Here is a 72089-nt window from a genome sequence, read left to right as displayed (position 1 = left end):
GTCCTGTTTACATGCTCAACTGTACATGTTTACTTCGCTTTCTGTATTGTTATTTGTGCCCTAGACCATATATCTGAAACTCGACGGACCTTATGATAATACACGATAAAATATTCAAATCAATCGTATGCAACCAATCTTGTTTCCTCGAGAGAAAATCATAGAAATACGGTCACAAGACTTCTTTCATCCTTCGGTAAAACTTTACAGGGAATAATCTCATTCTTAATGACAGTGATTTTTGTTTTTAGCGGATAGTTTTCTCATTATTATACCAATATTGATAATGTTTATGCTATAAAGAAAATATTTTCTGTCACTTTTGCCATATAGAATTAGCCCTATCGTTCGTTCATAATTGTATAATGTGCTAAGTCACACGCCACGCTTATTCTATTCGTGTTGTACGACTTTCTTATATAAATTCAATAACTGGACAACGAGTATCATGAAATATAAACTTCAAAACCACGTTTCAAGACATAGATTTAATTACCGATACTTCCTGTTGAGTTTTTAAATGTTAACAAATCGGGTGGTGTTGGGTATATTACATACTGCAATTTTAGACTAGTGTGATGAAGCATACTACGCCCAACAGTGCGTGTTTGTCGCTTTATTAACAATAAAACAGCATTCTCAGTCGTTGTACGAGTCATCTTTAGTTGTATTGTGTTACTCAGTTTTACATTGATATGTCAATCAAAACGTATACTTAGTTAAGTAACATCTAAAATTTGAACATGAAGGTTGAAAAAATGCAATCGTTTTTCAAGGTTATATTGTTTTAAAAAGTGTATTGAGGCAAAATAGACATTTAGCTTTTTCTGAATCCATCAAATGGCTCGGTCAAATTTCGAATCTGTATCCCCCCAAAAAATCCAACACCACCCCCCACCCCCATATAAAACCAACGGAAAAACCGACACACACCTGATACCGCATTTTTTATATGCCAATGGTGTACTAAAAGCCCATGATAACATCATAAACAGTGTTCAAAAAGTATATACATATTTTATTTAGAATATAACCCTTTACCACAGAGCACCTGCCACAAGGATAGAAGTGACGATGCGTCTATAACTATTTACAATAATAAACTATTAGATAGAAAATCTTTAAGAATAATAACGTCCATGCAATTTGATTGAATCAAATTATAAGTCTATAAGATTGATCAGCGTAAAAAAAATATTTTAAAAGTTAAAATTTACAAACATTCATGGACATGAAGAAATATAATTGAGAATAGAAACGGGGAATGTGTCAAAGAGACAACAACCCGACCAACGAGCAAAACACAGCCCAAGGCCACCAATGGGTCTTCAACACAGCGAGAAAATCCCGCACCCGGAGGCTGGCTTCAGCTGCATGGTCCTTAAACAATAACGTATACTAGTTCAGCGAAAATGGACGTCACACTAAACTCCGAAATATATAAATGAACCAAAATAAAAAAAAAAAAAATAATCAAACAAAGGCCAGAGGTTCCTGACTTTGGACAGTTGCAAAAACATGAATTTAAGATATACACTACATAAAATAATAAAATATTTGAACATGGTTCATGCAAAGAAACATTTTCACACAAATGTTTTGTAATCCTTATTGCAAGCTGAATAATTTTTAAAGCATTATACAATGAAAAAGTTTCATCGCTATTAAAATCATATTAAATAACACCTTGAAAACATCGTATCAAAACTGTGTCGATAAAATGTATTTTTTCTTTTAAACTTATTTTTAGTTTTGAAGGGTGTTTTTTTTTCAGATTTACTTACAATGCATGCATTATTAATTAAGGACAGACATTTCTTTATTCTGAGGAAATACCTGTATTTATTTTATATTTTCGCTTCGTAAAGCAAGATATTTTTTGACGAAGGCTTTTTAGACCTATACGCTATGTCATCCTCAACTTTAAACGTACCTATATTTTTTATAAGGTCAATAACTTTACTCTGGTAAGGAAGTTGTTCATAAACATGGCATTCTACAATCAATTTCAATGTCATGAACTTATTTGACTACAATGTAGATTTTAAATAAAGTAAAACGTACGGGTGATTGGTCAAACATAATGTAAAAATTGTAAGATCAAACCTTTGTTGTGAATTTAATTTGATCTCATTAACAGATACCTTCCAAACATAGACTTGCAATTGTACAAAATCTAGTATCCGATGCTTTTAAATCATCTCAGTACAATTAAGATGGCGGATTGAAATTCTACAATATTTTCATTATAACATTTAATGTGGTGATAACAAAATTAATGAGATATTTCAATCTCTGATGAGATAGATGTAATAAATAAAATTTTATTTATATTTCTCTTTCAACTGTTAAGTTACTATTAGATAACCTTGATTTCCTTGTTTTTGATAATCTAATTTGGCCATAATGTGCACTTCTCAGTAAAACGAATGATTTCCCCACCTAAATGTGCTTGTTTAATTACGATTAAAACAACCTGCATCTTTAATAGAAATTAAATGTTGCTATTTCAATCTTCTTATGAGAATGCCATATGTATACCGCGACGAAAAGGTCTGTGTGAGTTCAACATAAAAGGTCTCATTTAAATTGAGGAGGCATCGATATAGATTTTAATTGAATATAATAAGTAATTTAATCAACGAATACACCTAAACAACATTGAAAAAGATTCAAAAGTATAATATATTAAAAGTATGTATAATGAGCTTTCTCCAGTTATTTAATTACTTTGTATATTTACATCAAAATATTAAAATAACAGCTGTGGAAGATGCTTTCATTATCAAAAACGTTGTTTTCAAATGAATCAATATTTATGTTTTATACAACAGTGTCCCATCAATACTTATTCTTAATGTACCATGTGTTATCGTCTAGACACTGAATGTATATCGAACTGGTGTATCGCACCAAGATATATATCTCTAAGCAGCTGAATCACTTGTGTAACCCACCCCCCCGGTCACACACACAAATCTAGCCATACGAACTCCCATCAAAACGGTGTATTATAAAGTAATCAAGTGCCCAGAGGGCTCATGTTTCGCATGCAACACCCATCGTGTTGGTCAATTATTAGTCAGAGTTAATGAGTAGTCAAATTCGTGTATAATCATATTCATCAGTGGTTGTTTAATGTCATATGTAAATAATTATTTGGAGCAGTGGTCTTGGAGGTAGATCTTTATATTTTTACAATATTTTCAGGCTCGGGGCGACCAAGAGCTTGCTATATTGTATAGACATATGTCTTTCGTTGAAGACCAGAGTTGATCTTCAGATTGCTTTCGGGTATTAGTAACGTTGAGTTGTTGTCACCTGGATGCATACCCTTAATATCCGGGTATCACAACAGTAAAGAAATATATGTATGTCTAAATGAAAGGCAGCAGTAGTTTAACGATGTTCAAATATCATAAATACATAAAAAATACAAGGAAAAAACTAATACTGTTGTATCACATGAAATCCAAACGGAGCGAAACTGTGTGCGTCGACAGGATAAGCGTCGCATAGCGTCTAAGATCAACAATGACATCCTTACCTATAAAAAAACAGACTAATTCAACGTTTTTTCTCTATGAATGAGACAGATCAACTAAAGATTATTTTAAAACTCATTATTTGAAAAAAGTGATCATGTACAAAATAAGCTAGAGTCAGATATTATATATAAAAACTATGATGTATTTAAAGTACGTTCAAGGTCGTGAACAGTGTTTATCATATTTGTGAACATGAATGATAACGCACTTTGTACCAAACTTATTTGTTTTTACAGGCGTTTCTCCGCTCAAATTCCTAGTCTGAAATCATAAAGATGACAAATATGAGAAAAAGACACGATTCTGTCGTAAAAAAATAGCTACAAAAGTATATAAATCGTATCCGACCTGTAACACTTGTTAGAGAAGATATATAGCCAACTGGTGGTCATTTTGAATAGCAATTCGACACCATTGGAAAATGGCTGTATTTAAAGACCATCAATGCTGTTTGATTTTAATCTATCAGTAGTTATAAAAAAAGGCAAAACGTAAAATCAGACGACACTGAAAACGAAAGCGCATAGACCAATATGACAGTAGTTTTCCATAAGTTCAGTTAGTTGATATAGTCGAGCGTTTGATTTTGTCAGATTTTATGGACTTCTTACTTTTTTCAATTTACCTTGTAGTTCCGGTGTTTTTATTAAAACTTTAAAGACAACAAAGTTGTTTAATATAAATCTGCACAAAATAAAATATATGAAACAACGGTTGGATATAATAATCATTCTGTACTTTACTACTATGAACTAAAATAACCTCAAGTTGTTACGAACAGTGGATGTACTATAGTTATGACAATTGACATCAAACATTCTTAAATAATATTTCTATTATAATAAAGTCATTCAATTTTTGTCTCATATTCCATACTAATTCACAAACACTAGACAATAATTCTTTCTACCCCATTACCTCTATAAAAATATATAACCACAAATAAAGAGATGACTTTAATATCAATCTTAGGAACAATGAATGTATTTAAATAATCGGTTGGGCGCGGAAACAATATGTCGAGACACTGGCGACATCATGGGCAGGATAGAAAAAAACAAAACAAAAAACATATACGCTTAAGAGATTTTTATTTCTTCAAAGTCCAACGAAAGGTTGTTTAGTACTGTGTACCATTATTTATCATAACCTCAACAGGTATAGTGATATGGTCATTCCTGGACATCTCGCTTCCGACAATAAAACACATGATAAAGAAGGGCATAGATTTGAGGAGCAATGAATATAAAGATTTACAAAAGTTGTTATAAACCTGGCTGAGGCCATCTATTTCTGGATGTAAAAAAAACCTTAGTCTTTTGAACGATTAAAGTTTTGTTAACAATAAAATTTAAGGAAATGAACGCATCAAAAATATGTTTTGTCTGACTAAGCATAGGAGCACGGACTACTAAACTGGTACTACCTTCGAGAAGGAAACTTCCACAAGCAGTTGGATCGGCTTAGGGGTTGTAACATATATATAGGTAATGCAACTGGGCTAGTATCAAGAACAAATAGTTTTATTTCCTTTATTTGGGACGTACAATTTACCAATTGTACATTGAAATGGAGAAGGCATACTATTTGTTTTTCCACTAGCAATGTAATATCTGTCGTTTCAACCGATTCCACTTCTTGTCAGAACTTATATATTATAGGGTTCATCTAATGATAATGACTTGTCTGGGATTATTTAGCCGTTCATACTTTAACAGTAATATATACATCATTTTGTGTCAGAATGAGTCAGGGAAACAATCCCGGCTCTCTAATCTGTCAAAGTGATTAGATTATACTTCATAAATCATTTTATTTTAGTGGACCCTTAGCGGGTACATGAGTAAATAAAATGCTCTCAGATCCATAATATGATGTTATCTAAAAAATAAATGGTATAACTCTAGATCTAGAAATGCAGAATAATTTTATCATGATGCTATCTGACTCGCGGTTCCCGGTTTTAAGTTAACAAACAAAGGTTTTATATATGAAACAGGTTTTGTCCAGTTTCATAAAGTACTGGTTTGCACACCTTTACGTTGGTTTTCCTAATACAATGAAGAATTATAAAAAATTCTTATTTCTTTTTGGCAATTCAATTTAAGTCGTCATCATTATTAGAGGAGATTATTTTTTTGATCAGTGCAATATTTCATAAGTTGTTACAGATGCATTTTTACTGTTTTTACTGTTCAATTGTAAAAGGGTGGACTATTTTCAAGTTGAAGCTCTCCGATTCTACAATGCATAGCTTTAAAGAAAAACGGCAGTTTACAGCAAATAACTCATCATTGTTTTAGACAACATTATGTCTTTAGACAAGTTTAAAGTCACTAAATTGACTGCACACATCGCAAGAATCATTTGCAAAATATACATATACTTCAAGTCCAGAAGACCTCTTTTCAGAAAATGTATAGGAAATTCATCATTAATCTGTATACGGGTAAACCCACCATTTAACTATCAAGGTACTTCTCTGGATAAAATGTGAAGTATTCGTATAGGTTCTGCTAAAACAGTTTTCTGATTCATTTACACACGTGTTTGTGAAGGTGCATATTTTATTGACAACATCTGCAGTTTATGCTTTACAAAACACCAAAAATAGTTAAAAGTCAATGAACACTCAATGACATGTAATTCTAAAACTTACGTCAAAAACTTGTGTGATCCTGGATAAGTAGCCATCTCTAAGGTTAAAAGATCTGCATATATTTTCTCTGCGTTCTTTGTGTATAAACGTACAATTGCCTCTATTTCCTTGTGTCTGTACCCGATAAAAGTAGCAAAGGAATACATTACAATATGAAGAGCGCAATGGAGCACATATGCTGAAATGATTTGTATTTAAGACTGAGAAAGCTATTAATACCATATACATAAGAAAATTAAAGTAAGTGTGTCTTATGTTCGCAGTAGGTCTTTTTACAAATCACTGTCTTGACATTGACATTACTTTTATATATAAAACTTTTATATATATGTGAGCAAACCCGTATGCATTCCTGTTACAAAACTTTGAATTTTTCGAAAATCTACGGATTTTCTTATCCCAGGAATAGATTACCTTATCCGTATTTGGCACAACTTTTTGGAATTTTGGGTCCTCAATGCTCTTCAACTTTGTACTTGGTTTGCTTTATAATTTTTTTTGATCTGAGCGTTACTGATGAGTCTTATGTAGACGAAACGCGCGTTTGGCGTATTAAATTATAATCTTGGTACTTTTGATAACTATTGACGTTCTGATGATAGTAGGTATGGCATTAGTTTTCTTTGTAGACATTCATTTAAGTACCAAGTATTTACACACGTCTGTAAAATCATTATCAGTTGTCTCCATCATTGGGTTTGTGTTCGCTACAACCTCCAAATATAATTGTACAATAAAAAAAACACGTTATTGGAACTACAATTACGTTTTTACAAATGTGCATCCTCAAACGTGTGAGTAATCGCCTAACTATTGCTTTCTATTCACACTAAAAAAAAGTTTCTCATCTAGCAGTTGTGAACGTACATATACCAATTGTGAAAGACACAAAGAAATAGGATTATTTAAGTGTATTCTCATAAAGTACCTGCTTATTTCGTTGAAATGAATAGTGGCATAACAGCACGTTTTAAACGACCTATATTTTTTACTTCCATTTACTTCAATGTGTCTTGTCAGAGGAGGAAATTTTTCATTGAAATCCTTAGATGGATAAGTTCGTAATTTGTTATTAATATTGCAATACATACCTACTAAATCAAATTGTGTTGATAATATATTTCAGTGACGTTTCTTCTTCATGTTCTATTCAAAACAAGCGCCCCAAAACCAACTTCCGGTGAATTATTACGTCACGTTCCAATATTGACGAGGAATTTTTGGAACACATGGCGATCAGGGAAAAGCGTCAGTTGTAACGCGTAGTGTTCCAGACCAGAACGCTTTCACAATAGCAATGATTTCATTAGTATTAACTTATTTACATTGGTTAAAAAATAAATCCAAAGAACTTAAGTCTATCAGAAAAGGATATATATAAAATTTCGAACATTTCCAAGTTCCGAAATATGCCCCTGAGACATGATTCAAGGTTAATTTGTCTCAATTATAATTTGCTTATGTGGATGCAGCTAAAAGACATTTGTCGTCAATTTATGATAATAAACATCATTATTCATCGTTTGGTTGAGTCTAAAGTATGAAATATTAGTTCATTCCCCGTTACAGTATTCGAACACTAAAGTGTTCAAAATCAGAACACTGTTCTTGAACATGTGTTTTAAAAGACTGAAACACTGGTGTTATAAACCGAACATATTGATAAGATAACGTATACGTCATATCATATAGAATTTATCAAAACCTATATTTGTATACTAATATAGCCTCTCATTTAACACTTTCGTACTTTTTAGATTATCCACTATGGCGATTATGCTTATTCAATCAACAAAATGAGATTCAATATTTTTTTATTAGTTACAATATCATTTTGCATCAAAAGCTAATATGACATATATCATACCTGTAATACGTTACTTGATCATCATTGTTAGATACATTGATATCATGGTCAAAACAATTAATTATCATTTCATTTTTGATATTGGAGAAAATATTGTAGGAGTATTGAAGATCAATGCATATCTTATGATAAGTGGGAGTAAATTAATTCAGTCATCGAACAATATTTTTATTTATTTTTGCTGTCATGCATATTCTAAAAAAAACCTTTTGCCTTTTGATGTGCAACTTTTGAATGTTGATATAAAATTCAAATCATTGAATTCGATATCATTCTTGTCAACTGTTTAAAATTTCCAAGATATTTATTTCTTTATTTTTTGACAGACCATTGCTACTGTGATAGAGGTATCCATTATAGCAGTTTGCCGTCAAAGGAAATCAAAATCAGAACACTTTTCTCGAACATTTGTTTTAAAAGACTGGAACACTGGTGTTATAAACCGAACATACTGTGTTCAAACTTGGAACGCGTCCGGACGCGTAAGACGTCCGCAAAATTTATGGTGATAAGATAACGTATACGTCATATCATATAGAATTTATCAAAACCTATATTTGTATACTAATATAGCCTCTCATTTAACACTTTCGTACTTTTCAGATTATCCACTATGGCGATTGTGCTTCAATCAACAAAATGAGATTCAATAATTTTTTATTAGTTACAATATTATTTTGCATCGAAAGCCAATATGACATATATCATACCTGTAATACGTTACTTGATCATCATTGTTAGATACATTGATATTATGGTAAAAACAATTAATTATTATTTCATGTTTGATATTGGAGAAAATATTGTAGGAGTATTGAAGATCAATGCATATCTTATGATAAGTGGGAGTACATTAATTCAGTCATCGAACAATATTTTTATTTATTTTTGCTGTCATGCATATTCTTAAAAAAACCTTTTGCCTTTTGATGTGCAACTTTTGAATGTTGATATAAAATTCAAATCATTGAATTCGATACCATTCTTTTCAACTGTTTAAAATTTCCAAGATATTTCTTTCTTTATTTTTTGACAGACCATTGCTACTGTGATAGAGGTATCCATTATAGCAGTTAGCCGTCAAAGGATATCGTATGATTAAGGGGGAAATTGGTACTGGAATCAAATATATTTAAAACTTTCTCGGAATTTCAAAATTAAATGTTAAATGTATGTTCTTAAATAAAATAATGTCAGTTTTGTTTCAAATATGATGAATTTTACAGATACAAAATTGCGAAGCATGCATAATCTTGACTGTTTGACTTGACTTCAATGTGCTTAAAAATAGTATATAGCACAGCCGTCGCCTCAAAAAGGTTTTTTACTTTGTCCATTTTTTCTTATGTTGGGAGGTATTTTTCAAAAGCAAAAACTAACCCCGGTGTTCATATATTAAATAAATGTTTCTTAGCATTTCAAATTAATTACTATGGTAGTTTAATAATCTTCATGAACATTTTTGCAAGTATACAAACTGATATCTACAATCATCGGAAGTGTTTCATAAACTTTAAAATTAAACTAGAATTCATATCAAGGGAATGAATCCTGTCGTAATGCGTATGAATTATTCATAATATCAAGTAGAAGAGGATGTCATATGATTCCATTTCTACATTAAACTCATCATAGATACAACGATTGAAATTTTGTACGTCAAAACTCATCAGTGACGGTCGAATCAAAAAAATTAAAAAGGCCAAATAAAGTATGAAGTTGAAGAGCACTGAGGACCCAAAATTTCTAAAATAAAAACCAAAATTTCTAAAATAAAAACTTGTTTGAACACCTTAATATCCTTAATATCCTTAACCCCAAGTCCAATCTGACATACGAGATGCAATCACTCATTGAAATTTGGGTTAGTGATAGGACATCAATATATCTGAAAATGAAATTAAAAATTTTGCAAGAAGTTTTTTTTTTGCCTATCTCTTCGTTTTCCGTCGTCTATGACTGTACTCTATTCTGTAAAGGGTCGGCTGAATTAAACAGTTTAGATAGTTTTTATTGTCCCTTTGGTATCTTTCGCCTCCCTTTTAGATAGATTTGCATCAGCCTTTGTTTTTGGTAGAAAATTAATGTTTTATTTGTAGTCCGATGGTTAAGCTTTCAACACTTGTAAAAGAGGGACGAAAGATACCAGAGGGACAGTCAAACTCATAGCTCGAAAACAAACTGACAACGCCATGGCCAAAAATAAAAAGACAAACAGACAAATAATAGTACAGATGACACAACATAGAAAACTAAAGACTAAGCAACACGAACCCCACCAAAAACTGGGGGTGATCTCAGGTGCTCCGGAAGGGTAAGCAGATCCTGCTCCACATGTGGCACCCTTCGTGTTACTTATGTTATTACAAATCCGGTAAATAGTCTAATTGTAAGGAGCATACGTAAGATGTAAAGTTTAATTATGATATAAAATATTCAACCTCAATATGCATGATTTTAAAATAGAAGCTAATACGTTTTGTACGAACACAAACGTGCCCTATGCAATGTATCGTGACTTATACGCTGAAAAAAAGTGCACTTGGATATACATACCACCTGGGCTGAAACAAAACAATATAAATTATGATACTGATTTCATTGTTTAAACGGAGGCTTTCTAGTTACATTTGTGTACCCCTATGTAAAAACTCATCAAATATACCAGGCTTATAGATTGGTAAGCCAGACGTGAGTTTCGTCTAGAAAAGACCCACCAGTGGAAGGTCAAATCTAAATGAAGTTGAATAGCATTGAAATTCAAACATTTCGAAAAGCTGTTCAAAATACGACTAATGCAATATAAACCTGGTGCTAGGACAACTTTTGTGTTACAGAATACTTATTTAAACATTTGTACTAGAAGGACAAATGTTTGTATCTATTCCTGCTCTTGGAAACATTTGATGTATCCTGCGTAATACAAATGTGTAAGTGCTATGCATTAAAGTATCAAATTGACCCTTGAACTAAACGTACGTCAGACCTCATCTTAAACCGTGCAATGACATGTCAAATTATTTACAGTCGCACAATAAAACAAAACGGAAAAGAAAGGTTAAGTATCTAAATTTATAACACAAAATCAATACACTCACTTTACTTAACAAAAAGCAAAAGATAAATGCTTTATTGCAGTATCTTAATCTCAAGGTCAACATGAGTCGTCAACATGTAACAAATGCTCACGTCTCCATGCAATTACATGACGGCCCCGAGCAGTTTTTTTTCTTTTTTCTTTTTACTGCACTGCTTTGTAAGCAGCTAACTTCTAAAATAATACTCCAGCTGGTGTTTTTATGCTTTTCTGAGTTATGTTACCTACAAGATAAAATTGGCCACACTATTGGATCAAAATAAATATATATGTATATATATGTTCAATGTAGTTTAAGTCAAAACTTTACAACATCGTTACTGTTGCTATGTGACAACATTTGATGATTTTGTATTTCTCGGGTATTTTTGCATATACAATGTTTAGTTGTCGTTTAACTTATACAAATGCACTTGATTTTAATTTTGTGGTCAAATAGACATTCCATATGATTATGTGCGAGTGTCTGTGTAGTCTTTAATTATATGGCGATTTACTACTAAAGGGATGTAGACGTCTCATAAATAAATCTCATCACACATATTAGACTCGAAATTTAGTACACAAAAATGCGTGTTTCGTGTTTACAAGTCTCAGCTAAATTCAAAATATCTCGGACGCCTGATCATTTACGCAGTAGTCAATTAACATTACAATAATTATCTATTCATAAACCAAGCGTCTGGAGTCTAGCAGGAATCGGTCCGTTACAAATTATTTAAACAATTATAAATTATATTTCTTTTACATTGCGAAATCATAAAATAAGAATTATATATGTGTAACATAGAGGCGACATGAAATAAGAAAGAAAGATTAACAAAAAATATTTACAACTGCATGCTTGAAAACATCGAGCAAGGTATATAAATGACAAATAAAAATGAATATAATGAAGGTGTGCATATTATAAAAAAAACATAAGATCACATTTTTCTCTTACTGGCGTATATTATAAAAAAAAACATAAGATCACATTTTCGCAGACTGACATCGTTATATTAAATCATTCAACGTCTACTGATTTATTAGTCTTTTAAACATGATTTTTTATTAGTTATTATTGGCTTTGTACTTACTTTCAGTAACTGCAAGTACTCTCAAAACAGTACTTTGTGTCTCATGTCTTTTTGTTAGTTATTGTTTTTTGTGTGCTTTGCATCGATCTGATGAGTCAGTATGACATAAGAGATGTGGTATGCTATGCAATGCGACAACTATTTACCAGATAAAAATTAATGTAGATGTTAGCAACTATAGGTCACCGTAAGGCCTTCAACAATGAGCAAAAGCTATACTGCATAGCAATCTATAAGGGTTGGACTATATATGTTACTAAATTTTCGAAAAAAGAACATTATTAATCCACCATTTTTCAATTATTCATTTGAAAAGTCGTGTTATGAAACTGATGAAAGAAAAAAGGAAATGGAAAACCATGAAAATTGATTTTGAATCAAAACTTTGTCGTTAATAAATTACCAATAAATTAAGATTTCATCTAGAAAGATTCTCGTAGAGTATTTAAGTATTTAAACATCCTAGACTTTCAAATTTTAAAACAAAATAACTCGATGTTAATTGGTAGCAGATGAAAATTGCAAAAGTCAAAAGTAAAGATTCAATCGTTACAGTAATCTGAAAATAAACGAATTAAAACTTTATTTAAAGTGAATAATTTAACCAAATTTGGTGATTCTAAATATTGTAACTATATATAAATTAGAATATGTAATATGTTGCCAATGAACTCCCCATCAGAGACCAAATGACGTATATATTTATTACACGTTTTAAATGTCAGCAGCCCACCATATATTATATATTATTGAAAAAGGATAAATCGAACGCTGATCATTTTATAACGGTAATTGTTTATAATTGCAATAATTTATTGAAACTATTATATATTATTATTTTAATAAGATATTAATATTTCATATCTTATAATCATATTTAGACAGACGTACAAAGACCTTTCTGTTAACCGTTGACTCACTGTTTCTTTGATGTATAGCCCACATCTCAATTCATATTTTTGAAATTAAAATATAATGCCTCTGTATCAAATTGACGGGTTTAGGGTTTGTTTTTGGTTTTTAATGTGCATGTGTATTAGTTTGTAAATAATTTGACAAATGTACTAACTTTTAAGGTATTTTTACCAATGGAATAATAAAAAATAAAAAACAGCAGGTCGAAGAAAAAAAGAGACGAAACAATTACCATTTGTAAGGCAACGAACAGATAATTAATAGCCATAAAATAGTGACCATTTAAGATTGGTCGAACTCCAGCAAAATCCGTTGGTAAACTCAGAGGCTCCGAATACCCGACATCAATTCAATTCTTTTAATACTTTAAGCAAATAATGCTCAGCAGCACAATAACATGTAATAAATATATGCAAATACAATAACTGATATATAAATACATAATGCATACATGACTGACAAACGAATTCATCAGAGAAGAATTATGACCTATATTAAGTATGGGATACTAACAAGTCTGTTCTATGTTTAAATGCATGGAAAAGAAATTTACAAAGGTTACATATGTCTTTTACATTTTCTGAGCTCAACAACTGTACAAGCTTAAATGACGATAGACGCCTATAATAATAAGGATGTTCGCTACTCTGTTTCAAAATAACAAGATTTTAAAAAAGACTGTTAAAAATTGATAGCATATAATTAATGGAACTAAAAGAGCAGAAAAAATTGAAGGGTCCGTGTCCTTGTTTTCGAGATAATAGCCAAAGAAAATTTGTCGGGAAACGATTCTCTCTAGATTTTTCATACATTTAACATTGGCACCTTTTGTCTTTTTAAATATGGCTTTTTAAACTATATGTAATAAATTTATGAAAAAAAAGTAGGGGTTAGTGGGCAATATTTTTTATGGCACTTTATGGATAAAACCAGAGGATTCCGAATATCTGACAAAAAGTCAAAAACAAGAGGAGCGAACATCCTTAATGTACTGGTTCCTTATTGCATTATAACAATCACGCTGTAAAATGAAATGAAATTCGTCTTCTATTGTATTTAAAGTACAGAGAGTGCATTTTCTTGCTAATCTATTAACACCGTTGTATCGGCCTGTTTCAACAAATAAATTATGTGAAGACAATCGTATTCTCGTTAGTTACATTATAAAAAATCCACATGTTTAGTAAAGTAAAATTGTAAACAAACATTAATTACACAGTATTTATAAAAAAAAGAACACTTTGGCGAGCTGTCCAATAATTAATTCAATTATTGTTTAGGCTGATCTAATATTCTAGTTTTGATAAAATACATAAGAGTGTTATTTCCAACAAAATTATCTTGGTTATGCCCGAAGTCGTTCAGACCCAAACTATATTAAATACCAAAGATTGTCAAAGGATATCTACCAAGCTCATAATACACCATTGCATTCCTGGTGCATTGTTTAACACCCTAAATAGTTTTGCAAATATCTAACTGAATTTTTCAATATTCGGAGCTTTATGAAAAGCCCCATGTCTCACTGTCATAGCACAAAATACTACTAATATACGTATCAAACAAATTCAAGTATGTGAAATCATTCAAATATTAGGATGATACTTTTGATTTCAAGGCAAATACCGCTTTTTTACCTTGCTCAGCTTATTGTTTTTGAGTTCTGAAAACGTTACCGTTATAAATCAACAGTACACCTAAGCAACAAAATTCATCAACAATGTCAAATAACATTACCATCAAAATACCATTTTTCTTCTACCTTCACATTACCACCATTTTTAAATACCATAATTTTTGTTTTAGCATTGTTTACAGTTAAACCCCATTTACGAGTGTCTAACATATCTTGTAAACCTTTCACCGAATCAGAAAACAGAATCATATCATCGACATACATAAGCAAAAATAAAGACAATTCCTGTACTTCAGCAGGTACATTACCGTTACTTAGTAATTCCATTTCAAAATTGTTCACATACAATGAAAAAAGTATTGGAGAGAGTACTACCCCTTGCATTAAACCAACTGTACTAGCGAACTGCTCTGAATAAAAACCATCTATTCGTACACATGATTTCACATTTGCATACACAGATTTAAGTAATGATAAAAGTTTCCCTACGATACCAATTTTTGACAATTTCAATTAAAAATTCAGCCTACATACTGTAACAAACGCCTGTTTGTAGTCTACAAAACAGCAATACAAACGATTCTTGCCGAAGGGTGTTTTCGTGATGACAGTTAACAAACTAAACATCGCATCAACGGTACTACTGCCCGGCAGAAATCAAAACTATGCATCAGTTATAATGTTATAGCTATTAGACCAAAGTAACAATCTCATATTCTAAATGGACGTGAACAATTTGGCCAAATTACTAACTTATGCCGCGATAGTTTACAGGATCAGACGGGTCGCCTTTTCTGAAAACTGGAACAACTGTCCATGTTGTTGGAAAGTAACCAGAAGACACCCTGTTGAATATTTTCTCTAAGAATGGTATAAGCACATCCTTATATTCGATTAAAATTTCGTTCAGAATCCCGTCAATTCCATAACTTTTGTTTCAGTTTGGAAATACATTTCAAAATTCCTTCCTGCGTGATAACACGTTCAAGTTCTTCGTATGTAGAGTCTGTAATAGTGTCCTGTATTCAGAGCCTCTGAGTTTACCAACGGATTTTGCTGGAATTCGACAAATCTTAAATGGTCATTATTTTATGGCTATTAATTATCTTTTTGTCGCCTTACTAATGGTAATTGTCTCGTTTCTCTTTTTCTTCGACCTGCTGTTTTTTTTTTATTATCATTCCATTGGTATTTGTATTAATTTTAAAAAATACCTTAAAATTAAGTTCATTTGTCAAAGCCTATTTATTTACAAACTAATACACATGCACATTAAAAACCAAAAACAAACCCTAAACCCGTTAATTTAATACAGAGGCATTATATTTTAATTTCAAAAATATAAATTAATTGAGATGTGGGCTATACATAAACAAAAATTGAGTCAACGGTTAACAGAAAGGTCTTTGTACGTCTGTCTAAATATGATTATAAGATATGAAATATTGATATCTTATTAAAATAATAATATATAATAGTTTCAAAATACTTTTGCAATATAGATAAGGAAATGCCATTATAAAATGAGCAGTGTTCGATTTGTCCTTTTTCAATAATATATTATATATGGTGGGCTGCTGACATTTAAAACTTGTAATAAACATATACGTCATTTGGTCTCTGATGGGGAGTTCATTGGCAACATATTACATATTCTTATTTATATATATAATATATTTAAATAATATATAATATATTTATATATTACTCTAAATATATATAGTTAAGATATTTAGAATGACCCAATTGTGTTAAATTATTCATTGTGTCCGCTTTATTAAATAAAGTTTTAATTCGTTTATTTCCAGATTTCTGTAACGATTGAATCTTTACTTTTGACTTTTGCAATTTTTATCTGCTACCACTTAACATCGACATATTTTGTTTTACTGTTTCACACTCAGACGAAATAATTGACTACCAACTGGTATGAATAAATGGAGATGTGGATTATACTTAAAAGAAACAGTTAGTCAAGGGTCAGCATATATTTCTTTGTGCGTCAATTTTCAAAATATGATAATATGATATAATTATTAATATCTTCTTAAAATAACAATATTAAATATTATCAATATATTATTGCATCAGTTTCACGACAAAACTTTTCAAATGAATAATTAAAAAATGGTGGAACCTAAATGTGGATTAATGATGTTCCTTTTTTGAAAATGTAGTAACATATATTTGATTTTTGATTTTTTGGTGTTTTTAACGCCACTTTTAAGCATCACTTTTGGGCTATTTCGTGGTGGCCAGTTTTTATTGGTGGAGGAAACCGGAGTGCCCGGATAAAACCACCGACCTTCGATAGGAAAACTGACAATCCTAGTCAATTAAGATTGAAGTCGAGTGCACCTGCACCTGCGGGGTTCGAACTCACAACCCCAGTGTTGACTGGCTAGTGATTACAGTAGTAACTACTTAGACCACTCGGCCACCGAGGCCCCTAGTAACATATATACTCGAACCCTTATAGGTTGCTATACGGTGTACCTTTTGCTCATTGTTGAAGGCCTTACGGTGACCTATAGTTGCTAACATCTACATTGATTGTTCTCTGGTAGATGTATCATTGCAAAGTATACCACATCTGTTATGCTATATTGACTCATCAGATCGATGCAAAGCACACAAAAAAAAACAACTAACAAAAAGACACAAAGTACCGTTTTTTAGAGTACTCGCAGTTACTGAAAGTAAGTTCAAAGCCAATAACAACTAAAAAAAATCATGTTTCCAAGACTAATAAATCAGTAGACATTGAATGATTTAGTAAAACATGTTTTTTTTAGTATACGTCAGTCGGAGAAACAATGTGATCTTGTGGTTTTTTTTATAATATGCACACCTTCAATATCATTTTTATTTGTCATTTATATACTTTGCTCGATGTCCTCAAGCATGCAGTTGTATATATTTTTTGTTAATCTTTCTTTCTTATCTCATGTCGCCTCTATGTTGCACATATATAATTATATTATTTTATAATTTCGCAATGTAAAAGAAATTTTATTTATAATTGTTTAAATAATTTGTAACGGACCGATTCCTGCAAGACTCCAGACGCTTGGTTAATGAATATATAATTATTGTAATGTTAATTGACTACTGCGTGAATGAGCAGGCATCCCAGCTATTTGGAATCTAGCTGAGTCTTGTAAATTCAAAACACGCATTTTTGAGTACTAAATTTCGAGTCTAATATGGGTGATGCGTTTTGTTTATGAGACCTCTACATCCCTTCAGAATTAAATCACTATATAATCAAACTACACAGACACTCGTACATAATTAAATGGAATGTCAATTTGACCACAAAATTAAAATCAAGTGCATTTGTATAAGTTTAACGACAACTATCTATGCAAAAATACCCGAGAAATACAAAATCATCAAATGTTATCACATAGCAACAGTAACTATGTTGTTGTAAATTTTTGACTTAAACTACATTGAACATATGTATACATATATATCCTTATTTAGCACATTTATTTTGATCCAATAGTGTGGCAAATTTTATCTTGTAGGTAACAAAACTCAGAAAAGCAGAAAAAACACCAGCTGGAGTTATATTATTTTGGAAGTTAGCTGCTAAAAAAGCAGTACAGTAAAAAGAAAAAAAGAATAAACTGCTTGGGGCCGTCATGTAATCGCATGAAGACGTGAGCATTTTTTACATGTTGACGACTCATATAAAAAAGAAGATGTGGTATGATTGCCAATGAGACGACTCTCCACAAGAGACCAAATGAAATAGAAATTAACTGCTATAGGTCACCGTACGGCCTTCAACAATGAGCAAAGCCCACACCGCATAGTCAGCTATAAATGGCCTCGAAATAACAAATGTAAAACAATTCAAATGAGAAAACTAACGGCCTAATTAATGTACAAAAAAATCAACGAAAAAACAAATAAGTAACACAGCAACAAACGACAACCACTGAATTACAGGCTCCTGACTTGGGATAGGCACATTCATACAGAATGTGGCGGGGTTAAACATGTAAGCGGGATCCCAATCATCCCCCTAACCTGGGACAGTGGTGTAACAGAACAACATAAGAACGAACTATGAAAATCAGTTGAAAAAGGCTTAACTCATCAGTTGGATACAAACAGAAATACATATAACAAAAATACAGAGTGGATGTGAATGGGTACTTGTACATCCCAACAATAAAAAGACATTAAGTACAGATCTGAGAGTACTCGCAGTTACTGACAGCTAGTTCAAAACCCATAACAACTAATAAAAAAAAATCATGGATCTAAGACTAAATTATCAATCAGTACACATCCAACATCCAATGGATTTAGTGTAAAGACGTCATAAACAGTCAGAGAAAAACATGACCTTGTGCAATGCCAAGATATAGGAGTCGAAAGATTGAAGATTCATGAAAGTGCATATTATGTATATAACAATAATATTTAGTTTGCTTTTAATTTACTGATAACAAAATCAATATTAATACCAATAAAAACAATATTCAAAGATCCAATGACAGTGTTGAATGATTTGAATTTTACATCAACATTCAAAAGTTGCACATCAAAAGGCAAAATGTTTTTTTTAAATATGGATGACAGCAAAAATAAATAAAAATATTGTTCGATGACTGAATTAATTTACTCCCACTTATCATAAGATATACATTGATCTTCAATACTCCTACAATATTTTCTCCAATATCAAAATGATAATAATAATTAATTGTTTTGACCATAACATCAATTTATCTAACAATAATAATCAAGTAACGCATTACAGGTATAATATACATCATATTGGTTTTTGATGCAAAATAATATTGTAACTAATAAAAAAATATAAAATCTCATTCTGTTGATTACATAAGCACAATCGCCATAGTGGATAATCTAAAAAGTACGACAGTGTTAAATGAGAGGCTATATTAGTATACAAATATAGGTTTTAATAAATTGTAGATGCTATAACGTATACGTGATCTTATATATGACCCTATGATACCATCTAAGGTGCGTATATCACGAGTGTTAATCTTCACCACATAAAGTTTCATGTTCCTTTTATCCAAGATTCTTAATATAATTTTACAAAAACAACATGGGACCATAAAAAATGTTCTTGAAGTGTAGTTTCAAAAGTACACTCGATTTATAGATGAAAAGATGAATGCTTTAAAAAAAAAGAGATATCAAGTTGTGTGAAAAATTGCGGTGTATTGAATTTTAACTTACAAAATCCACAGCGATTTACGTAGATTCAAGTTGGATCCCCAGATTTTCTTTATTCATTATTCCTTTACTTTTTGTGTGGGATTTTTCCCAAAAAAATAAAAGAACAGAGATCCAATGTCCCCCGCGTTGCACATATTTTATCGATCCAGAGGCGATAACTTAAACAAAAACCTTTTTTTTTTGTTGTTCTTTAAAACAATTTATAAATAAAAAGCGTGCGCGGTGGACAAAAAGTTGCTTTTATTGTATACTAAATATTTCAAACAGACTTTCAATGGCATTACTTATAGTATACTATATGTTTCATAAAAAATTGTACCCGTGAGAGCGCTAACGAGGCCATTTTCCATAAATTTAATATTTCCAAGAGTCATAACTCTTTTAAAAAAAGTCGATCGTCTACTATTATAGAACTTGTCCGAGATATTGCTGATATTAACTTATATTATAAATTTTAGAAAAATCTGGCGAGAATTGTACCCGTGAGAGCTCACAAGGCCATTTTCCATAAATTTAATATTTCCAAGGGGCATAACTCTTTTAAAAAGATTCGATCGGACACCATTATAGAACTTGTCCAAGATATTGCTGATATTAACCTATAGTATTTTTTTTTTTAAATCTGAAATGAATTGTACCTGTGAGAGCGGCTAACAAGACCGGGCTGACGGACACACGGAAGCATGGACATACGGACGTACGGACGAACGCCCGTTGTTTCCATATCCCCCGCAACGCGTTACACGGGGGACAAAAATGAGCATGCATAACGTAAAATTATCGTTTCTATATCGTTGAACCTTTAAAGTTTCTTCAACACGCACTATATTTGTTCTGCTGTTATACAATATTGCTACGTTCAATCAAAATTGCTGCATAGATATGTCTTCAGATTTTTAAAAGAAATATGATCAACAAGTTTTGCATACATTTTATATGAAATCAAGGAATTGCACGTTAGTTTCAGTTGTTGATGTCTATGTGGTGCCCGAAATTCACTATTAACTGGAAACAAGGCCGTACGGTAATACGGTGATCTATATATAGTTGCTTAAATCAACATCATTTGGACTATTTGGCAATCATACCACATCTCCTTATTTTATTTCTATGTGTCATGCGTATGAAATTTGGTCTTTAACAACCTTTCTCGAGTAAGCACAAAAATGTACTGTTCACAGGTGCACTCGTAAATATAGATTTAAAAATGGATAATGAGGGAGGAAGAAAATAGATTTTATTGCACGTTCTGAAGAGGTTCTGAACTATCTTTCACTCCCTTGATTTGATTGGTATCTGGAGTTTTAGTCCCACACATAGCATAGATTTTTACTGTTGTTATACATGAGTATTTGCGTTTTCGTATTTGGCTGTGAAAACATAGTTATCTTGCAGATATTCCTGAATAACATATCATGCATATAAAAATTAATATCATATGGGCCTTATTCAGAATATTTTGCTACTGGACGTGAAGCAAGCAATAAAAAATCAAACAATAAGTAAATTTGAACTAAAACGACTATTTTACAGTGTACCGATATCCATAAAAAAACTCCCTACTCATCCGGAACGGTAAATGTGATTTACATATAGATCTTTTATGTATTTATACACAAAAAATATGCACAAACATGGATAACATACACGTAATAAGATCAAACAAACATTCCATTTAAATTTTCTATGACATTATAATTATAATTATATTAAAAACGTAGGAAAAGGCACGTGTATACCATTCCGATTTAACTAAGAGACAACTACTATTCGTGTCATAGGAACGGCCGTCTGGCTAATTGTGACTTATTACCGATTGTGACTGAGCGAGGCTTTGCGTTGTGGGTAATGCATGCATATCAAGAGACGCTTGTCCTAACTTTGAGATTAATGCGATTTCATAAGTTTTTGTTTTTTACCATGATTTTATTTTCTTAATTGATTTATGAGATTTTAACATCGATTAAAAACTACTGTTGCCTCTAATCTACCAGAATTTGGCTTTTACCAAGTAACACGATAAGCGTTACATTTTGGAGAAATAGCTTGGTCGTTGGTAGGGCTCGTACTAATATTTAGTGTAAAATGAAGGGTTATCTGAACTTGTTTGCTTTTCCTTTTCGTTATATTTCTGTTGGCCATGGTGTTGTCAGTCATTCTTCAACTTATGGATTTGGTATCTTTTTATTATTTCAAAATTTAAAGTCTTAATATGATAGACAATCATACTAAGGAAGATTAAAGCCAGGACGAGGTGAAATTTTGATCTCATAAAAAGCATTTCCCAATACGTTTAATACTATGGGCACAACTAACAATAACAATTGTTGTCTTTGTGTACATCTAAATACTTACTTATATTGTTAATGCTCTTAATCTTTGTTTGTGATTTGGCATTCCAACTGCTGAGTCTTATAGAGACGAAGCCTGCGTCTGACATTTCAAATAATAATCCTAATAACTTTGGTGATTTTTAATATTATCTCATCTTTATTGGAGCTTAAGGATGTAGTTAGGTGAAATTAAAATAATCTAGAATTTAGAATTGATACTATAAGTCAGAAGAGCATTAGTTAAGGAACAAAATAAGCTAAAATTAATGATAGGTTATTGAACTCCTTTTTGAGATATTTCATTTTTTTTAAATGGCGGGAAAAGGCTGACTAGGACTGTTACCTTATATTTAGCATTGGCATTATTTGGGTCTCAAATCGTAAGAAAAAAAATCTAGAATCTGTTAAAATTTTGGTAATGACCTTTTTATGAGCTATTGAAGTCTTCTATGAAAAGAAAAGTGGGTGAAATGGGGCAAAATATTTTACCTTGTATCATAGGAAAAAATCCAAGGAGTCTGACAAAAATTCCTAAACCTGACCTGACTACATCCTTAAATATTTGTTTTTGTCAAAAATTATGTCTATTTCACACGTAAAATGTCTGTACACAAATATTTGTAGTGCTGTCTCATTGACGTGTAATCCGAGTAAAACTCCTACTTCTATTTACATTAAGCTTGTAGACATTCTTTGTAGTGGAATATTGAAATATTTGGTAAATGCTGCATATTTGCTTATTAAGGTAAAGCGTTGAAGGGCTCGTTCTTAGACAGATTTTAACAAATTTATCATTTCTGTACATGTTCTGTGCTTATTTAAAAACGTTTAATATATATAAAAAAACTCATTATAGATACCAGGATATAAGAATATAGAACAGGACATTAAAACCTTCGAAAACATCTTTTTGTAGTTGATATTTATTCCATCTTATCAATTTGAGTTATAATTAACCTTTTGATAATTATTTAAAAATATGGAAAATATTGTTTTCATTAGCAATGTGATATTCGGAAATATTGCAACTTCGGTACTGACATGATTTATAAAAAACCTTTGTAAACTTGTCAGTTAAGAAATATAAAGTAACTAAGGTTTTAAATCCTTCAGGTTAAGTTGACCTTATAGGAATTTGGCTATTTAATTATGTTCATTTTGGTCAAATAGACCTTCAACTGTTTCGGCTCTTATACATCCTTGGCTTTCAAATATTCGGCTTTGGGCGTTCCTGATGAATATTAATCCAGAAAAGCTCTTCGGAGGCAAGTGTTGTTTTCATTTATTGCACCAAAACTGGAAACTCCCATGGTGTACATTAAAACAATTTCCTTTATCCAGTTTCGTTTCAGATATTTTTGTTCAGATCATTAAGGAACATTAGTTTGAAATATTAAGATTGCACTCGTCTGCCTAGATACATGTTGCATTAACTAAATATCAGTACATTTTGTTATACTATATACCTATAAAACATTTATTTGCACTATTTTGACATTTTTATCACCTTCAAATATAACATTCATTAATAAATGCAACAAAAGATATGCACTCATTGGTATGGGAATTATAACGTCTTCTCAATTACAGCTAAATGGCCATGGTTGACATGAACATCTTATCATTCAATAAGTCAAAATCTTAACACTTATAATGGTGTTTTTAAATATTGATTAAACCTTTAAAAAGTGATATCATTTACTGTCATAATGAAATATTATACTTGTTTGAAGGCAACGATACATTGAAAATAAAGAATATTTGTTTAAAGATTTCTGTTATAATATTTTCCTTGTTATCTATAAAATGAGTACTACATGATATCTGTTTGACAATAGCTATTTTGATTTTCAATGTTTAACTTTGGTTCTTATCATTTGGAAAATAATTGATATACATGTATATATGGCCATTCACTCATAATCTATAATTAAATCGGTTAAGCTTAGGATAATGTAATCAAAAAGTGTCATGAAAAACTTAATATGACTCAATGAAAAACTTCATAATCATAACAACATGCATATAAACATTCACATGGAATCAACCATACACGTCATATGAATGTACGAAAGAAAACAACAGATATAGGCAACAATAATTTACCAATGTTCAAATTTCATAAATCGATTAAAAAGACAAGATAACAAACAAAATTGAGGAAATCAAATTAACTCCAAAAAGAGTTAAACCGGATAAGTGGACAGTGTAAGCGTCTCCTGATATAAATACATCACTCCATGCGAATATACACTCAGTCAAAATGTCACAATCACCAATGGACACAATCGGTAAATATAATAAAGATAACGCAAAACGGAATTGATTTTAAAACCACTGCCATACCTTAAACTAAGATGCACAGTCAATTCACCCTGAATTTGTTTCACTCCGAGGATCAAAATAAAAGATGTAAGGCATCAGAAGTTTACCTACCTTTAACTCTCACGAACCAATGACGAAGACAAATCAAGATTACAAACAATAACTGAGGGAACCACATAAACTAAAAAAGGAACTAGACCAGTTGTGTCAACAAGGTAAGAGTATCCTGATATATAAATAAGAAGATGTGGTATGAGTGCCAATGAGACAACTCTCCATCCAAGTCACAATTTATAAAAAGTTAACAATTAAAGGTCAAAGTACGGCCTTCAACACGGAGCCTTGGCTCACATCGAACAGCAAGCTATAAAGGGCCCCAAAATGACTAGTGTAAAACAATTCAAACAGGAAAACCAACGGTATAATCTATATAAAAAACCAGAAACGAGAAACACCTATGAACCAAACTAACAAATGACAACCACTGAACAACAGTCTCCTGACTGCATGCATCATCTGAATAAAAATTTCACAATAGGGAATAGGACAAAATCGATAAAATTACATATTTAATATCTCCATTTTAATGTTATTTGTAGAACTTTTGAAATTACTTCGAAAAATTTAAAATTCTTGACCAAACAGTTGATGTCTATAAATATTGCAGATGTGTGATTTGAGTCATCTAAAACATGCATGTATAATTACGTGTTGAGTGATATGGCATACAGTTGTCAGCATTTAAAGTAAAACATACACTGAACAATACTTTGAATTTTGGTAAAGATTCAATAACATTTTGAAAATGATCCAGAAAATATACCATATGTTCTTGGCATAAAGTCTACACGATAAATACACTGTCATGGTTTCCCACATATAGTTTGAATTTATTATTAATATTTTTAAGAACTTATTGTTTAAAAAAGTAAAATAACAAAAATACTGAACTCCAAGAAAAATTCAAAATGGAAAATCCCTTTTCAAATGGCAAAATCAAAAGCTCAAACACATCAAACGAATGGAAAACCAATGTCATGACTTGGTACAGATAGTTCCTTATGTAGAAAATGGTGGATTAAACCTGGTTTTATATCTAGCTAAACCTCTCATTTGTATGACAGTCGCATCATTTCAAAGTTGTAGTGAAACCTTTTAATATTGTCTTCATCAGTATTAATATTGATTTATTTTTTATAGTTTAATACATAGCTGAACATGAATTGCTAATCCATTTTATTAACGCTTATGGTCCTACAACTTGCCATTACGCATATTTGCCATAATTCTTTGGAGTTGTGCGATTGATATTTTATATTTGTGGACTTCTCTGTTTTTCGACGTTTTTTGTTTTTTGCCATGACATTGTTTGTTTCTTTTCTACTTATGTGTTTTGAATGTCCGCTTCTTATTATCTGCTCTTTTTTTAAGTTATGCAAAACATGGAGTTTTAACTTGGTTTTGGTGTAACCTTTAGTACCTGCGAGTACTCTTAGATTGGCACTTTGTGTCTTATATTATTTGTTTTGTGCTAAGAACTGGTCTGAGAGTCAAGTCTTTTTCAAGTGGTTTTTACAGTTCTTATGTTGTTATACCATTGTTCCAGGTTAAAAGAAAGTTGAACGCTAACAAACATGCTTATGTCCCCCTTTAATGTACAAATCCCAGGCCAGGAGCTGTCATCAAGTAGTTGCCGTAGGTTGCTGTTTGCCATCATAATTTTTCTTTTATTGCAGTACAAACCAGGCTGTTTATTGTCTCTTTTGGGTTGTTATACGTTTTATTTTCTATTCTGGGGCCTATTATACAAAGTATGGCTTTTGCTCATTATTGAAGGTCGTATGGTGACCTGTAATTATTCATATCTGTCCCCTTTTGTCTGTAATGGAAAGTTGTCTCATTTGTAATAATACCATCATTATCTATAGTATATTTATATACTGTATGCTTTGTGAATAGCTATAGTAGAGAATTCCAAATGCTGAATTGACTGAAAAGCTATATTGAAATGCGTTTAAATCAGTTTAGGAAGTCAAGAATGATTTCAAATATTTTATAAATAACATTTACGGTACCAATTTTACTGCCCCATGTTTCGCTGCAGTGGTTATGTACCATGAGATGTAATCATATCCTGGGTACCATGAGATGTAATTATATCCTGGGTAATTCGTCCCCGAGAGCATCAACAGCCCAGTAGACAGTGTTCTTTAATTGGCATAAAATATCATAATTGTTACGTTCATTTCTTGAAAATTTATTGTTAATAAAAAGTTAACACTATACAGATCACCATGGTTTTTCTATCCCTGTGCATTATTTGCCGGATTTGGAACATTTTTCCAATCATTTTTAACTTTATAATTGAATTTTGGCCATTGGCGGTTTTGATTGGAGCCCAACTGTTAGGTTGTAGTCGAAACATGCGTGTAGTGTACGTAATAAATTATAAGCCTGGTGTCTTTGATGACTTTTTATCATTGTTCACCGTAAATATGATATATTTCTTTAATTCGCATGAATTATTACTTGTAACCCAACTCGATGAAACACTAAAATGATTGGTAAACCAACGTCAACACAGCTGACTATTCAATTCTCATAGAAGCATAAATGGCAGCAAACCAGTACATCCTTTACAAACAAATAACTAAAACCAAACCGGATCAAGTATAGAATACGTATTTGTAGTTCCATCAGATTATTATTTTTTTATAGTAGGTAAATTGGTTCTTATATATAAGTTTTTTTGGTTTTCATTTTTATAAAACAGTTGTAGTTCCTTCAATTTTAAGTGCATTTAAAATATTGTTAAGATTAATTAGACCAGGTCGACAGATCAACAGGTCGATAGGTCAACAGTTCGATAGGTCAGCAGGTTAAATGGCCGACAGGTCAGCAGGTCAACAGGTCAGCGGGTCAATAGTTGGAGCCCAATTATTTATATGACCTGTCGACTTGCTACCCTGTAGACCCGCTGATGAAATAAATGGCTGCGGCTTTTAGAAAAGTTTTAAGTGAGGATATTTTATCGACATGCTGACTTGTCGACCTGTCGACCTGCTGACCTGTCGACCTGCTGACCTGTCGACCCGCTGACCTGCTGACCTGTCGACCTGCTGACCTGCTGACCTGTCCACATGTAGGCCTGCTGACTCAATAATCCAGTTGTTGGAGACCAATTATTTATATGCTGACCTGTCGACCTGCTGACTTGCTGCCCTGTAGGGTTAGGGTCTAAGTTTCTAAGTGAGGATATTTTATCGACCTGCTGACTTGTCGACCTGTCGACCTGTCGACATGAAGACCTGCTGACTCTATAATCCAATTGTTGGAGACCAATTATTTACATGCTGACCTGTCGACCTGCTGACTTGTCGACCTGTCGACTTGCTGCCCTGTAGGGTTACTTGTCGACCTGTTAGTATATTGTTTAGAGCTCCCCTAGGATTCAGCGTATGAATATTATAAATACCAGCGAAAGAATTTAGCCAGGACTACTGAAACGTATACTATACTTGGGCCACCATACCTATCATGAATCAAAACAGGCTTAAATAGATGGCTTATTGAAAGCAAGCTACAGACCTGATTGTGTCATCAAAGCGTTCAACTTGACATTTTCGACATATGTTGTGTTTACAAAAGGTTAAACTCCGTGGTATTATCTAATTGATATAAGGGTGAGCGTTTGCTTTGTTGATGATGCATACAGCTGCTGGGTTCGCTTTTGAGACTTTTGATATTGAAATAAGAAAGATCTGTTAAAACCTATATTATAAACAAGATAATGAATTTCACGTAAATTGCCCTTTCACATCATTAAGTCAGTGCATCTTAATATTAGCCTTATTTTACAGCTTATGATAAGGGATTACACAATTAGCAATTTTCCGGATATTTAAATGATATTTGGCAACAACAAAAACCAGCAGCATGAAAGAGTTACGCGATAATTCAAAGAAATATCAATTCAGAAATTCCAAGAAATCACTTAATTGTACAGTTTCAATCTAACATGATTCACTAATACGGGATATATTTGTCACAGATTCATATCAATCATCGACAGAGGGGGCGAAGATACCAAAGGGACATTAACACTCATAAACAATCATCGACAATCATAGACAATCATCGACAATCATAGACAATCATCGCCAATCATAGACAATCATCGACAATCATCGACAATCATAGACAATCATCGACAATCATCGACAATCATCGAAATTGACCAGATTCGTACATGAGCAACACGACGAGAGCTACAAATGAATAAGGTACTACTACCCAATGCTTTCAAGTGAGCTTCATACTAACTGATGAAATATCAAGAGTTCTGTCTTATCTTTTGTGAACTATTGTTTGTTTTTTGTCATATTTTCTAACATTGTACAGTATTTGTTTTTTTTAGAACTTGGTATCTACCTGTCAATAGTTGTCATATTTGAAATGTCAAATGTCTTGAAATCTTGTTTAGGGTATACCTTTATATTATGTGTGTTTTAAAACTTTCAAAGAATTGAGATCATTGAACTATAAACAAAATACAAAAAACCTCCTACAAAACCGAAACTAAACATTAACAGAAAATATTTACAATATTACAGCAAAACTAAATCTCCAAACGAAGAAGTTTATTTTCATTTAAATATATATATTGTTATATTTTAATTGATTGTCACCTTCTAAGTTGTCGTGTCGTAGTCGTATTATAGTTGATATTATCTTTTTAACAGGTTATTCAATACATTAAAGTGAAATTATTTACCAAAAGTATATCATAGTCCTTTAAATAGAGTGGTGCAGGGTGCATTCGTTTTATCTACCGTTTTGTCGTAATTGAAGGGTAAGCATAATGTCAATATGGTGCACATTGATTATGAACTGGTACAGCCACCTGTTTGATCTGTGTTCTAACCTTGACAACTTATTGGAAATAAAAAGGCATGCAAATGCCACTCTACTAGTCAGATCTGGGGTAATGAATTGGTTTATATCTTTCAGTCACAGTACTATTTTTACTGCATTTAATGAATTTTCCTTGGAGTTCCTTGGAGTTCGGTATTTTTGTTATTTTACTTTTTGATAAATTGGATGCGTCCAAAGCGCTGTTCTGGATTAACCCCCAACGCAAACGCTCAAATTGAAAAAAAAATGGATAGCAAGAATGTATGAATACATGACGAGATGTATGGCAAACGGAAGTAAAAAGAATAGCAAACGCAATATAAGGTCAACTTTGACTGAAGGAGTTAAAACCTTGCAAGTTTAGACATATTTGTCTAAAAATAAGGAAAACACAGGTAATACTAAAACTGTTAAAATCAAAACTTGTCTATTAGATAAGAAACATATGTTTAAACGGAATTTGAGAAAAATTGCATTCGTATCAATATGCATTTAAATGATTATATCAGTGCCATATCATAAACATCGTGCGCATGATTTTTTTCGAATATGAAGAGCACGTCAGACAAGTATTGGTTTATTTGTAATATATACAAGATGTCACAAACGTGTTTATCAATACCACTAACCTAGCAGTCAGCGCTTTACGATTTAAATCATAAATTCTTATGAAATATTTTAATTTAGGAAATATATTTATGCTCCACAACTAAATTTTTTACTGATCAAGGTTAAGTTTGTGTTGAATGTTTTTGCAGTAACTTTTGGTAAGCCTATACCTTCATAAAGAAGTTTCTTCTAGAAATACGTATTGTAGACACTGACATCAGTATAATACCTTAAAAGGTTTTTATTCCTGTTTTTTCCCTTAATTGGACACATAAATTTTACAATTGTTGGATGAAAATACTAGATTATTGTATTTGAAAACAGTATTTTGTGTGAAAGACCACATTTCGGATTTGGTTTATTTATTGGCTTTTCTCCTTTGCACGGTCACGCAACGTGAGTTTATATTTACCACCAATAAACGTTATAGGCTAGTTCATTAGGATGCGGGCAATACTTACCCATGTGCACTTACAGGCCAACTTTGATTCTTTTATTTTGTATTATGAAAGTCAGAGACAACGAGAGATCACCTCAGGTGGAACGGTAGTATATATATAGTTTCCGGGAACTAAGGTTCTCTTTTCTTTAACCCACTTAGGTCAAAATATGCATATTTTTCAAACTTGAGGGATGAATCAGGTGTTGAAAAATTTCGGACTGTTTCGTGGGAAATGTCCATGAAGATCACAAGTCAAGTATAAAAGCCCTGGCCACATACTGTATGGGAGATACCATCGAGGATGACCATTTTGTTATTATTAGTTTAGTTCCTTAGCCCTGATTATACAATGTTAATGAATCCTTTAAAGATAACAGTCTTGTACCAAGTCCTTACTACAACAGTGGGTGAGTAATACGTTGAAGATAACCAGTCTATTACCAAAGCTCTGTCCATACTGGTGAGTAGCTACCTAGAAGATTACTAATACAAAATCCCTAACTAAAAACCCTAAACTCTTTGAGTATTACCCCCAAAAATCGTAATTAAATTGAGAATGGAAACGGGGAATATGTCAAAGAGACAGCAACCAGATCAAAGAGCAGAAAACAGCCCAAGGCCACCAATGGGTCTTCATCAGCGAATACGGATGTTACACTTAACTCCGAAACATATAAATGAACCATAATTTTACTACCAAAGCCCTGACTATACTAGGGAAGAAATATCTTTGGTAAAATACAAGTATAGTATATAATCTAAGACTTTACTGGATGTATGATATCCTCGAGGATAACCAATCCTGTGTTGACATAAAATATTCTTGATACGGTAATTTTTTTGTAAATTTTCTGTTAACAAAACGTTATATCATTCAAAAAATGCAGGTGTTTCTACCCCCGGTCTAAGATGGGCCTAGTCCTAACAACTATTTGGAATATTTGGTTATCAGTCGTCTTCAACTACGTAATTAATTGGAAATTTTAAAAGCTTGATTGTTTGTATTGATGACAAGAGTAGCTGTACATTACAAGATAATCACTTCAAAGCTATGTTTAAGCAATATCTCGAAAACATTCCGCACTGCGATAAAAAAAAACACTTTCAAACACATACTGAGAATTACAAATTAGGCACTGAGATTGCAAAAAAACACTAGTAGACAAAAAAAGAACGTTCAATAAAACAGGATTAGAATAAAAAAAAAAACACATCGAGATAAAAATGGAAATCACCCTATCAAAAAAGAGAGAAAATCAATCTAACCGACACTTATAGGCATTGGCAGATGCAAACATGGAATAAAAATGGATAATACGAGAACTGCTGAAATAACCGGACGAAGTTCATTATGTACATAAATACCCCCCCGTTAATGATATAAATAACAGACTTATGTCTGTTCTTTTTTGACCGGGCCCGATTTGGTGGTTCTTACACCTTACAAAGTCTATCCAAACTATTTTTGCAAAGAATTCCGCTCAAGCCGGTGCTAGGGGCCGTCTGAAACTTGCAGTGAGGTGAGAGTATTTTTGCTCGGTGTTGAAGGCCTCACTGTGACTTTGAGAAGAAAAACAGCAATAAAAGCACTGTTCCTTTGCTTTTTGCTCCAATGAATTTAAAATTCAAGAAATCTGCGGATGGAATAGTATTATTTGCTTTAAACATAACAACGTGCGTGTTTGTCGTGAGAATGGTAGACATTTTCATTTTTAAAAAGAGTGTGGATTAGATTTTGTTAGATAGATCATTTAAACAAAACCACAATGATATTACAATAATTTTGTTCTATAAGTTAAGTACATTATCTGTTTAAATGGTTCAATATTCTAACTGACCATTCAATATACAGCTGTTATTTTGTTATTTTAGATTAAACGATACGAGTATCAAATAGTTTACATATGACTTGGCATTGTTAACTTTCATTGGATAGTAACTAGTCAAGAAACAAAGTGGTTGTAAGCATACAAGACATGAAGTTTTAAAAATGTAATATTGTTCAATATTCTTTAGTCCGCATAGTCCCAAAAAATCAGTAATTTTGAATTCAATTGAACAATGGGTCGAATTTGCACTTCGCGCGAACTGCTCAAAAAGTTATTACAAATGTATGTTTCTTTGATAACAACCATGCATCTCCTACAACTTGATTCTAAAGGCCCGCTGTCACTATCAAAGTTTTCTTGCACAAGTTTCTTGGTCAAAGTTTTTGATTGATATTTTGAAAGTGACAACCGTCAAGGAAAACTTTTATCAAAAACTTTGATGGACTTGTAATCCTATATTTCTTAAAACTTGGATGGACTTTGACAGGAAATATCCAATCACAGTGCAGGTTTTTTTTATCAATTTTTTATTGAAAAACTTTGATAGTGACAACCTATGAGTTGGACAAAGTTTACATGGTATAATATTTCTTTGACCATGTTTTTGATTAGAAACTTTGATAAGGACAACAGATGACTTGGACTAAGGTTAAGAATGTCCAAGATGAGTTATATGGAGAATATCAAGCTAACCGCATCAGTATTCATAAAATGGTGATACACATTATTTAAAACAAATAGTGTGATGGTCATGTATATCGTCGACTCGTAAAACATTTAGTTCTTAACATAAGACACGTGACTTAAAACGAACAACGTACAAGAGTATATATAAGTACATAACCGTAGATCTAAGTATATAAAAGTGCACATTTCAATGACAATTGACTCATTTTTGATAATTGGAACACTTGATAATAATAAAATTTGTTTCCGTTATTGAATATTCATCCTTTAAAGGAGTAGATTCAGTAATCCCAATAAGTGGCCCTGTGAAGGTGTTTTTTTAAATTCAATAGATTGAGTGAATAAAATGTGTATGTATTGCTAAATGTATTGTTTTTTTAAGTATAACAAGAACATTAATAATATACCTGCTTTATACCTTATAAATATATTTGCCTGAAATAGGAATAGATTTAATTTTAGTCCATTTTCTAGAAATCTGTCACCCTTTATGAACCTCTTCATGATTTCAAATGTTGCACCACGCCTCGTCCATTGACATTTTGGTTGAAAAGTAAAAGAAATATGTTACATAATGAATATTTCAGCAAAATTTCTGTGGGTGAGAAGTGATGCCACTGTTAATTGTGGAGAAACCTGTCATAAATTTTGCCCAATTATAGCAAAAATCAGATTTAAAGGAAATTCACCAACATATATCATGTATAGGAAGTGCAAAATACATCACCAATGACGCAATTGGTGAAAATCTTCTTTAACTGAAACAATTGGACATTTAAACATATGTTTTCATCAAATGCATGTTCACAACATTATCGCAGTTTCATTTTTTTTCAGATTTTTAGGGCAAACATTATGAATTCATGAACCAATTTCTTTACTTTTGAAGACAAAGGACTACGATTGACAAAAACCAATTTGATAGTCGTTAAAATAGAGACAAAAATCTAGACGATAATAACGAACGAAACGAAAGTAACGAGCCATACATGCGTACAACAAAGGAACGATGTGTACATAGATAACAATCAAGGCTATAAAGGCAATACGAACCCATTGCGACACCTCATCAACTTTTAATGTTGTTCTTCATCTCTAAAGTAACAACGAGGCCTTAAACATGGAGCCCAAAGTCTCGCCTTCTTGTTCAGTTATCATTTTACCTTTATCCTTTATGGTTCTATCGGGTTTGTATTACGTTTTAGATTTTGATTTAGAGTTTGGCCTCGAAATGTCAATTGTCGAAATGTGCAACTGGTGCAGTAAAATTAATATTATCAATGCAAATTCAAGACATCCGGTTTTACCGCAATTTTGCCTTTTAAATTTTTTTATTTGCGCGTCACTGATGAGTCTTTTGTAGACAAAACACCTCTGGCGTACAAATTATAAGCCTGGTATCTTTAGTGGTTTTTCCCTATATGACAATCATGCTATACATGTTCATCTGTGTTGGTTATAATAGACAGGCACACAGTACTTTATATCTCTAATATCTTCAATTTCAGTATGATTTTATTTCTGATGTAAAAATAGATAGATGTGGATGTATTATAGTTGTAGATATTTTAAAAAAAATTTTCTGGAAATCACAGGCATCGTAGGGCCTATAATAATGAGCAAAAATCCAACAATCCAAGAATCTTAAAATGGACAAACCTCTTTGTTTTTTTTTTTGCATGTGCTTCTAACAATTTGCTGGTTTGGAAATAGAATTTCATAGAGTTTATGTATAGGTTACTATTTATGTCATAGAGTTTATGTATAGGTTACTATTTATGTCATAGAGTTTATGTATAGGTTACTATTTATGTCATAGAGTTTATGTATAGGTTACTATTTATGTATAGGTTACTATTTATGTCATAGAGTTTATGTATAGGTTACTATTTATGTCATAGAGTTTATGTACAGGTTACTATTTATGTCATAGAGTTTATGTATAGGTTACTATTTATGTCATAGAGTTTATGTATAGGTTACTATTTATGTCATAGAGTTTATGTATAGGTTACTATTTATGTCATAGAGTTTATGTATAGGTTACTATTTATGTATAGGTTACTATTTATGTCATAGAGTTTATGTATAGGTTACTATTTATGTCATAGAGTTTATGTATAGGTTACTATTTATGTCATAGAGTTTATGTATAGGTTACTATTTATGTCGTAGAGTTTATGTATAGGTTACTATTTATGTCATAGAGTTTATGTACAGGTTACTATTTATGTCATAGAGTTTATGTATAGGTTACTATTTATGTCATAGAGTTTATGTATAGGTTACTATTTATGTCATAGAGTTTATGTATAGGTTACTATTTATGTCATAGAGTTTATGTATAGGTTACTATTTATGTATAGGTTACTATTTATGTCATAGAGTTTATGTATAGGTTACTATTTATGTCATAGAGTTTATGTATAGGTTACTATTTATGTCATAGAGTTTATGTATAGGTTACTATTTATGTCGTAGAGTTTATGTATAGGTTACTATTTATGTCATAGAGTTTATGTACAGGTTACTATTTATGTCATAGAGTTTATGTATAGGTTACTATTTATGTCATAGAGTTTATGTATAGGTTACTATTTATGTCATAGAGTTTATGTATAGGTTACTATTTATGTCATAGAGTTTATGTATAGGTTACTATTTATGTATAGGTTACTATTTATGTCATAGAGTTTATGTATAGGTTACTATTTATGTCATAGAGTTTATGTATAGGTTACTATTTATGTCATAGAGTTTATGTATAGGTTACTATTTATGTCATAGAGTTTATGTATAGGTTACTATTTATGTCATAGAGTTTATGTATAGGTTACTATTTATGTATAGGTTACTATTTATGTCATAGAGTTTATGTATAGGTTACTATTTATGTCATAGAGTTTATGTATAGGTTACTATTTATGTATAGGTTACTATTTATGTCGTAGAGTTTATGTATAGGTTACTTTTTATGTACAGGTTACTATTTATGTCATAGAGTTTATGTATAGGTTACTATTTATGTCATAGAGTTTATGTATAGGTTACTATTTATGTCATAGAGTTTATGTATAGGTTACTATTTATGTCATAGAGTTTATGTATAGGTTACTATTTATGTCATAGAGTTTATGTATAGGTTACTATTTATGTATAGGTTACTATTTATGTCATAGAGTTTATTTATAGGTTACTATTTATGTCATAGAGTTTATGTATAGGTTACTATTTATGTCATAGAGTTTATGTATAGGTTACTATTTATGTCATAGAGTTTATGTATAGGTTACTATTTATGTCATAGAGTTTATGTATAGGTTACTATTTATGTATAGGTTACTATTTATGTCATAGAGTTTATGTATAGGTTACTATTTATGTATAGGTTACTATTTATGTCGTAGAGTTTATGTATAGGTTACTTTTTATGTACAGGTTACTATTTATGTCATAGAGTTTATGTATAGGTTACTATTTATGTCATAGAGTTTATGTATAGGTTACTATTTATGTCATAGAGTTTATGTATAGGTTACTATTTATGTATAGGTTACTATTTATGTCATAGAGTTTATGTATAGGTTACTATTTATGTCATAGAGTTTATGTATAGGTTACTATTTATGTCATAGAGTTTATGTATAGGTTACTATTTATGTCATAGAGTTTATGTATAGGTTACTATTTATGTATAGGTTACTATTTATGTCATAGAGTTTATGTATAGGTTACTATTTATGTCATAGAGTTTATGTATAGGTTACTATTTATGTATAGGTTACTATTTATGTATAGGTTACTATTTATGTCATAGAGTTTATGTATAGGTTACTATTTATGTCATAGAGTTTATGTATAGGTTACTATTTATGTCATAGAGTTTATGTATAGGTTACTATTTATGTCATAGAGTTTATGTATAGGTTACTATTTATGTATAGGTTACTATTTATGTATAGGTTACTATTTATGTATAAGTTACTATTTATGTCGTAGAGTTTATGTATAGGTTACTATTTATGTATAGGTTACTATTTGTGTCATAGAGTTTATGTATAGGTTACTATTTATGTCATAGAATTGATGTATAGGTTACTATTTATGTCATAGAGTTTATGTATAGGTTACTATTTGTGTCATAGAGTTTATGTATAGGTTACTATTTATGTATAGGTTACTATTTATGTCATAGAGTTTATGTATAGGTTACTATTTATGTCATAGAGTTTATATATAGGTTACTATTTATGTCATAGAGTTTATGTATAGGTTACTATTTATGTATAGGTTATTATTTATGTCATAGATTTTATGTATAGGTTACTATTTATGTCATAGAGTTTATGTATATGTTACTATTTATGTATAGGTTACTATTTATGTATAGGTTACAATTTGTGTCATAGAGTTTATGTATAGGTTACTATTTATGTCATAGAGTTTATGTATAGGTTACTATTTGTGTCATAGAGTTTATGTATAGGTTACTATTTATGTCATAGAGTTTATGTATAGGTTACTATTTATGTCATAGAGTTTATGTATAGGTTACTATTTATGTCATAGAGTTTATGTATAGGTTACTATTTATGTCATAGAGTTTATGTATAGGTTACTATTTATGTATAGGTTACTATTTATGTCATATAGTTTATGTATAGGTTACTATTTATGTCATAGAGTTTATGTATAGGTTACTATTTATGTATAGGTTACTATTTATGTCATATAGTTTATGTATAGGTTACTATTTATGTCATAGAGTTTATGTATAGGTTACTATTTATGTATAGGTTACTATTTATGTATAGGTTACTATTTATGTCATAGAGTTTATGTATAGGTTACTATTTATGTCATAGAGTTTATGTATAGGTTACTATTTATGTATAGGTTACTATTTATGTCGTAGAGTTTATGTATAGGTTACTTTTTATGTACAGGTTACTATTTATGTCATAGAGTTTATGTATAGGTTACTATTTATGTATAGGTTACTATTTATGTCGTAGAGTTTATTTATAGGTTACTTTTTATGTACAGGTTACTATTTATGTCATAGAGTTTATGTATAGGTTACTATTTATGTCGTAGAGTTTATGTACAGGTTACTATTTATGTCATAGAGTTTATGTATAGGTTACTATTTATGTATAGGTTACTATTTATGTATAGGTTACTATTTATGTCATAGAGTTTATGTATAGGTTACTATTTATGTCATAGAGTTTATGTATAGGTTACTATTTATGTCATAGAGTTTATGTATAGGTTACTATTTATGTATAGGTTACTATTTATGTCGTAGAGTTTATGTATAGGTTACTTTTTATGTACAGGTTACTATTTATGTCATAGAGTTTATGTATAGGTTACTATTTATGTCATAGAGTTTATGTATAGGTTACTATTTATGTATAGGTTACTATTTATGTCATAGAGTTTATGTATAGGTTACTATTTATGTCATAGAGTTTATGTATAGGTTACTATTTATGTCGTAGAGTTTATGTATAGGTTACTTTTTATGTACAGGTTACTATTTATGTCATAGAGTTTATGTATAGGTTACTATTTATGTCATAGAGTTTATGTATAGGTTACTATTAATGTCATAGAGTTTATGTATAGGTTACTATTTATGTATAGGTTACTATTTATGTATAGGTTACTATTTATGTCATAGAGTTTATGTATAGGTTACTATTTATGTCATAGAGTTTATGTATAGGTTACTATTTATGTCATAGAGTTTATGTATAGGTTACTATTTATGTATAGGTTACTATTTATGTCATAGAGTTTATGTATAGGTTACTATTTATGTCATAGAGTTTATGTATAGGTTACTATTTATGTCATAGAGTTTATGTATAGGTTACTATTTATGTCATAGAGTTTATGTATAGGTTACTATTTATGTATAGGTTACTATTTATGTCATAGAGTTTATGTATAGGTTACTATTTATGTATAGGTTACTATTTATGTCATAGAGTTTATGTATAGGTTACTATTTATGTATAGGTTACTATTTATGTCATAGAGTTTATGTATAGGTTACTATTTATGTATAGGTTACTATTTATGTCATAGAGTTTATGTATAGGTTACTATTTATGTATAGGTTACTATTTATGTCATAGAGTTTATGTATAGGTTACTATTTATGTATAGGTTACTATTTATGTCATAGAGTTTATGTATAGGTTACTATTTATGTATAGGTTACTATTTATGTCATAGAGTTTATGTATAGGTTACTATTTATGTATAGGTTACTATTTATGTATAGGTTACTATTTATGTCATAGAGTTTATGTATAGGTTACTATTTATCTATAGGTTACTATTTATGTCATAGAGTTTATGTATAGGTTACTATTTATGTATAAGTTACTATTTATGTCATAGAGTTTATGTATAGGTTACTATTTATGTATAGGTTACTATTTATGTCATAGATTTTATGTATAGGTTACTATTTATGCCATAGAGTTTATGTATAGGTTACTATTTATGTATAGGTTACTATTTATGTATAGGTTACTATTTATGTCATAGAGTTTATGTATAGGTTACTATTTATGTATAGGTTACTATTTATGTCATATAGTTTATGTATAGGTTACTATTTATGTCATAGAGTTTATATATAGGTTACTATTTATGTCATAGAGTTTATGTATAGGTTACTATTTATATATAGGTTACTATTTATGTCATAGAGTTTATGTATAGGTTACTATTTATGTCATAGAGTTGATGTATAGGTTACTATTTATGTAAAGGTCACTATTTATGTCATAGAGTTTATGTATAGGTTACTATTTATGTATAGGTTACTATTTATGTCATAGAGTTTATGTATAGGTTACTATTTATGTATAGGTTACTATTTATGTCATAGAGTTTATGTATAGGTTACTATTTATGTCATAGAGTTTATGTATAGGTTACTATTTATGTATAGGTTATTATTTATGTCATAGAGTTTATGTATAGGTTACTATTTATGTATAGGTTACTATTTATGTCATAGAGTTTATGTATAGGTTACTATTTATGTATAAGTTACTATTTATGTCATAGATTTTATGTATAGGTTACTATTTATGTATAGGTTACTATTTATGTCATAGATTTTATGTATAGGTTACTATTTATGTCATAGAGTTTATGTATAGGTTACTATTTATGTATAGGTTACTATTTATGTCATAGAGTTTATGTATAGGTTACTATTTATGTATAGGTTACTATTTATGTCATAGAGTTTATGTAAAGGTTACTATTTATGTATAGGTTACTATTTATGTCATAGAGTTTATGTATAGGTTACTATTTATGTCATAGAGTTTATGTATAGGTTACTATTTATGTCATAGAGTTTATGTATAGGTTACAATTTATGTATAGGTTACTATTTATGTCATAGAGTTTATGTATAGGTTACTATTTATGTCATAGAGTTTATGTATAGGTTACTATTTATGTCATAGAGTTTATGTATAGGTTACTATTTATGTCATAGAGTTTATGTCGAATAATATTTAAGAACATGTTACATATGATACATCTATAGTCACACGTTTGAAGGTCAGTCTAAAGGTTAACGTTGCCCAGGGAGGGAGTTGAGTCTAAAGGTTAACGTTGCCCAGGGAGGGAGTTGAGTCTAAAGGTTAACGTTGCCCAGGGAGGGAGTTGAGTCTAAAGGTTAACGTTGCCCAGGGAGTTTAGTCTAAAGGTTAACGTTGCCCAGGGAGTTGTATTTTTGATATTGTCTCGTTTCTGGTCGGTAACAACTGCTAGTTGTTTTGCGTCTGTGTTTTGGAATCGTTATATGTATGTAAAGTACGTGGTACAAGTCAACAATTATTGACAGAGTTAACACTGAAAATAAGTGTTGAGTTTGAAATTGGAAAAACTAAAAAAAGACAGAATGAAAGGTGAGCGTTTTCTTATGCTTGAGTATAAGAAATTACGATAAAAAAGGGGGGAATCAGAAATTGATTCTCAATTATTTAAATGTATCTTAATTCTATTCTATCAGTTCATCTGCATTTTTCATTGCATTTGGACACATAAAAACATTGAGAGAAACGTTCACGTCACAATTCGCGTGATTGGACACGTTCTTGGTGAAACATATGGTCCAGGAACACAGTCCTTTAATTAAATATAGTCCCTATTGTGGATAGTGTATATTACTTGCAATTTTTTTATACCCCTTCCCAATTTATTTCTTCGTGTTTTATGTCTCAAATAGCAAGAACGGGGATGCAATTACACTAAAAAAAATAGGCTGATGATTTTTATCGTAAAGCAGTGATTTGGTTCAGTTGAAAAAGGTTAGAAATTAGTATGTATGAGGCTGTCGAACAGAATTGAAGACCCCCTTCACATAAAATTATCCATATTTTGAGTTAGAGCAGATGAAATTTCTATAACTTTGATATAATTTGTCCACAACATGGTAAAAATATTATTGATAAAATGCAGGTGTGATTTTTAATTTGCATTTATTGTCTTAAAGTAATGCAATACGAAATAACTGTGTTCTCGAGCTACATATGTTCTCACTTTTCTTATCCGTTTTACACTATGGCAAAATGAAACAGTAATTTTTTATAAAGAAGCATGAAATCCCAAATATATTCATATCAAATATGTTGAATATCAAATTTCATAATAAAAGATTGACTAAACCTCATTAATTTTAAGATAAGGAGATGTGTTAATGGTTGCAAATGAGACAACCCAAGTTCAAATGAAGTGGATGTATGCAATTATAGGCAACCGTATGGCCTTCAACAATGAGAAAAACCCATACTGATTACTTTCTTATGACACCGATAAAGGCGTTAAATAATGGAAATGAAGATAATTTATTTACGGACAGAAGGCATTGATTTCACATTGTTTCAGCGTTTATATTATATTTTTGCATTAAAATAACTCTATTAAATCAATAAAGCACACGAAAGAATGAAATTAATGAAGTGTTATTTTCATCTACTCCTCCTATTCTTTAAAGACAAAAATATCTGAACACTTTAACCCAATCCAACAAAATGTCTAAATAGTTTAAATAAATAAAAAAATAAAAAGACCAACAACAAAGTGGTCACATTTTTTAAAAGGTCAGATCTATGTGTTCGTGTCCATTTTAAAAGATTTAATATAAAAATACCGCTACAGTGGTAACAAATGTTCTAATTGACTTTTTAAACCCTCACCGCAATGATATTACTATTCTAATGTTTTCCCAATGAAGTACTTTATTTTTGTAAAGTTTTTAATGTTCTCACTGACCACTTACTTTACAGTGGTCAATTTTGTTATTTTATCAGTCTCCTGATCAGGTTTGATTACAGTACCAGTAACCAACAGAGCAGGTAATGGATTTAACAATAGACAAAATAACAATATAATCGTATTTAGTCACGAGGTGCTCGGTGCAAAGTGTTACTCCTATATACACCTGCAAAATATTGTTAAAAATTCAGGTGAAAAATTAATGTAATCTGATCTAAAAATAATCAAAAGTTCTCGGGTATCAAGGGTGTAATTCTTATCAAAACAAAGTTTGAACAATTAATTTGTATATAAACGAGTATTTTGTGGCTATAGCATTTCTAGATTGTGTTGATCTTTCTCTTTTAAGTGTTTTACTTCTGTTTACAGGTATTAACAGAGTATTCTTATACCGAATAGTTGTTATTTCAAAAGCATAGATAGATCATGTAGTAACAATTATCTTTTTCAATAGCCTTATTTCTAATAAGAAAATAATAAAAACAGGTATTCATGTTACCATAATGATTTAATCGGAAGGTATGATGTAATTTGCACGATCAAAATGTTAAAATCTTTTTGTTTCAACACAATGCAAATGTGTTAAAATTGATAATCCGTGAGTACCTTACAGGTTAAATAATGTATAAAATTTGGCAGGTAAAATACCTGTCATGATCAGATAAAAATGAGAAACGCTGCCAAATATTTCATTAAAAAATATCTAAATGGTGAAGTGTCGCTAAAAGTTACTAGTATTTCCACAAAAATTCCATATATTCTGGATTGAACCTCTTTAAATCGAGCAAGAACTTTTCACGAATATGTCAATGAGTGTAAAAAAATGACAATGTGTGAGAATTAGAAAATTGCACATTTTCGGTGGTACACCACAAGGAATAACAGATAACTCTAAATAATAAAACATTCCTTTAGTCAAATGTATCGTTATAACCATTGAAGTAATGTCGGTAAAATACTTCCATGTTAAAACCAAAATGAGTCAATGAATGTTTAATTTTTGCCAAATCTTTTCAAAATTGATATACTAATAGATTGCAATCAAAAAAAAAAGAAGTAACTTCTGTGTTTGGATGACTAAACTAACAAATTAATGACGGTAATCAAATTCATATTACATGATTTCTTAATATATACATAAAACCATAATTATACTTATTGGATGTTTTCAATATTATGGCTAACAATGATCTTTGTGTTATCAGCTGACTAACAGAAAATTGATACTTTAAGAATGTATTCGAAATTTTAGCACTTACAAGTGCCAATCAATGTGAACCGATGGTTTATTGACTCAGTTCGAGAGGAGGCGTGGCTTAACTACCTACTATACAGTTTTAAAACTTCTTGCTATATAAACAGTTTATCGCTTCGATATAATGGAAGATCGTTGCTGAGCTCCCAATAGTGATACGTTGCTAGAATAAAATTTCAAATTTCCATTCATTTCCTTTCACGCGTGTATTAACATTACAATACTACAGACGTGGAATTTTATCAGCTGGATACTATATATCAACGTTCTAAGTGTTGCATTTATAAATATGTTCTGCAGAGTTCATTACTTCTAATTGTAATTAAGGACTAGATAATTAATCCTCTACACACCAATACACAAAGAGTGACCACAGACGTGGTTTATTGGTAACAGCTGTCCAGACATTAAACCATAGTACAGTAGCAATGTAGAAGGCAACACAGCCAAATAATAAACCAAATTTTTGAAGGTAAGAAACTTTATTATTTATTTATTTTGTTTATCTATATTTTTCTTTTTCTGCATGTTTCTGTTTGAAATTTAAGATAAATGTCGTAGGCTAACAAGATGCGTTGAAATAGTACAAGGTCAGCAAAAAAAAGAAGCATTAAGTTGTTTAAATTATTTCAAATGCTATAAATTCAAATCATAGACAGCAAAAAATATTCCGACAGGTTTTTGATGTTTAAAGTTATTAATCTCTCGTTACAGAAAGAGGTTTACCACTTGTTGGCACCTAAAAGTAATCATCTAAAATTATATTCTTGATTTGATTTCAAATAAACATGATAAACAATTAGATCAAGGACAGTTGGGGTTTTCGTTAAGATTTTTGTTTGTCGGGTTTTGACTGAGTTTATTCACTTTTGCAATTTTTATGGGCATCCATCATTATGGAAATGGACTTGTATAACGATACATGTTAAATTTATAAATTTATCGTATTGATGAAAGTTTTAAGAACTTTGTTTTTGCTTAAGTATTCCTTGCTTTTGCTACACTCTCGCTACAGTACTCGCCACAGGAGATATTGTAGAATTGAAAACCACGCTTTCACTAGGTTAGTGCCATATCCATAGATGCTATAACTTATTTGGGTAGATTAAGCGTAAAATCTTCCAAAAAATGTCAAAAGTTCGCTATGGCTGTTTGATGATGTCCAGTGATCACAGTGTTTCGATGAAGCATTGAGGTTTGATTCTGAATGAAACCTCACCAGTTGCAGCTTTATGTTTAATTGATTTCATTTCTGACGTTTAATTCAGATTCCAGATTTTATTAACCAAGGCACTGTCTTTTCGTTTAAAATTTGCTACCACTTCTGGATCTGATTTATTGCAGTCGTCATTCAAAACAGACAGGAATCAAACAGCATACAAATAAATATTTCACAAATTTTTACATTAGCAGCACATAAAGAATATTTGAAATCAATAATTTATCACTTGAGGAAGTCAATAAAAACTTTTCAACAACATTAAATAGATAGGCTAATGTAAGGATGAGTTGGCAGAACTTTTACTTTTATTAGATTATGGCGAAGTTATAGTATCATTATCGAAATAACTATCAGTTGTGGAACGTTACGTAGAGTAACATCTTTATATCATCATGGTATATTGTAAAATACTAAGTGCATTTTCTATACAATATGAGAACGAGTTTCACTGCTCGGAAAAAGGTCTAACTTGGAATTCGGACCCCCATTTCCAAAGACCGAGGCTGTTATTAAACGCGTTCTGGTTGCCCGATTGTTTTCATGTCAAACTTTTTCGACTCGTGGTTTCATAATTTCCTTTAGTTTTGATGTGAATGTGTAGATGTACCAAATTTGTTTCATAGTTCCAACATGTACATATATAAGCTATTTTTTTTAGATTTAAATTCTATAATAAATAATGAATTTGGTTAAAGAAGGATAACACATTTGTGTCGGGTTAAATCAACACATTTGACCCTTTGGATAAACATAATTTTACTTTTTATTGCTTACAAAACTAGCATTAATTTATATTTATCTTTAGTCGTAAGATTTTTCAGAAAATTGCTTTCCTTTTATATTGACTTAAACAAGTATTGTACTCTAAAATTTAAACAAATTTGTTTCAATATTTACACATATTTAGTGGGTAGTATAATAAAATGTCTTTTAATACAAACTGTTTCATATAGCACTATCAATATACAAACATAGACAAGAACGAGTTAATCTGAACGCAAACAAAACAAGAATGTTCCCTATTGTGGTCCGGTCCCGATTCTTTACTTAACAATTCCTCTTCAGTCATTGCTATTAATTCAAGGATTATTGGCCACAATAAGAAACACCATTTTACGTTACCTGTTAAATAAACAAAAACAAATCAAGGCACCAGTGCTCTTTAACTTCACGTGACAAGAGGGCTTTTAGTGCCTATTAACACCCTAGGTGTCCCAGATTTGTTTCTCGTGGGTGTACGTCTGCTCCGTAGGTGTTCACAGGTCATTGTTAAAGGCGAGACCCGGTCGTGTTGACAAACATTTCATTTTCATCCAAAAAATAAATCAATCTTTTGTATTGATACGTGACAGGATTAAGAAGTTAAAAGTCTAAAGTGGACCTATCCACAGTCTATTATACTTGGAGTATTAGTCCTGCTGGGTGATGGTCAATTCAATAAAAGCTTCAACGGTGATATGATAACAATGCTAATTTACTTACATACACAATACAGCGGAAGATTATACTCCGATTCATCTACTATAGTCCAGTACAACTCATCCTAGCAATTAAAAACTCTTACGTAGATGGTTTATCATCAAGTTTATTTATAAAATATTAAGACGCTTCTAAATTTTGTACGTTATTTTGTAGATTTCTTATGCTAATGAAGAGTTATCGAAACAGGAAGGAGTATTTCGTAATTCTAATCAACTGTTTTTGATGCAGTAAACTATTTCAATTTAAAGTTCTAAGGAAACATAACATTCAAGATGAGGATTCAACAATTAAGCAGAGCAACATATGTACTTTTTGTTATTGTTTGTGCAGTATTAGGAGCACCCACTGGAAAACCAAAACGAAAAGGGTGTAGGTGTAAAAAGGTTTACAAAGAACTACAAGAAGCATTTGATGCAAAATTCAAGGCGTTTGAAAACAGATTCACAGCAGACTTGCCAAATTTAAATAAAATAGCTAATGAGACAATGAAATTAGCAGAGTACAATGCTAGAATTTCTAAATTATTTGAAAATGTACAGTTTACCCAAGATGCATTGCAAAGAGAAAGTCAGACATTAAAATCTGTTCGAAATCAAATTTCAGAACAGAGGATAAATTTAAAAGATTTGAATAGCAATTTTGCAGTGTTAGACGCTGTTGTTAAAAATTTATCGGACGTTATTGATAGACTAGCGAACATTTCTCCATTACCAGCGCTAAGCAACAAAATCAACCAATTAAACACAGAACCTAAACCGTCAATTCCAGCAACACAACCAACGGAACCTACGAAAGCAACAACGCTACAAGAAATGACGTCATATCCAAAAGGTAATTAAGCTTTTTTTTTCTTTTTAACTTTCAACACTAAAATAAAATTTTTAATTTGAAATGATCGTTTGACATTTAAAGTGGCAGTAACTCTACTCCAGGGATAATTTTTGTTTTGATCATATTCAGAGGTAATCAAATAGGCGTTAGCTTTGCCAAAACTCATGAAATGGTATGGTTTTCTCGTTTAGTAGATCAGAAAAAGTAATTATATTGAGAAATAATGTTGTTAAACCACGGGGTGTTATCATTGTACCTTTACAGACTAGATAATACCAGTTAATTTGAAGTTCTCATCAGAATCAAGAAGCAACCTTGATTTTTGTCTACCACAGTCCGACATTGATTAGGTAATTTTTAATTCGTGTCAGAATTACGCTAAATTTCAAATGGTGGTCTGGAAATCCAAAAATTATACGGTTCTTTGCCAATGTTAGTATATCACTGGGCCAAATATGCTCTGCAAACTGTTTAAATGTATGCCATGTTTCTTTCCCTAATCATTGGTGTCAGCATAGATCTGTAAGGTGAGTCGTATCTAATATATGAAAACCACTTTTCTAGTTACTCCACACAAACATGCCGAACATAGCCGACGATACGGGTTTTTTTCATTGTTGAAGGTTATCCTGTGTTCTATCATTGCTTATATACATTTATTTGAACTTTGGTGGATAGTTGTCTCATTGCCACTCATACCACATCTCGATATTACTTAGAAATTGGAACACGAAGGAATGAATTCTTAAAAGAAGTTACAAAGTAGGATTTTCCAGTATTTTACAGAACATTAATTAAGTTGTTTGGGACAAGAATTTCAAGGGTTAAATGCCACTGCTAGACGATACATCAATTGCAATTTTGTAGACTTATCGATTGGGCAATAATGTGACACTTTGACCTATACATCGTTTATACGGGATAATGCCTCCTTGATTTATCTCTATCTCAGACAAAAGATTTGTTTAAATTAAGTACTGTCACATATTTCCAGTACTTGAATGACAGTTATAGTATTGTACAATAATCAGCGGGGTGAAATATTTTCCAACATTGTGTCATTGCAGAATAAAAGATAGATATCTGTGTTCAACAAAACATGACTCACAAATCTATTGTTTAACTTGTTAAATGCGTAAAAGGAATGTGGAATATTGAATAAGATTGCAATAGATATCTATTCTTCATGCATATTGGGCATGATGATTTTGGATGAGCGGTTAAATCACAATATAATTGTGTTAATGAAAATCAAATATTGCTCTAAAGGTGCTTTTGATGAAATAAAATGCCTCCGATAGTCATAGCACCATCAGAGCACTAATTAAGTTCACTTAACATTCTTTTCTTGCATTTCTTAAGCATCTAAACAAAAAGGTAGTGCGTAGAAATTTCTGGCGGCCATACTTCAAAATTCGGATTTCAAGGACATATATAAAAAGTTAACCTGATTGAAAAGTTCGAAGATGAAAGGAGGTTAACCTAATTATAAACTCATTACACTTAATTTACCACCACGATGTTTGATGCAAGGAAACAATTTTTGATATTTATCAGTTACTGTTAATCAGAATGGTATTATGTCAAACCAGTCATCAACTGATCCAAATACTGTTACTGAATTAGCTATAAAGATGAATACTGATAATAAACAAACGTTTCTTTTTTGTTCAGCTGTTAAAATGTATACAATGATGATTCATATAATTGGGGACATTGTTAATAATTTTTTAACCACTCATTAAATTTAACGAAGCAAATCGATGATATTAGTACGATGTTGTGATACTCTATTCACTTTGTGTGACGCTATTATAGGTAACCTTATCCCGACCATAAAATTATTGTTTTCTAAACAGCTTACAAAATAAACTGTAAATGTGTACGATAAGTTAAATTGAGCATGAAACTTGCTTCAGATAAGTTAAATGGAGCAAATGTGAAGGCTTACACCCCAAAATTACGATTCAGCAATATGTAAGATATCTATGTGTTGATTTCATCAAAAACTAGACGGATTTAAAGTTTTACAAAATCTCAGCGAAAAACTGAGCGGACGATGGGAAAAGAATAAATTGATTTCCCAATTCATGCATAAGTGCTGTCTGAACTAAATATACCAAGTAGAAATCTCAACCAGAGCTAGTGACGTAGAAGTTAGCAAATATAGGTCTCATTAAAACCTTGAACAATGATCAAACCGCTGGTCTTATTTGATTAATTTAAAACAAAACTTGTTTTCATTGAAAAATTGTATATTTAAAAAAACACGTTGTCAGGCACTACAATCTGTTGTTTATATGGTTTGTATTTAAGCACTAAAACGAAGGTTAAAGGAATAAGTACAAATGTTCTTGAAAACTCTAAAGAAAGCCAAAAATTTTGAAGGTTTTTCACAATTATAGCTTGTAAAGTAACTTAATCAAGTACTTCCTTTTCTTATCAGATAAAATGATTTAGTTACTTTTAATGAAATCGAACGTTCAATTATTTGCTTGTAACCTCTTCATGCATGCATACACGAGTGTGCATATGTTCCGAAAACATGATCCAATTGAAAAGACTGCTAGTGCAAGGTTATGTGTGCACGGTATATTTTCAAAAACAAACACTGATATACATTGATCAGTTTCGATTCCGCACAATTGTACATTCATAAGTTTCGATTCCGAACAATTGACAATTTATGTTTTTATGTTTTGATTTTAAACAATTACCGTTTATGTCTATCCAAAAACAAAGAGGGGGTATTGACAATATTCCCTGATAGAGTCAAAAATCTAAACTTTGAAACTGTAAATTTTAGAAAATATTGAAATCATGTGACTTGTTATAATGGCCATGGTGTGAATAAATTTTAGAGGGACCAGGCCCTACTTCCTATTTTCATTGATACCAATAATTAAAAGGGGATTTCTATGTTTGAAAAGATGATCTGATTTCTTCAAATAAAGTTACACTTCATGTTAGATACGTTTAATCATGGAAGTATTATATTGACGTCAATATAATACTTCCATGGTTTAATTAACAAGATATAAACTGATGGCTGTAAGTACTTTGCTTCTCCAACCGTCTAGATTGACAATAAATTGAAAAATTACAGCTTCATGCTTCAGTTGCGGATCCAGGGGTTTGGTGGTGGTGGTGGTGGGGGGGGGGGGGGGGGGGGTGTCTTAGAGGGCGTATGCCCCCTTTGATAGCAAAAAAAATTTAAAATCTCATGTTTTTCACGATATATATAAATTTTTAGTATAAAATCGTCCAATTTTCCCGCATCACTCAGTACAAATGTATATATTCGAGAATTCACCCCCTTTCAACAATCCTGAATCCGCCCCGGAGTTTTAAGTTGTTCTAAAATGCGCAATCTACACAGAATTGACATGCACTGACACAAGGAAATATCATAGCATTCTTTCTTCCCAGAAATCACATTATTCGTAAGAATAACGAGTTACTGAAAGATTTGGCAAGGTCGTTGTATTTGAAGATGTAAACACTAAAGTAAGAGATTAATAAACCGAAATTAACATCATCACATCTGTTTAAAAAATTAGTCTGAATCATCTGATCTGGTGCCATGCCAGGAGTTAGACGCTGAGCGCCCGAAGATGAGGTGTACAACTACTTGTATTGAAATGTCTGCTTCTTTCATTAAGGACCAACTGTTTAATTGCAATATGCTTGGCAGTCTGTAAAGTGTTTAACTTGCAAAACATAGTGTTAGTTTAATGTATTACTGATAGAAGAATGATTGTAAATTTGGAGTTTTTGTAATTAATTTGCAAAGTTATTGAGGCATCAATGATATTAAGATACATAGATTCAATTAAGAATTAAGACATTTGGAAAGACATTGTCTACAAAATAAACGTTAGCACATGGTCACTAGTTATATACCATGGTATACTGTAAAAATGTTACTTTATATTTCAGTCGAAGGTAAACATATATTTTCTAATCGAAACTGAACTAATTACGTGTAATTCTAAGGTTCACACAAAACCAATATAATATTCTATACTCGGTACATCCCGGGGATATGTCCGACTTTTACAGGTGTCAGATTATTATAAATCTAACATGTGTAACAATACCTGTCAGGTATCATTCTAAAGTAAACATTAATGATAATCCGCCTCCATTAAAAGTAAAGAGCACCAAGCGACCTGACAAGACAAAACTGCAATGATCCGATTATTGTTACAGTTTATAAGGCCATTAAAGAAAGTGTAATCGCCATCGCAATCGACCGTTTATCCTAAACCGTAAAGAAAACTGTTTTTTATTTCATATTTTCCATTTTTGATTAAGTTCAGAATTTGTTTTTAAACACAATTGCAAGAATTTATCAAAATAAATGTAAATTTTCAAAACAATTAAAAAAAGAAATCTGAAAAAAAAACAACCCGAAAACTACGTATCAGTAAGAAATTACCTGGAAACTAAATTTCATTGTCTATGGCCTAAGTATTAAGATACCCTCCACAGTGTACGACCACAACATGATTACTGTCACAGCAGGGTTAAATATTTATCACAATATTGTGTGGTTTATATTTACATAATGAAAGGTTGTACAGTTTATACAGTAGAAGTAGTACAAAAAACAAATCCAGTTAATACCCTGGACCTACTGTGTACATTTTGTAATATAACAGTATATGAAAAGTATTATGCAAATTAGTAAAATAACGACATATAAATTAATATAAAATTTCTGCTGATAACCTTTAGTAATTTGCAGTGGGGAATATTGCGATTTGTTTACGAAATTGAAAATTTACAAATGCAATACTTTATTTAAGAAAGACCCAATAAAACATGTGAAAATACAAAAGTACCTTGACTAAACAAGCAACACAACTTGTACATGTATACAATTATTTAGGAGCATCACCTGTCGACATTTGTTTGCATGGATTTGTAGACATTTCAGTAAACAATTGGCGGAGATTAACGTGTATTTAAATACTAAAGTGCAAATGTACGGCGACAGTTGACTCGAGAAATATATTATAATACAAAACAATTTGCAATATTATACCGTATAAAAAAAATACGACCTACCCCATCATAAACATTTACAATAGGTCTTGCTAAATTAAGAATTAATTGATCTGATCCCGGGCTAAGCATGCCGCTCCAATAGTACATAGTATAATATGATAAACTTTGATAAGAAAGATATAAAGGGAAATATTTGGCAATGGATAATTTGATAAAGTTTAATGATCTTAAAAATATTTTATCTTTAAATTAATATAGTTAATAACCTTGAATATAATTAAGATCTGTTTACATCAGATGCCTATATATCACGAAAAATGTCTCGAATCGGAGTCACACACATGCCCGCGATTTTGATTGTGAGCTAAGCTATGTTAAGCCATGGTTATAAAAAATGTGTTTGTGTTCTTTTTTTGGAGACGTGGTAGACAGGACGTGTCCCCGCTTTTAAATAACACAGGAAAGTGATGCGAAGGACTTTTTGCACTTTTTTGCATATTCTTTTTCGACTTTATTTATGTGTGAAAGTATATATGACCTTTACGACCCTGTACAGTACTTTTAACACTCTTCTCCATTTGCCTCCTCCAAACACTGTTTTTATGTGTCTTAATTGGTTTCCACTACAGTGTTTATAATTAGAGTATAATGATCCTTAATGCGTTCTCTTCTTATCAAAAAGTCCCAAAACTATATTTCTCTTACATTCTGCAACCAAATTTCGACTCAAAGCTAAACTATGCGGTCGTTTTAACGTCTTGTTGAATTCACATCTATAAAGACGACCTTCCCAGACAACAGGTTGTACATCGAGATAGTTTCTATGCCTGAAGTAGCTTTAATGTTTACATCAAAAGCAGAGCTGTTACACCATCTTATTACATAAGATCGTAAAGTATTGGCTGAACGTTTGATACAGAAGAACTTTAGACATGTTGTTTCTGTAAATACTAGCTTGTTGATCCAAGGATATACCTATATATTTTTCTTGTAAACATTTGATTCGAGCTTCCTTTTTGGCAAATGTCCTGTCAAATCATAATGTATGGCTGCTAATAATCAGTACTGGCCTTCAACTCTAAGTAGAATACTTTAATCTATAACTGTATAGATATGTCTGTGTGGCTGAATTCGAATTTTGCAATGTGTACATTGAACTTTAGGTGCGCGAGTATTTACTAGAATTAAAGTTTCCATTTCACTATCCCATATTTAGTCCCTTTTAATTAATTGCAAGATTTTGTACATCTTATATGGAAAAGAAGGACTATTATACATTGAACGATGACGCGAAATTCCTTTTGGAACAACACTTTTGTTGCTGTTCACCATCTCAAAGTCACAGGCCTGCAATACGGTGAAAAATCTCACAACTCACTTCAAGACGGTCTCTGTAGCATCGGTTTTCAGCAGATTTCTTTGGTAGATGTGGATGACGCTTTATTTCTGCATTGATAGAAGCGGTGATATTAACAGTTTTACAGACTAAATCTTTTTAATAATGTCATGAGTTGCCCGACAATATCATTGTCAACTGTGATTACAAACCGATGAAATACAAACACCTACAAACATTCAGACAACAACAGAGTACATCAAGATATTTTTTTTAGATAATTTGACAAGAAATATAAATTGCGCAAATTATACGGATTGACTACATGTACAACAATTTTCATAAATAAACAGACTGAAAGATAAAAAGTTATGTAAACACAAAAGAAAAGTTGTCCCAATAATAAATACGCCATAGCTATAAAAATATGAGAGCACACATCTCAAACGCATGGGAAACTTACTAAGACCTCAACAAAGCACAAGACACAAAACTCAATGCAATAAAAAGAGGGAGGAATATAAAAATTCTAAACTTCTTGTAATTTTTCGTCTTTTGCTAAGGTTTGTGTATTGTTTTTACATCGGAAACGAGGCTTTTATACTTATACCGATATTTTAGGTATTGTAAACTACCTGATTGAACTGCATGTCTGGCGTCATATATTCTGATGCTTGAGTTTTGTAGTTAACCAAGTTTAAGTGCCTTCTTTTATTCTTGGCAAAATTAAGCTTCTAAAAATACAATGATTAAAATTCAAATCGAGATTTATATTATAACTTGTCAGAGGGCTAAAATTAAGTACTTCCTTTCAATATGACGCATTACAAAATGATTCGATTGCCGCTAAATACACCTATTACAACAGTTATACGGATGAAATTAAAATTTCATTAACAACAACGTTAAGGATAGGGTCAGATTAAAAGTTAGATATGTCAAAAAGTTCATATCACTTAAAACAAAGGAGATTTATAGACATAAACACTTTAACCAATCATTATACACTTGTTCTAAATTTGTAAGCAGAGGAAGTACGATCGCGACCTCGCCAGAAAACCAAACTATCTGAATTTGTTCTCACACTTTCCAAACAACTGATGACTAGTTTTTCCCCTTAGTGGTCAAATCATTACACGCACCTGTTAGAATCATATACATGTATGAAGATGAAACACCTTGCAGTTTAAGTTCATTAAATCATTTTCTGGTGGAAAAGTTACTTTTTTGGAACTGAGCCTTTTTTTTTTTAAATCTGATCAGATTGTCCCATCTCTACGGTCAAGTTATCTCATTTTCATCTCTATGGTCAAGCGACCACACACCCACAAATACACATGCACCTGGCTGATATAACAGGTTACATGTTATTTGCATTAAATGCATGATATGGCAACTATCCTTGGTATGAGTTTCAAGAAGATGAATATCACACATGGAGAATCAACGTTTTTGTAGCAAGATAAGATTACAAGTATATATAAGTAAGACATTTTCTGAGATTTAATTATTTCCCATGGGCATGCCAGGCGTTATTTTAACATTCCAAATGATATTCAAGGTATATTAAGTACATAAGTGAAAGGTGAGCGGAGGTTTCTGAACTTGTGGTTCGTTTCTTTTAATGGAGGTTAGAATAACATCTACAGACTATTGAGATAAGAGTTGGTTTTATAATCAAATTGTTCTTGATTACCTTTTGATTGTTGGTCAGCTTTGGTTTTTGTTTACTGTTGAAATATAAATGATAATTTGTATGAGGCATGAAGGAACAGCCGAAACAAACTTTGGTTTGAATGTGTTGTTGTGTTAGTGGTCCATCATTGCAGATCTAGTCGTAGAGCAATAAGGAAATACTAAACTGAGTTTGTTTATCTATACTCTCTATGCATGTACACATCCTGTTACCGGTTATCGGTACGACAGATACAATAGAGTCTGTGTTCCCGACTGCAATAAAATAATTGTTTTGTCTGTCGGGTAGAGCAGATTTAAGTTTCCGATTGCCGTTGCAATAACATGAACTTTTCAATCGTGTTGCATCTGCCTTACCGATAGCAGCTAATAGGGTATGAAATATAAATTATTTTTTTAACGATTTTTTTTTCTGCACACGAGTCCGATCGAATGCACGATTAAATGTAAAACGTTCACTTATAAATATGAAAACTGCAGAGTAATATGTAAATCAGTTACCACCAAGAACGTCTGTTATATAATCATCAAATTATCTGTTCATTATTGGCTTACCACAAATATGTACGGAGATGACTTAACCATAGTGTTATGCTTGTCTGTACTTATTTCAAAAGGTGGGTTCACAGTATGCTTTCATAACATTTCCTTTGATAACAAAGTTTTGGAAAATCTTCCAACAATAACTGTTGTCACTGTTAGCAACATGATTATATAAATAATGAATAACCACGACTAATTTGTACTTCTGTCGGGTTATATTACCAATCATAAACTGAACATTATCAAATACCAAGCTGTGTGCGTTTTATGAATGCAAAACGCAACTACGGAAGTTTTACACGGACTAAAAATATACTAAATAGTTTATTGAACGATTTCATGAAATTTTTATTTATATAAGCTGTGATTGACACCATTAACAAAAGAACTATGGACATTTATGAGAAAAATAGAAAGTATTCTTATTTAACTAAGTTTATTAAACACGTTTCTATATATTTATTGTTATTTGGGTACCTTCTGTACCACGGCTCCATTACAGCTGCTGGTATTTTGCCAAACCACTGACCTCACTCTATCTATTTATCCTAAATGTTTTTGTGACCCGTGGATAGTAAGCAAGCCATGGGTGTAATTCGTTTTTGTTGTAATTGACATTTTTTTCAAAACAAAGAGCTCGTGGTCTTTCTCAAATGTTTACGGAGTGGATAAAATTCTAGGCGTGATTGGTTAAGAATCCTTTGAAATGAACAGATAGTGCGTCAAACAAAGATTAAAATCTTGATTTGATATAAAGTATCATAAAATTGAAATATTGATAAATGTTTTAAAAGTGTCTGATTTTTATCTTTATAGATTTTTTTGTACATAAAAAAACCATCAATATGCTTCTATTCACGAAAGAAAGAGATCAGTACTTTTAAATAACTGAATTATTAATCAAAGGGGAGTAACTCTACTCAAAATATCAAACGTTTACATCTTATAATTTCAGATTGTCATGAGGTGCACAAATCTGGTGGAATGAAATATGAAGGGGATTACTACATTATGATCAAACCAGACAAATCACCAAAACCTTTCAAAGTACTCTGCAAAGTAGTCAACGGCACAGGTTTGTTTATTACCTACTAAATATTTCTTCAAAGTGAAAGTTTTCATCTCTACAATCATCAGAAAAGTTTAAACTCAAGCTAAAAGAGAAGATACTTCCTGTCTTGACATTTTCCAATATTTCTAAGATTTTAAATGATTAAAGTGTTTATTAGGTATCATGTCTGAGAACTGAAATGAGATCGTCTGCTTTTACTCGCGTAGTTCAGCATATCCGTGACGTAGGTCTTTGCGTATTATTGTTTTGTCTATTTGAATAAAGCAACTTGATTACTTTTTTTCTAGGCTGGACAGTGATTCAGCGGAGGCAAGATGGATCGGTTGATTTTTACAGGAATTGGCAAGATTATAAAACAGGATTTGGTAATCAAAATGGAGAGTTTTATCTTGGCAACGAACATATACATCACCTTACATCTCAAGGTAAGATATAGGCATCAGATTACAGGTTGTGTATTTTTTCCAATACAGTGAAACCCGATTTAAAAACCCGGACTTTACTAGGTTATAATTTTATAATAGAAACGCGACTTTAGCATTAAACAAACATACAATTTGCACTTTATTAAGGATTAACAAAAGTAGAAAATGGCTGACAGATTAACGCCATGTTTGTAATAAGTTATTCTTAATTAATTAATCGAAATAATTTAAAAATACGAAGGCTATGAGTGACATATAGTTTTTTGCATCCTCGTCTTTTGATCTTTGGGGGAGTGAACATACCACATATCAATGTTTGTATGCGTTACTTCAGTTCCTAGATAGTCCGCTTTACCTTGTACGATTTCATTTTACACACAAAAGTCACGTGATAACGTCAGAAATAAATGCAGTGTTGGGATATTAACAACAGCTTCTGCATGAAAACTTCAACATAAGGGCTATTTCACACTACGGTTGGTTTTCATCAGGATGAGGGGTTAAAATAGAACAGCGTGATCGGCTTTTTTAAGTGGAAATCATTTTAAAATTTTACATTTGCATAATTCGCCTGTGTAAAAAAAACTAGGTGGATGCATAGAAAAGTATCACGTGATACGACTTTTTCAATCTCCACATTGAAACAAACAACTATGCAGGAATTTTCCTGATAATTGTTAAGAAGATCATTGTTAAAAGATAAATGGTACCTCATACTCTTTTATTTGTAACACTTACATATATGTACTTTTAATGCTATTTGTAAACTATATTGCCATTACCATTTATAATAAAGGCGTTAGTGTTAATGAATTTGTATTCGAAAGTTGATTATTATGTCTAAAATGATCAGAATCGTGAATCCTTTCATGTAATATACACGATCCATAACAGGGAAAGCGAACTGATGTGAAAAATATTTCATAACTTTATTAAATAAAATAATCAGAATACATGTTATTCTGAATAATAGATACAACAGAAATCGAGTTTTGTAAATTAAATATCGAACAGTAGGGGAGGCACATCGCATAGAAAGTACTATATAATCGTGTTTGTTCGGCAAAATCCTTGTGCTTAGTTGAGTTTCATGGTATCAGATAATAATCAAGAAAGCAACAGCAATATAGGTATTTCGTTAAAAATACAATACTTGGTTCCACAAAAATTGGTACCGTATAAACACTTTTACAGTTAATTTAGATTAATAAATAAATAATTGTAGTTTTTAAAGTTCGGTTAACATTGACACTGTAAAGTTTCTAGAACGTCAAATAAGAATCGTTTGTTGGGCCATCTTTACGCTGCTGATAAAGATCAAATTGTGTTATCGGCCTGTCTGGATGCTTGGACATTTCTTTTACCGTAATTAACGTTGAAATTGTATACTTGACCATCCTCTGAAAAGAAATTTTCGATCATGTTAAACATTTTTTAGTTGAAACTATATATATATATGTTTTAAACGTGAAGTAAATAAAGTTAAAGGAACGCACTTCTTTTCTCAGTTCGAAATTCATAAAGCTACATATTACATTCCATATGAGATAGGGTTTATTTTCTTCATTGTTCGAGGCCGTTTTTTCACCTTTAGTATAGTTAACATCCATCTCGTTTGATCTTAGATGCATAGTTGTCTCATTGGCAATTATACCACAACCCCGTATTTTTATATTGTCAGCTCTTTACCATCTAATCTTAAAGTCCTGTCCTGTTCATTAAAACCTCACGTTTCATATTACTTTTTAACGTTTTCTTTTCATAAATTGGTTCATAAAACCTATCGTTCAGTAAATTACATAATGCTTCTTTTTCAATCTAAATATTCAAGCTAATGTATAATGACATATATTTCTGATTGGTTTTACCTTTGCTATTTTAATGTCAAAAGGATAAAAAAGTCAAAACTATATATGTCATATAGATCTAAAACTCTTAACTTACTTGGATCGACATATCTTCCTCTGAATTCACGCGAATCTAAAGTCCTTGGTCGTCCTCCTGTATGGAGTCTGTTGACTGATTTTTCTGAACGAGCTCGTCTAAAATCAGGACCATGGCTTTCCCAACGACTTGGGTCAACTGGTGCTGAAAATGGTCCTTTTGTTCTTTCAACTGTTTTTGAAGGGCTCGCAAATGGAGGAGCAGTTCTGGTCACATGACCATCTGGCTCTTCTGCTATAGCACTAAGTTTCCCGCTTTTTAGTGAATCGCGGTCGTCAGATAAGTCTTCTCTTCCTATAACTGTGTTAGCAGTCCAAGGATAAGTGAACACAGATTGTTGAGCTGGTTGTATATATGTTGACTGCTCATGACCGCACTTAAGTTCATCATAAATCATAGATGGCCGAAATTTACTGCTGGTTGAAGGAAAACAATGGCATACATTTGGATCAAAGTCTTCATCATAAATACTGTTTCCGTCTGCGTCAACTTTTAATACGTTAACCTCAATTCTAGGCTGTTCTTTCCTCTGAACAGGGAATCGTTTTGTTGACATCACGTTCTGTGATACTAAGAATCATTATCATCTGTAAATAAATCAGAACGTGTTACAATATTTTTGTAGATACAAGCACGCTTTAAAATATCGTCTTGTAGATATTACCAAATGAATCAGTAAATATTGCTATAAAAGAAATAAGTAATATTAAAAGTCACTAGTCACCAGTATTTACACATACTACTTATTTTTATTCTGATTGTGTAGAGTTTGTTTAATTACATTTGTATCAATACATACTTATACAACACTTTGAATAAGTTTTGATACAGTTCTTTGATGGATACGATTTTGAAAGGGGTATTTGAACCGGTTTGATATTCAGTCAATTATTCCTTATCGCTCTTCATAATGAAAACGAGGTTAAAATTTAAATGTTCTATTTCAGGTGATTACAAACTGCGCATTGACATGGAAGAATGGAATGGCAAGAAATACTATGCAGTTTATGACATTTTCCGTACAGCAGACGAAAATGACAACTACCGCTTGCACATTACTGGTTACCATGGTACAGCGGGTGACTCCATGACAACAATGCGTGACGACCATAATGGTATGCAATTCAGCACGTATGACCGTGATAACGATAAACGATCACTGAACAACTGTGCCGTACATTATCGGGGAGGATGGTGGTACTCGGATTGTTTCGAATCTAACCTTAACGGTCGATATTACACAGAAGGACAACACAACGATTTATTCCGAAGGAACGGTATCCAATGGAATAGTATTCATTATAATTCGTCGCTCAAATTTGTTGAAATGATGATTATGCCATCAGATGGCTCAATGAATAATAATCATATTTGAGAAAGAAACTACTGACAAATTTAAAGTGTAAACAGCGTTTTAATATGAGATTAAACTATTCTCAACTAGTCTGACCTAAAAAAAAAAACGAGACTTGCTGACCACACTCTAAATAGAAATGATACTTCGCCTTCTAACAGTTCAAGGTTATCGCCCTCTATTTCCATAACGACAAAGACGTTTTACACTTGTTTATTCAACATTCAGATGGGTTTTAATGAAATTTGTGAAGGTTGTGAAACCATGTGATATTAAAAAACGCAGACATTTCTTGTTTTGTGATAAATATATTATTTATTATTTACGAAATAGTGCTCCAAGAGAAAGACTGTTAAAGTACTTTTTAACAAAATGTTTCGAAAGGACGAAATTGCATTGCAATGTCTAACAGACATTCACAGTTAAATAGAATCTTAGTGTGTTAAAAATCATGCCATTTTGTACGAAAGTTCACTCATTAGCATATTTTGTTTGTTTGTAATATTTGCAGCTGGTATAGAGTAATTACTGTACATTCACACATACTGTTTTATTTATTTTCCTACCAGCATTTTTCATTGTTGTATTCATTTACTTGGCATCAAAACTTATTTCATTTATAATGCTTCACTGCCATATGACCTTTGAACTCAAAGAAAAAAGTTGGATTACATAACTTGTAATTTTTGGCACTAGACGTTTACATAATATAATAATAACTAATGTAGCAGTTAAAGAAACAAACAGTTGAAATTAAAGACAGTTTTTATTTCTATAGGCACTGTGTCTCCTGTAAACGCTACTAACAAGAAGTTGTAATTATAATGTGTATATATATAAGTGTAAATTAACAGTATTGTTTTTGTTTAGCACTGTAAATAAAAAGGTGCCTATACGATTTATACATATGTTGATACGGGTAGTACGAACATTAAAGCTAGATACCTGATGTTAAATTGACTTCAGTGTTTTAATTGTATACACACATACACATACACACACACAAGCACATTACTATTTTAAAATAATATTATTTAGTAATTTTCAGTTCTTATGAATTACAAGAGATGTGGGATGTTTCAATGAGAAAGCAAATCTAAAAACAATAAAACCAGGGCAACATTCGGTCATCAGCAGTTGACATAAATTATATAGATCATCATTCGATCGTCAACAGTATAGACATATACAGGGAACCAATTTGTTCTCAAATATGAACATCTACAGGGGAAATTTTGGTCGTCAACAGCAGACATCTACAAGGCAACACTCGGTCGTCAGCAGAAGACATTTACAGGACAATATTCATTCAAGAACAAACATGTTTCTGTATGATTTGTCTAGCTCTAAAGCATCAAATAATTTCCTTCACCATTACACGATACGCCTTGTCACAAAAAAGTTGATCAATTTTGTTTTTCTGAAAAAAAAGTTTCCATGCGCGATCGAATCTGGGAATTGAAGGTTCAAATTAAACTTACCTTTAAAAGATCTTAAGAAACGACAGTATATAGAAATGTTATTGCAGCTACACGTATTTCACTTAACTATGAAATAGTTTTTATGAACAAAAACAAAGCAAATATAGCTCAAATCAATATTTCATTTAACACAGCAGGGTTTTGACAGTTACATGACAATCAAATTGTCATCATAGATCTTCAACTGGCAACAGGACCATGGAAAGTAAAGAACGTTGAAAATGAATTTAATCAATAATATTTGATTCCAACAAACAATATAGTAGGAATGTGAGAACTGAGTATTAAGTGTTTTTTTTTTAATTTTGAAATACACAGCTTCCATTTCGACTATTCAAGTTTGAAGAGCATTAGAAATCGAAAATCCGAAAAGTTGTGTCAAATAAGGCTACAAGGCAACCTATACCTGGGGTAGACAAACCTTAGTGTTTCGAATAATTCGACATTTTATAAACAGTAAAATAGAAAAATGAACATATCAATGATATTTCATGTCAACACAAAAGCACTGACTACTGGGCTGGTGATACCCTCGGGGACGAAACGTCCACCAGCAGTGGCATCGACCTAGTGGTTGTAAAAGCTCATCAAAGATAACAGGCTAATAAGTAGACTTTTATAAACTCGAGCATGTTATTTTGTAGTGTTTACATGGGTGATATGCGTGTTCGGACGAGTATGAGTTGGTAGACTTCTGCCCTCTTGCAATACCATTTTTCAGTTAAAAAACTTAAGAACGTATGGTTGTTAGAAAGAAGAAGAGAGATATAAGTAAATTATGAGAAATCTAATAACACAAGTTCACCAAAATAATTATCTTCGTATACGGTCTTTAGCATGATAATCTATAAATCGCCTCGATTCTAGACGAGCTGAAAATATTCCATATAAACAACCTAACATTTCAGGGTCAGATCCAGGATTTTGGAAAGCGAGTGCGCAAATTTTACAGAACGATAGAAATACCGTCTACCGTAGCGAGGCGAACACATTTTGGAAGATTTTATGTTAAATAAATGATATAATTTCCAATCAAAAGGGGGCGTACTCCCACTTCGCCCTTCCCCATGAATCCGCCACTGCACAGTTGATTCTCAACAGACACACAGGAACACCCACCATTAACATTCATGAATTGGACCATGTGCATAAATATAGATATCTACTTCAATGAAAAAAACTTGATTCAATATCAATGCGAGAATTGTTTCTGTATACGCTTTCCAATGGATCAAAAACTAAATAAAGGTATCATACAATGCTCGGTTTAACTTATCCAATTTATGGTTGTTTTCTTTAATCTTCCAAATATTTCTCCTAAGGGTTCATGTTAATATATTAAAGGGAAGGACAGTAGTCCCTCCACAAAGATGAAATGATATGTAATATTATGTACACACTTACTTGTTAATATGTGTGATATTACATTAAATTCCAAATTGCATGACTGAAGCGTTAAGATTTTTGTCATATAATACGCCATTACAAAATCTGAATTTCAAAACAAGCTTCATAAAATGATTAGAATATATTTCAAAACACTGAAACAGTCTTCTCAATAATCAATAGTAAGAAGAATTCCACCAGTAATTAGATTCGGACATGCAAAATGCACAAGACATTTTACTCATTCACGACTAATCATTTGTGTTTCGTCTTTAAACATATGATATGCCAAGTTTGACATCCACTTGTAAACATCGGGCACCCTAAGGTAAATAATTTGAATTCAAGAAAACTAATGGCATTCTAGAATACAAATTCTAATTATGAAGACAATTGATTATTGACTTTGTGTTAGACTTTATTGACCGTTTCTTTGTTATATATAACATAAGGACAATAGTTTTCAGTCCTGATCAGATTAATCCCAGGAAAACTTGAGAAAAAATTATACTACATAGAATACTCTGTCGTAGGATTGCTATCTCCTTGAATCCATATTCGTGAAGTCAATGAATAAAAGGGCAAATAATGACAGTTACACACATATAGAATGTGCTTATACATACAAAAGAGTATAGGAATCCCCAATATATTGGACAGTGCAACAGACAATCAACACCGAAAAAATCATGAGACATACAATCACAGTAAACAACACATGGCCAAGAAATTAGATATGTTTAAATTATATGACCTCAGAATTGTTATTACATTTAAGTGCCTACGGTTAGATGGTACACTGCAGATAGTTGTAAGGTATAGCAATTTTACGGTTAGATGGTACAGATAGTTGTAAGGCATAGCAATGCTACGGTTAGATGGTACAGATAGTTGTAAGGTATAGCAATGCTACGGTTAGATGGTACAGATAGTTGTAAGGTATAGCAATGCTACGGTTAGATGGTACAGATAGTTGTAAGGTATAGCAATGCTACAGTTAGATGGTACAGATAGTTGTAAGGTATAGCAATGTTACGATTAGATGGTACAGATAGTTGTAAGGTATAGCAATGCTACGATTAGATGGTACAGATAGTTGTAAGGTATAGCAATGTTACGGTTAGATGGTACAGATAGTTGTAAGGTATAGCAATGGTACGGTTAGATGGTACAGATAGTTGTAAGGTATAGCAATGTTACGGTTAGATGGTACATATAGTTGTAAGGTATAGCAATGTTACGGTTAGATGGTACATATAGTTGTAAGGTATAGCAATGTTACGATTAGATGGTACAGATAGTTGTAAGGTATAGCAATGTTACGGTTAGATGATACAGATAGTTGTAAGGTATAGCAATGTTACGGTTAGATGGTACAGATAGTTGTAAGGTATAGCAATGTTACGGTTAAATGGTACAGATAGTTGTAAGGTACAGCAATGTTTCCAAAAAAATATTATGCTCATCAAGCTCGATTCTATATAATGCAAATTCTGGCGATTCACAACTCATTTTTCCGTTCTCATACGAAGTTTCGAACTGATGAATGTAACAATAAATATAAATGTGATACCTTTAACGTTTTTATATCCAAAGAGTTTCATTGTGGTAAACTTGTCGGAAGAAGACCCAATTGTGGAAAGGTATCAGGCATTGAAAACAAAGCTCTATAACATATAGGAGACTGGGTTTAAACACTTCTGTAAACGTTCGGGACATGAAGCTCTATAACATATAGGAGATAGGGTTTAAACACTTCTGTAAACGTTCGGGACATGAAGCTCTATAACATATAGGAGATTGGGTTTAAACACTTCTGTAAACGTTCGGGACATGAAGCTCTATAACATATAGGAGATAGGGTTTAAACACTTCTGTAAACGTTCGGGACATGAAGCTCTATAACATATAGGAGACTGGGTTTAAACACTTCTGTAAACGTTTGGGACATGAAGCTCTATAACATATAGGAGATTGGGTTTAAACCCTTCTGTAAACGTTCGGGACATGAAGCTCTATAACATATAGGAGATATGGTCTAAACACTTCTGTAAACGTTCGGGACATGAAGCTCTATAACATATAGGAGATAGGGTTTAAACACTTCTGTAAACGTTCGGGACATGAAGCTCTATAACATATAGGAGATTGGGTTTAAACCCTTCTGTAAACGTTCGGGACATGAAGCTCTATAACATATAGGAGATAGGGTTTAAACACTTCTGTAAACGTTCGGGACATGAAGCTCTATAACATATAGGAGATTGGGTTTAAACCCTTCTGTAAACGTTCGGGACATGAAGCTCTATAACATATAGGAGATAGGGTTTAAACACTTCTGTAAACGTTCGGGACATGAAGCTCTATAACATATAGGAGATTGGGTTTAAACACTTCTGTAAACGTTCGGGACATGAAGCTCTATAACATATAGGAGATATGGTTTAAACACTTCTGTAAACGTTCGGGACATGAAGCTCTATAACATATAGGAGATTGGGTTTAAACACTTCTGTAAACGTTCGGGACATGAAGCTCTATAACATATAGGAGATTGGGTTTAAACCCTTCTGTAAACGTTCGAGCCATGAAGCTCTATAACATATAGGAGATTGGGTTTAAACACTTCTGTAAACGTTCGGGACATGAAGCTCTATAACGTTCGGGACATGAAGCTCTATAACATATAGGAGATTGGGTTTAAACACTTCTGTAAACGTTCGGGACATGAAGCTCTTTAAACACTTCAGTAAACGTTCGGGACACGACTTCGACCTGATGCAACATTGGTTTAATGTCACTGATTTATTTCTAATAATTAATGTTCTCTCCAAAGCCAGCATTATAAATGTTATAAAAAATAACCTTGGTGCAGAACAACATCAAAGAACAAATGAAAAATGCAATAGAAGGATGTTCGCTGTCCAAGGCGGCCATCTTGTTATTACTATTTTGAGCTCATCTGTCTTTTCAAAAAAATTTAATAGTAGTATAGCATATAAATTCTCCGGTAACTCATACTTTTTGTATAGCAAAATATACATATCTTCATTATTTCTTTAGCAAATGACTTTTGATATAGAGCTACTATTTGAAAACCTAGTCCTTTTGAAATCTTATGATCAATAAATAGAAAGTTGTACTGAAATGTATATGACTTAAGACTAGTTTTTCTCCTAAGATAAATTTTGAAAACAGTCACAGGCAAAATAACATTTGTTGTAAATATCAAGATGCTATATTTACCTGAAAAGAACATTTCCTCATAAATACAATGTGTGCACTGCAATCACGAGTTTACTGACGGTAATAAATTAGAAAAGTTTATTATAGTACTTTAAAACTCATAAACATGTTTAACAATCTGTTTTATAACAAAGCACTTTAAGAAACTGATTAATAATTCTTAAACATTGAAATCATTTTAGAAAATCAATAGATCATAAGAAAACAGTTGTTGATTAGGAATTCCATGGTAAAACGTTAATTCATCACACAATTTTAGCTAGAGAAATGTTAGTTCATCATATCATTATGGACAGTAAACATTTTAAGACTAGTAGGATGTCAATTAATTATTCCTTTACTTACTTATTAATAATTAACACCAGAGTTAAAAAATTGACATTCAAGAGATTTTTTAACAAAATATTTTTCAAGGCAATTTACCGAATGTGTTCAGTAAATCATTCATAGAATAACTGAACGTCATTGAATGATTATAGGTTGATTAAGATGTTATGCTTACAAACTGTTGGAAAGAATTTTGGTATCTAACGTGCCCAATGAAGCTTTTTATTTCATGAGCATGTTTTTCAGTGGTTTTCGTTGATTACTGTATGTTTACAAAAAAAAGTAAAATCACAAAAATACTGAACTCCGAGGAAAATTCAAAAAGAAGTCCCCAATCAAATGGCAAAATAAAAAAAAAAAAAAAACGCATCAAACGAATGGATAACAACTGTCATATTCCTGACTTGGTACAGGCATTTTCTTATGTAGAAAATGGTGGATTGAACCTGGTTTTATAGTTTTACAAACAGTTGGAAAGAATTTTGGTATCTAACGTGCTCAATGAAGCTTTTTATTTCATGAGCCTGTTTTTCAGTGGTTTTCGTTGGTTGCTGCATGTCTCATATATATATAATTGAGAATGGAAATGGGGAATATGTCAATGAGACAACAACCAGACCAGAGAGCAGAAAACAGCCGAAGGTCACCAATGGGTCTTCAATGCAGCGAGAAAATCCCGCTCCCGGAGGCGGGCTTCAGCTGGTCCCTAAACAAAATTGTGTACTAGTTCAATGAATATGGACGTCACATCTGTCTTTCGTAAATATTTTTGTCCTAAATCAGGCTGTTGGTTTTTTTCTTTCGAATTGTTTCACAATTTGTCATTTCGTGGTCTTTTATTGCTTACTATATGGTATGGGTTTTGCTCATTGATGAAAGCCGCACGGTGACCTATAGCTGTTTTAACATCTACGTCATTTGGAATCCAGTTAAAGGTTGTCTAATTGGCAATCATACCACATATCTCTAATTAATATTGTTCCAGAAACATCTAGTGTGCGCCCTGAAATTGGTATTATACGTTCTTATTCAAGATAGTCCTATTTTAGTAACGAAACATTTAAAATCCTTGACAGCTAATTTTCTTTTGATGTACATTCAGTACTAATTAAAAAATGAAAAATAGTTTGACATCCACTTTAAAGTTAAGTAGTAACTTTATATTCGTCAAACATACTACTAATACGGTACTTATCCTATAGTGTCAAATGGTGTCTGTTCGGTTACCCTAGTAAGATGTATACTTAGTATTTCGGAACCTTTCAAGGAAATAACAGACTAGTTCAGATCATGAAAATTTAAACTTTTACATTTTGTGACCTTATTGTCCCCAGACACTGACTTTATTTGTAATACGTTATTTCTACATATACAACGAAGACTCTTGCACATAATAAACAGTGGGTAAATCTAGAATAAAATAAAGAAAAGAAAAGAAAAGCTATCAATTATATATCTTTCTTGAGATTTGTCTTTCTATCTAATAACTTACCTAAAATGTCTACATTTTCCTTGTAATTTGTTATGTTTCCATTGAAGTATACATGACTATGGATGTCATTTGGATAGGTAAACATACACAATACTTTGATCAAATTTGAAAGGGTACATTATATATGTGTAAGACGTCGATTTTAAAACTGTATTACGCTTCAATGAACAATCAAAACAAATTTTTGCGATCGCTTTACTTCACTTTTAAATAAGTCCTTTCAAATTCGGATTCTCTTTATTATAACTGATATATTCAATTCATATTTGAATACATTTTGTACATAAAAGATGTGAATTCAAATGTAGAAATTTTGATTTTTATTGTTGAATTAAACAAACTATTGAATAATACAGAACTATATCTCATGTAATATAAAGGAGGAAAACTATTGTATCTCTCACTTCATAATTATATAATTATATGAATTCAAAAAATATAATTATACTTATATGATTAAAGATGATACACGTTTAAATGTCACAGAAGCATACGTTGAAATCCTACTGAGGGAATGACAAAATTTTTGCAACTTCACAAACCTAACGTTGATTGGCTAAAATTTCAGATACACAGCTGTATACCCTTGTTATATATATAAGACTCAGATCGACGTCCGATCTCTAATCGACACTCGTTTTTCAAATCGACGTCTAAATCTGAAGTCATTCCAAATCGACGAGCAATTCTACGCCCCTCTAATCGACGTCCAATTTTTGGCTTCTCTAATCGACGTCCCTTTTACGGACTTGCCGCAATGAGATCACAATTTTATTTAATGATGGGTTGAGTCTATAACTCCAAAAGTAGTTGAAAAATATAAGATTTTAAATCTTGTAGCCAAGAGTCCAAGTAATAATACTTTTCAACCATTGACAGTACTTTTTTATTATGTCTATTGTTTTAGTCTGTATAGTGCCCTCTAGATTGTCTTTCTGCTATCTTTGTTTTAAGGTTGTTGTCTCATTGTCGTATATCCACATGTCTTTTATCTATATGAATATGAAAGGACTACGACAACGTAGATCGAGAGGATGAACTTCTTTCACCAAAATATTAATGAGCATGTACATGTAAGATGATGTCGGTGATTGTCTTATTGTCATTTTGATGTGATGTTTGTCCTTTTATTTTGATCGAGATATAAAAAAAAAACAATTGGTATCTTTAGCTGCTTCAAACAAAGACAAAACGATACAGACAATATTATACAAGTATAACCTGCCTTTTATAGCTGACTATGCGGTATGGGTTTTGCTCATTATTGAAGGCCGTACGATGACCTATAGTTGTTAACTCCCACGTCATCTGGTCTCTGTTGGAAAGTTGTCTCATTGGCATTTATACCACATCTTCTTACATTTATATTTGTATGAGGTCGATATATCGACCTATAAGAAGTATATCGACTGAAGGTAGACAGAAAACAGCAGCCTGCTGAGCAGGTAGAAAATTGATAGTGCACAGTTATGACTTTGGTTCCTCGAAATATGTTGATTTCATTCTTACAAAAATCTTACAAACGAGTTTAATTCTATAAGAAATTAGAAATATCTAAGATACTACATCGACTTTGGTAAACATATATTGTTCTTCTTTCATACCTTTTAATGAATACGCCTTACTTATTTTGGAACACACAAGATTATTCTTTTAGATGATCACTTATATTTTAAGAACTTTCAAATAGAAGATGATATAATTAATTGATACTGATTCCAGTGGCGGATTCAGTGTACCCACTCCCTTTATGATTAAAAAAACAACATTCATCAAACTTAAATCGTCCAAAAAAATTCGCCTAATCGGCTCGGCAGTTAAGTCCTCTTTAAAAAAGTTCTGCCCTCCTGATTTCATATACGGCTAATTAATGAAAATTCGCCCAATTTTTTTTATGCTTTGTCACTACGTTGGAGCTCCTACGCAGCGACTTTATTCAGAATATTTTCATTTAGCATCACAATTATCTACAATTTGTAACATAGCATGCAATATTGACGTATTCTAGAGTCATTCTCATATATAACAATATACAGGGACACTGATTATTATGAGCACTCGTTGCATGTTTATGAATCCGACAGGATATAGGTAGCATTTTTCAAGATTTATTTTCCATTTAACAATAGTATTTCCACATATAAAACTTTTATATCAAAAACTGGGTTGATTTAGGAAAGACATGTTTGTTTTTAGTCTTACATCTTACATTATTTGAACCTCAGAAGAAAAGATTTAACTAGAGGCTCTAAAGAGCCTGTGTCGCTCACCTTGGTCTATGTGCATATTAAACAAAGGACACTGATGGATTCATGACAAAATTGTGTTTTGGTGATGGTGATGTGTTTGTAGATCTTACTTTACTAAACATTCTTGCTGCTTACAATATCTCTATCTATAATGAACTTGGCCCAGTAGTTACAGTGGAAAATATTTTGTAAAAATTTACAAAAATTTACAAAATTTATGAAAATTGTAGAAAATTGACTATAAAGGGCAATAACTCCTTAAGGGGTCAATTGACAATTTTGGTCATGTTGACTTATTTGTAGATATTACTTTGCTGTACATTATTGCTGTTTACAGTTTATCTCTATATATAACAATATTCAAGATAATAACCAAAAGCTGCAAAACTTTCTTAAAATTACCAATTCAGGGGCAGCAACCCAACAACGTGTTGCCTGATTGGTCTGAAAATTTCAGGGCAGATAGACCTTGACCTAATGAACAATTTTATCCTTGTCAGATTTGCTCTAAATGCTTTGGTTTCAGAGATACGAGCCAAAAACTGCATTTTACCCTATGTACTATTTTTTAGCCATGTCGGCCATCTTGGTTCGCGGGCGGGGTCATCGGACACATTTTTTAAACTAGATACCCTAATGATGATTGTGGACAAGTTTGGTTAAATTTGTCTTAGTAGTTTCAGAGGATACGATTTTTGTAAAAGATTACAAAAATTTACGAAAAATGGTTAAAAATTGACTATAAAGGGCAATAACTCCTAAAGGGGTCAACTGACCATTTTGGTCAAGTTGACTTATTTGTAGATCTTACTTTGCTGAACATTATTGCTGTTTACAGTTTATCTCTATCTATAATAATATTCAAGATAATAACCAAAAACGGCAAAATTTCCTTAAAATTACCAATTCAGGGGCAGCAACCCAACAACAGGTTGTCAGATTCATCTGAAAATTTCAGGGCCGATAGATCTTGACCTGATAAACAATTTTACCCCCATGTCAAATTTGCTCTAAATGCTTCGGTTTCAGAGATATAAGCCAAAATCTACATTTTACCCCTATGTTCTATTTTTAGCCATGGTGGCCATCTTGGTTGGTTGGCCGGGTCACCGGACACATTTTTTAAACTAGATACCCCAATGATGATTGTGGACAAGTTTGGTTTAATTTGGCCCAGTAGTTTCAGAGGAGAAAATTTTTGTAAAAGTTAACGACGACGGACGACGACGGACGACGGACGCCA

General features: G+C 31.6%; 2 protein-coding genes across 2 annotated transcripts; one reads left to right on the top strand and one right to left on the bottom strand.

Annotated features, from left to right (window-relative positions):
* The first annotated feature begins 43843 nt into the window (after positions 1-43843).
* LOC127710569 (fibrinogen-like protein 1) lies at positions 43844-61621 on the top strand. The gene is made up of 5 exons (XM_052216518.1): positions 43844-44220; positions 46606-47283; positions 56826-56945; positions 57230-57367; positions 60259-61621. Exons 2-5 carry the CDS (start codon positions 46725-46727, stop codon positions 60684-60686), a joined length of 1245 nt encoding a protein of 414 aa, XP_052072478.1. The 5' UTR covers positions 43844-44220; positions 46606-46724; the 3' UTR covers positions 60687-61621.
* On the bottom strand, positions 58280-68745 carry LOC127710576 (uncharacterized). Its single transcript, XM_052216525.1, has 3 exons — positions 68598-68745; positions 59312-59898; positions 58280-58767 (listed from the first exon to the last, which is right to left on the bottom strand). The coding sequence occupies exons 2-3, from the start codon at positions 59865-59867 to the stop codon at positions 58685-58687; spliced, it is 639 nt and encodes a 212-aa protein (XP_052072485.1). The 5' UTR covers positions 59868-59898; positions 68598-68745; the 3' UTR covers positions 58280-58684.
* Positions 68746-72089: the final 3344 nt, after the last annotated feature.

This window comes from Mytilus californianus, unplaced genomic scaffold (assembly GCF_021869535.1).
Source record: "Mytilus californianus isolate M0D057914Y unplaced genomic scaffold, xbMytCali1.0.p SCAF_8, whole genome shotgun sequence".
NCBI lineage: Eukaryota > Metazoa > Mollusca > Bivalvia > Mytilida > Mytilidae > Mytilus > Mytilus californianus.
The sequence above is the reverse complement of the archived record's forward strand: the minus strand, read 5'-3'. Positions and strand labels throughout refer to the sequence as shown.

Excerpts from the sequence above, each read along its gene's own strand:
- LOC127710569 (XM_052216518.1), top strand. The coding sequence starts at position 46,725 with ATGAGGATTCAACAATTAAGCAGAGCAACATATGTACTTTTTGTTATT. Across the intron at positions 56,946-57,229 it reads CAAAGTAGTCAACGGCACAG|GCTGGACAGTGATTCAGCGG; the intron begins GTTTGTTTATTA and ends CTTTTTTTCTAG. Across the intron at positions 57,368-60,258 it reads ACATCACCTTACATCTCAAG|GTGATTACAAACTGCGCATT; the intron begins GTAAGATATAGG and ends GTTCTATTTCAG.
- LOC127710576 (XM_052216525.1), bottom strand. The coding sequence starts at position 59,867 with ATGTCAACAAAACGATTCCCTGTTCAGAGGAAAGAACAGCCTAGAATT. Across the intron at positions 58,768-59,311 it reads AGGAAGATATGTCGATCCAA|AGGATGGTCAAGTATACAAT; the intron begins GTAAGTTAAGAG and ends ATTTCTTTTCAG.